The 64,783-nt window shown below is 46.5% G+C and overlaps 1 protein-coding gene across 1 annotated transcript; it reads left to right on the plus strand.

Annotated features, from left to right (window-relative positions):
* Positions 1 to 23,526: 23,526 nt before the first annotated feature.
* On the plus strand, positions 23,527 to 58,298 carry EIF2B5 (eukaryotic translation initiation factor 2B subunit epsilon). Its single transcript, XM_054983846.1, has 16 exons — positions 23,527 to 23,713; positions 31,239 to 31,363; positions 32,495 to 32,680; positions 32,796 to 32,973; positions 34,774 to 34,854; positions 38,235 to 38,312; positions 39,163 to 39,475; positions 42,050 to 42,195; positions 42,705 to 42,843; positions 44,035 to 44,136; positions 44,688 to 44,795; positions 45,329 to 45,419; positions 47,494 to 47,617; positions 51,821 to 51,946; positions 52,840 to 52,950; positions 55,914 to 58,298. Exons 1-16 carry the CDS (start codon positions 23,546 to 23,548, stop codon positions 55,977 to 55,979), a joined length of 2,142 nt encoding a protein of 713 aa, XP_054839821.1. The 5' UTR covers positions 23,527 to 23,545; the 3' UTR covers positions 55,980 to 58,298.
* Positions 58,299 to 64,783: the final 6,485 nt, after the last annotated feature.

The raw sequence follows: 64,783 nt of genomic DNA on the forward strand, positions 1-64,783 counted from the left end.
AGTCATAGCTGATTTATAGTGACACTCCCCCCCCCCCATGGGGTTTTCATGGCAAGAGACTAACAGAGGTGGTTTGCCCTTGCTTGCCTTTGCCACACTGGTCTTTGTTGGAGGCCTCCCATCCAATTACTAACCCAGGCCGACCCTGCTTCTGAGATCTAATGAGATCAGGCTCACCTGGGCTATACTAGCCTTTACTCCACTCACACCTCACCCAGCAACAGTATTCTGCTAGGTGCCCATAACAAGTTCATCATCCGAGTTTGCATTCCTCTCTCTTTACTACTGTTAATCCTTCTCTTTTTTTAGAATTTACACAATGCTCATTTCACTGAGCACTTTACAGTCTTGACCTAATGTTGCCCTCGCAACCTCTGCCACAGTTATTTCTCCTGTAAAGCAATGAAAGGAAGCAGCGAGAGGTTTGCCGAAGGCAACACAATTTATTAACGTATTTGTAGCCTGCCCTTCCCAGGCGACTCTTCAAGGGTACTTGTGATATTAGCTAAGCTAGCAACAAAATCAACACCAGAACCTAAAGACCAAAAAACAGAACACGCAAAGATATCCGTTCCAATAACCATGCTTCATAAGCAAAATATACCCCCACCCCCAATTTCAGTGTACAGGAGCATTTAAGCAAGACAGCCCTACACTGCTGGCAGACTTGGAGGCGGGGGGGGGGGGCTTCTCAAGGGTGTGTGTGTGGGGGGGCTCCTCATTATCTCTGGCAGAAGTTCCAGAAAGCCAGACTCATTCTGGATGGTGGTAAAAATAACAGGACTCTCAAAGACGGTTCTACCAGGAGGACAACGAGATCCTAAGAACAGTTACTCCACAGTAGGCTTAGATTGGAGTATCTCTTTTTAGGATTGCACTGAGAGACTCTGAGAGGATCTAAGGGGGCAGGCAATCCTATGGACAGAGATAATCCCCTGTGGCGCAGAGTGGTAAGCTGCAGTACTGCAGCCCAAGCTCTGCTCCCGACCTGAGTTCGATCCTGGCGGAGGCTGGGTTCAGGTAGCCGGCTCAAGGTTGACTCAGCCTTCCATCCTTCCGAGGTCGGTAAAATGAGTACCCAATTTCCTGGGGGTAAAGTGTAGATGACTGGGGAAGGCAATGGGAAACCACCCCCATAAAAAGTCTGCCACGAAAACGTTGTGTTGCGACGTCCCCCCATAGACCCCCCCATGCGACATCCCCCCATTGACTCGGTGCTTGCACAGGTTACCTTTACCTTTTTAATCATCATCATCATCATCTATTTATATACTGCCCTTCAGGACAACTTAATGCCCATTCAGAGTGGTTTACAAAGTGTGTTATTATTCTCCTCATGACAATAACCCTGTGAAGTGGGTGCAGCTGAGAGAGCTGTGACTTACCCAAGGTCACCCAGCTGGCTTCAAGTGGAGGAGTGGGGAATCAAACCCGGCTCTCCAGATTAGAGTCCTGTGCTCTTAACCACTACAACGTTAAACCAAACCACTACTACCAAGTTCCCAAGTTGTATGAATGAGTGGCTGAGGTGGGTCTAGCTGGGAATCTGGTATAACTGACTGAATGTGACTGGCTCTCATTCCTAGATTTCAGAACAAATGTATGCCAGCAAGCAATATTTACCTCGTTGCGTGGCTCAAAGTTTATGAAACGACAGATCTTCTTCAATTTGTAGGGTTGCCAAGTCCCTATATCCTCCCAGTGGGAGGGGAGGGGACCTGGCACTTACCTCTTTTCTGTCGCATGCTTCTCTGACAAAGAGAACTGTGATTCTCGAAAGCTTATGCTACAGTAAAGTTGGTTAGTCTTAAAGGTGCTACTGGACTCTTTGATTATGCTTCTCTTTGTGAGTGCTTCATGTGCGCACACGGTGCGTGCATGACGATGTCCCTTCTGGACTTGACATCATCACACCAGTGATTCAGCCTGCAACAACGTCATCTTTAAAAGTGATGTCAGTGGTGTCCGCTAGGAGTGTGCCTGCGGCGCACGTTTCTGGGATGTCTGCCAGTGGTAGGTGATCTCCAAGGGGCTTGCCACCTCCTGTCAACGGGGCAAACCCATTCAATTTGTAGTTTCTCACTTTGCCTCACATACTTTGTAAACCACTCTGAGTTGGCGTTAAGTTGTCCTGAAGGGTGGTATATAAATCAAATATTATTTTATAGAGCCAGTGTTTTGTAGTGGTTAGAGTGTCTGACTACGATCTGAGAGACCCAGGTTCAAATCCTCGCTCTGCCACACATGCTCATCCTAACCTACCTCACAGAGTTGATGTAAGGATAAAATAGGGACACACGCTAAAGAATGCCCTGTAGCTGGCCCTCATCCCCAGGCTTTGGAAAGCAAATTCAGATAACATCAAAATGGACGTAATCTGTTCTCCCCCCTGCATATGGCATTGCTGGTCACTCGTTTTGACACAGTGTAGTATAGTCATCAGGGTAAGATGTGGGAGTCTTGGGTTCAAATCCCCATTCTGCCATGGTAACTGGCTGGATGACCTTGGGCCAGTCATACCCACTCACCCTAACCTTCCTCACAGGGCTGTTGTGAATATAAAATGGAGGCGAGAAGAATAATGGGAGCCACTTTAGGTCCCTACTGGGGAGAAAGGCAGGGTATAAGTGAAAGCAGTAAATAAAAGATAATAATCTTAACAATGCTGTCATGGGCTGGGCCTGCCCAAGCTGGTAGCCCAGGTACTAACACGAAGCCAAGGAGTGTTCAAGAGTCACAAGCCGAGTCCAGTCTGTAGTCAGAGCCCAAGGTAAACACCAGGGGTGTGTCCAAGATCCAAAAAGCCAAGTCCAGTCCATAGGTCAGAGCACGAGGGTATCAAGGCAAGAGCGGGATGCAAGGTACCAGGAAGTGGTTGCAGGTAATTGACACGTTGCTTCCATGCCTGGCCGTCGCTCCTGACTGGCTTTTATAGCCAGGCATGGTTTTCAGCCAGCTGCTGGGGCTCCATCCTGATGCTACTCATCGTCGCTCTCCAGCAGCTGGCGTCGGCTCAGGAGACGAGCACCGCGCCATCTCTCCTGCAGTTCCAGTCTCTGGCGCTGTCTGCGGCGCTCTCTAGGCGTGGGTGAACCTGGGGGGGGGGTGGAAGCCCCTGGCTGGGCTTCCCCTGTGGTGCTGGCAGTCCCAGACTGAGCTTCCCCTGTGGAAGTTCCTGGCTGAGCTTCCCCTGTGGTATTGGGGCTAGAGGGTGCTGGTGTCTCAGCTGCTGGCTGTGGGCTTTGATCAGCCAGCAGCTGCTGCTCCTGATTGCCGGCTTCTGCTGAGTCAGGGCTAGGGCTGGCTACACAGAACTCCTCTTCTCCTGAGGAGTCCTGGCTGGCTACACAAGGCTTCTCTCCTCCAGAGGAGACCTCACTCTCAGACTGGGCCATGACAAATGCCATAGCGCTGGCGTGGAGGGCAATCTACACTCCCCTCTGTCTGGAGATCAGGGGGCGGGGCCACCAGCCATGTGACCATTTTCAAGAGGTTCCAGAACTCCGTTCCACCGTGTTCCAGCTGAAAAAAAAGCCCTGTGTGCCTTAATTATTGTAGATATCCCCTTAATGGATTTTTGAGTTCCTGGAAACAGTTTCATTCAAAGGCCCATCAGGGCTTAGAATGATTGTAGGTATACTCTTAATGGGGCTTGAGTGCTGGGAAATGGTTTTATTCAACGGCCCATCAGGACTTAGAAGAGGTGAGCTACTTCCTACCTAGTTGGGAGGGGGGGAGCAGGTGTGTGCGCCTGTATTAAAAGAAAGCCTGCTTTGGATGCCGGAAGAGACCAAGGGCCGCTGGTGCGAGTAGCTGCAGCATCCTGGTGTGCACAATCTCTGGGATCTGACGCGGGGTAGCAGATCTACTGTCCTGAAGGGCTATTCCTTTCCCTTCGTCTACCTCTACATTTATAAACAAAGCAGCTGTGATTTATTTATGTTATTTATAGTCCATCTTTCTCACTGTGAGCCAAGCTACAAGAGACGAATTACACGAGGAGGAGCGCGTGGAGGGAGTCGCAATGTTAGCCGGGAAGCTGAGTTTTAAAAGAGATCAGAAGGCTTTGTCAGTTTCCCCTCTCTACAGAGCCAGGGAGATGCTGCTCAGAGGGTTTGTTAATTTCCTCTTTGCCTCCCAAAGGCTTTGTCAGTTTCACCTCTCCTAGGAGGGAAAGAGGACATTAACAAACCCTCTGCAGAGCGATCTTCCCTGGCTCTGTAGAGAGGGGAACTTGACAAAGCCTTCTGATCTCTTTTAAAACTCAGCTTCTCTGGCTAACATTGCAACTCCCTTCTCGTGTTCCTCCTCCTGTAATTCGTCTCTTGCAGCTTAGGTCTGAGACTCTAGGAGGATTACACAATATCAATCGATACGTTCAGCTGCTGGACATTTCAACAAACAATACAATGGGGTATGGGTTGCAGACATTAGAAGACAAGCATAAAACTGAATACAGGCACAAAACACTGCAGAAACAAAGCATTTGACATGAACATATTGAAAGATACGGAAACTCTCAGTAGGAGGAAATCTACTCTAATTGACAGAACCCAGTAAGCAGAGTCTTCAGGCCCTGTCCCTTTATCAAGACATCTGTCCAATCCATTTCTTACAGCACAGATCTGTTTCAAGAGTTACTACAAAATTCTCCATTGCTTCATCTTGAAAAGGGGAACGGCTGGCGAAATGCTAGTCCCTGGAACTTCCTGCCACTTGCTTCCCCAACTGTCTCTGTTCAGCCTTCTTAGGCAGCAAAACTCTGGAGGCAGCTTGTTCTTCACTGCATCAGGCGCTAGTCTATCTTTATTGACACTAACTCTGTGAATTCTACAGGAGGACAAGGATCAGTATGCCTTCGGCAAGCCGGGCTACGTTTCCCAAGCAACGAAAGAAAAGGTCACCTTCTCTGCTTTCTTAGGAGTTCACAAGCAGTGGGTTATCAGTCACTGAAATAGCAGCTTTTCATCATGGTAAAAAGGCAAACAAACTGACAACGTGTAAAAAACTTAACTGCTTTTCATCTGCAGGTTTTACAATTAGAACGTCACCTGTCATTCCAGAAATCCCGGCAAGCATGAACAAGGAAGGACGTTCACTTCAGAGAACAGGCACCATTTTTAATTTCATGTTCCTTCTGGAATGCATCATTCCATGCAGGAGGGCCTTCTAGAATATTTTTTTTGCAGGGGGGGTCATAATCCTGTGGGAAGTTATGTGCAAACCTACCTGAAATGGGCAGGAGCAGCGCAAGAATAAAACCAAGCTCTTGGCACAACAGCCATACTCTGGTATAATCAATAAAGTGAACTTTCAACACATTATGGTGTAGTGGTTAGAGTGGGGGACGACGATCTGGGAGACCCACATTCAAATCTCCATACTCTCATGAATATCACTGGGTGACTTTGGGCCAGTCACGTTCTCTCAGCCCACCTCACAGGACTGTTGTGAGAAAGTTTGGGCCTGGGTAGGGCTGCCAGCTTTATATCTGGTCTCTCTAGCTGTCCTCTTAATTTCAGTTTGATTCTGCCCTAGTAACCAGATCTCAGAAGCTAAGCAGGGTCAGCCTTGGTTAGTAATTGGGTGGGGGACCTCCAGCAAAGACCAGGGTTGCAGAGGCAAGCAATGGCAAACTCCCTCTGTTAGTCTCTTGCCACGAAAACCCCAACGGGTCGCCATACATCAGCTATGACTTGAGGGCAGGGTTTTTAATTTTAAAGGGACAAAATACTCCCCCCCCCCCCGGCCACTTGGCATCTGTAGAACTATGGAATGGGAGGACTTAATGGATGTAGCTTGCTGGAATGACATCTCGAACTGACTCTGTTTGGAAGCTTGAGGCTGAAGAAGTAGCTTTAGGCAGCCCTCTCCGTCCCTTCACACCTGACCCAACTCAATAGGGGCTCCTTGGAACACCAAGGTGAGTAGAAATGCTGAAGGACTTGGCACAGGTTCGAAACCAGCTGCCCGTAGTGACCTTGTTGAAGGACTTGCTGAGTCATGCTCAGGCAACGCCCCGCAAGCTTTTGAGAACTCCTAGAAAACTCTTGTCCCTGACAACAACTCCTTCGTAATCCCGCTGCTATACAGACTTCCTGTCTGGATGCTTCCCCACTGCCACTGCTTAACAATCTGCCTCAAACAGCATCCAGCATCCTCTCCCTCTCCCTTGGCTCCTTTCGCACAGGCTGGGTGATGTGCTTTCAAAGTCAATGCACTTTAGCAACGGCTTGCAACAGGAAAATGCAACAGGAAAATGCAACAGGAAAATGCAACAGGAAAATGCAACAGGAAAATCCTGTTGCAAACGATTGCTAAAGTGCACTGTCCAGTGTGTATGGAAGCAGCCTCCTCTCTCTACATTATGGGGGTTGGCACTGCCGGGGTTTCTGGCACCTGCGGCAACCCTCCTGCACGTGCGCGCTGTGCGCACGCGCATGCCACAGACTGCATGATGACGTCATCGTGCAGCGCAAGCTTGGGGCCTTCGCCAGTGGATGGCTGGGGTGGCAGGCGGAGGCAGGCTCCGCACACCGCCCCGGCAGCAGCTCGTGGCTGCTGCACCCGGCTGGGTGCATATGGTGGCGGTGGCATGGGGCTGGCTGGCTGCAGCAGCTGCGTGCCAGCCACGCCAGCTCCGCAGCGCGCGCCTCCGCCCCCGACACCCACTCCGGTGCCTCTCCGGTGCCCTCGCGCCTGAGGCCACCGCCTACTTGGCCTCTATGGGCGCGCCGGCCTTGGGGATTGGAGTCAATATTAAAACCCAGATCAAGATGGGTAGCCGTGTTAGTCGGTCTGTAGCAGTAGAAAAGAGCAAGAGTCCAGTAGCACCTATAAGACTAACAGAATTTGTGGTAGGGGAGGAGCTCATGAAAGCTCATTCCCTACCACAAATTTTGCTAGTCTTATAGATGCTGCTGGACTCTTGCTCTTTTCTACTATTAAAACCCAGAGAGGAAAAGGCCACATCCGGTTGGACAATAATACGATCCTTTTGGTAACTGGAAAATAACGGATGTGTCCCTCCTCCACCATGTCCAGCACTTTGCTTCTGAATGACAGGATCTGTTAATGTACATTGCCCAGGTACCCAGATATGTTATGCAAGCTTTAAAATAACTGTGTCCTTGTATGGGAGTCTTTCTGGAGCAACTTCAGCGAAAAAATAATGAAGAAATAAAGGGCTTCGGAAACTGTAGCTGTAAACCAAACAGCATTAAATCAGTGTATTGTAAGTGCCTCAAAAATAGCATGGAAAAAGATGCATCAGTAAAAAGACAGGGGCTGTAGACTTTACTACTATGTGCTGTCTGTTGCTGCAAGTATGATCCTACTGGGTAGTCTCTATGTTAATAATAACAACAACAACAACATTTGATTTATATACCACCCTTCAGGACAACTTAATGCCCACTCAGAGCGGTTTACAAAGTATGTCATTATTATCCCCACAACAAAACACCCTGTGAGGTGGGTGGGGCTGAGAGAGCTCTGAGAGAGCTGTGACTGACCCAAGGTCACTCAGCTGGCTACAAGTGGAGGAGCAGGGAACCAAACCCGGCTCTCCAGATTAGAGTCCTGCTGCTCTTAACCACTACACTGAACTGTTGTTTAATATGTCAGTCTTAGAATTGCTTAAACTCTGTTCCAGCATTTCTCCGACCCTGTATTGGATTTCTGCTGGTGTTAAATCTTAACAAATTTATCCTATTACATTGTTATATATTTGTTTATTTTATTGAATGTATAACCTGCTCTCATCGCAAGCGGGCTCAAAGCGGGTAACAACAATTTTTTTAAAAATCACATTTAAAATCCATTAAATATTTTAATTACATTAAAACATTAACCACAAAAATCAGTGCAAGAGGCAGCAACTTTTAACAGCAACCCATATACCGAACCCAATCTAATACAACCCTTGGTACGGCTGATGGTATGCCTGTTAGGTGGGTTGGCAGACAGGAGGGGGCTATACTATTTTATTTATTTACTTTGCATTTCTATTCCGCCCTCCCCACGAAGGGCTCAGGGCAGATATTCTCCACTCAACAGGAGACTGGCAAAGAAAAGGAGCCCACCCAGCCTCCAACCTCAACCATATGCCTGATGGAACATCTCTGTCTTACAGGCCCGGTGGAAAGATAGTAAATCCTGCCAGGCCCTGGTTTCCACCGACAGAGAGTTCCACCAGCTGGATACCAGGACTGAAAAGGGACTGGCCCTGGTTGACACCAGGCGGGCCTCCTTGGGGCCAGGAACCACCAACAGCTGTTTTTCAGTTGACCTATGAATCCTCTGGGGAACATATGGTGATAGGCGGTCCCACGATTGCGCCTTTGAAATTGACCGTCCTGGCTCACACTGTGTCACCCACCTTGAGTCTCAGTGAGAAAGGCGGACTATAAATGACAAAAATTACATTGGTGATGCCTAAATCTAAATCTACCCACCTAAATCTACCCACCATTTTCACACCGCAGATTATGATGAAATGAAGGAAATAAGCACAATAGCGAATCATCGTCATGCGTCATTAGAGACCGTCACATTCAGAAACAAATGCACAGAGCGGCCTTACTCTAACCGTCCTACCAGGCTGAAGTTGGCTCCCAGTTCCTTCTTCTCATTTCCTGTTTGCAAACCCAACCACAAATATTGGGGATAATTGAAAAGCTCTGTAACCCAAAGTAAATTTTGGACCACCACATTCCGTATACCCTGGGAACTGGGAACCATCTTCATCATGAGAGCCAGTGTGGTGCAGGGGCTGCAGCATCAGTCTAGGATCTGGGAGTCCCGAGTTCAAATCCCCACTCTGCCACGGAAGGGTAACCTTGGGCCAGTCGCTCGCTCTCATCCTAGCCTAAGCGAGGCTTTTGTTGTGAGGATAAAATGGAGGGTATGGGGGAGAGCAACGTAGTTGTTCTGGGCAACCACTGAGGAGCCAAACGAGATAAAAATATCTAAATAAACAAACAAACACTGTCTCGCGCAGCTAACAGCAATGCGTTAGTACTTGGATACCTTTAGTGCCAGCCAGCGACTGGAAAACCTTTAAACAGAAATGCCTAAACTCCGGGCTCTTCTGAGCACAAACCATATGCTCCACCACTGAGCTATTGCCCACAGGAGGCTGAGTCAGCCATGGAAATTTCCCTTGGGAAGTTCAGTGGAAATTTTGATGCCCTGTCCCAGTATGCCTTGCCATTATCTGGGGAGAAGAAAGAACTGTGTTCAACAGGGGTCATTTCGTAGAAAAAGAGCTGGAGGAACGCTTTAGCACAACTCATTAGCATAACTCATTAGCATATGCCACACCCCCTGCCATCACTGGAAGTGTGTCATTAGCATAACTGATTTGCGTATGCCACACCCCCTGACATCACCTGTCCTGGCTGTTTTGGACCCAATCCTGGCCATTCAGGGCCGAAATTGGGCCCAAAATGGCAAAAAGGGGCTGAAAATGGTGGAAAAGGGGCCCAAAATGGTCAGGATCAGGCCACTGCTGAGCAGGAGAGTGATCCACCACCCGTCAGAAGCCCGATCTGGGCCGTTTCAGCCCCAATCCAGGCTGAAACGGGCCCAAAATGGCTGAGAGTTAGGTGGGTGGGGCCACTTGTCATGTGACCTATTTGGGGAACTGCCGGAACTGCATTCCAGCGCGTTCCCCCTCAAAATGAACCCTGGTGTTCAAGGCCAGAATATAAACCACGTTGGAGGAGCAATTTTCTTGTTTGCTTGCCTTCCTCCTCCGGTGGCTTTGAGCCATTCCCTTCTCTAAAAGTATTCCTTGCCTGCAGGCTCCTTTGGCATCCTACCGACTCCAGTTCTATTTGTAGCAGGCTGTTATCTGGTGATCTGTAGGGAAATACAAGTAGATACTGCCTCAGGCAGGGTCTTTCCATAGACAACCTTCAGGTGCCTTCTCTTGCCCCTACAGGTGGAAAATCCAAGTGAGTATAAGAGAATTTATGTAGGACTTTTCCCCCTGTGGGGACAAAAATATTGTAAGAAGACCAAATGCAGTAGCTTTGCAAGACATGCCACGAACATTTATTGGCTGAATGCAGAACCAGCCATATATATTCAGTACACATTGCAAAGAGGTAGTTGTGTCTCAGAGGGAAACTACACAAGACGTCCGACATGTGAAGAACACGTATCGGATATCTCATGTAGTTTGGGTCTCAGCCTGTTTTATAATGTATGAGAAATTGTTTGGGGTCTTTTTCTTTCAAATTCAGACAAAGCAAGTTCCAAGCCCCCGAAATTAGGGCTCAATTGTGGCTGTGTGTTTGGCTCAGCTTCCCTCTACTTCTGTAACATCTTCTAAAACTTGGGCTGTGCATTAAGGCCAAGTTTCCCCAATCTTCACCACATGGAATAAGGGCATGGAAATATAAAATGTCATGACACCAGGATTCAGACAAATTGCGTTCCGCTTCCAGGTGAGGTATAGGCAGGGCTTTTTTTCAGCGGGGACGCAGTGGAACGGAGTTCCGGCACCTCTCGTGCCCGGTGGCCCCGCCCCCTGATCTCCAGACAGAGATCAGTTCCCCTGGAGGAAACGGCCATTTTGTAAGGGGGCCTGTGTGTTTCTCAATCATTTCCCTCTTGAGAGTTCCACCACCTCTTTTCCCAGAAAAAAAGCCCTGGGTATAGGAATGCCAACACACAGGTGACTTTTTCATTGACAGGCATGTGTTTTGATATAAGAGTCTGGCTTGGCACCTGAGCACAAAACTTCCAAGCCCTTGTCACACAATGGCAGTTACTTTCTCACATGTCGACCGAGCCAAAAGGAGGAGCCAATGGAAACATGTTTCCCAACTGTAGCCATTTGTGCATAAACAACAGAGGCGGCAGCGTTTATGCAATTCCCCAAGCTCGACCTTGCAGAGTAAACACCTATTATCCAGAGATTATAATGATAAAATTACAAAAGTTGGTAACATTTCCCATAGAGCGGTGGAACGGTAAACATTTATTAGGAAGGGAATTGATGTGCTACGGGCGGGAGATAAAGGGATAAACTACGTCAAGGGTAAGCTGGCTTAAATCTTGCACGGTCCACCTTTTCTTTTTTACTTCTCCTGGTTACAAAGCTGGAGAGCATGTGCAGAGGGCTGGATCCAAAGGTGCCACTGCAGAGCCTCCATTTCTTAAGCGTTCCCAAGGAGAAGAATTCCAGGGGAGTCCAGGGGCTGCAGCAGGAAAAAAGGGGGAAAGTCCCTTCAGCTTCACTCTACTTGCGGTGCTTTGGATCCAACCCACTACTTTCTAACATGTACCTGGATCAGTGTTAATAACAAGGGTCATTTCGTAGAAAAAGAGCTGGAGGAACTCATTAGCATAACTCATTAGCATATGCCTTGCCCCTTGCCATAAACAGAAGTATGTCATTAGCATAACTGATTGGCATATGCCACACCCCCTGACATCACCTATCCTGGCTGTTGGACCCAATCTTGGCCATTCAGGGCCGAAATTGGGCCCAAAATGGCCGCAAAGGGGCTGAAAATGGCCGCAAAGGGGCCCAAAATGGTCAGTATCGGGCTGCTGCTGAGTGGGAGAGTGATCCACCACCCGTCAGAGGCCCGATCCGGCCCATTTCGTCCCCAATCCAGGCCGAAACGGGCCCAAAATGGCCGAGAGTCAGGTGGGTGGGGCCACCTGACATGTGACCTCTTCGGGGAACTGCTGGAACTACGTTCCTGTGTGTTTCCCCTCAAAATGAGCCCTGGTTAATAATATGGCAGTTGGGAAAGAATTTGCAACACGCTGTCCATTTCCAAGCTTTCCCATTCAGCCAGTGCTGCCCCAAGCTCAGCAAATACCAGAAACAGGCACTCTTGACCACGGCACACCACGCCTTGTTATAGGGAAATTGTTACAAGGAAAAGAACAGTGACATCACAGTGCACACAGAGAAAGGTATTGTGTAGAAGACTTTTGAAAAAACAGGTGACTTGCAAGAACCCAAAGATCCTCTCTCAGTCCCTGCTCCCGGTGCCCCCTCCTGCAGAGGTAAGGCAGGTGGCAACCAGAGATAAGGCCTTTTCAGTAATGGCACCTTACCTTTGGAATTCTCAACCTGGTGGGGCTTTCCTGACACCACCATCCTTTCTTTTAGGTGCCAGGCTAAAACATTTATCTTTATCCAAGCTTTTAGTTAAGGGGTTTCATCTTTTTTAATTGTTTTATGGTCTGCTCCTAACCTAAGGACCATTATCAACCAACATATCTTAAGGACTACTCACTCATTTACAAACCTGCCCAGCCACTGTGGTCATCTTCAAGTGTTCTTTGGGTGCCCTCACCATCTGAACCTGAGCGGCAGACAACTGTTGTGAGCCTGTGGGGGTAGGGACATGGGGAGCACAGTCAGCATGATGGCATTACATCACTCCCATGGAACATTGAGAAGTGACTTCACACCGCTCTGGGAATCACTGGAAACTCTATGGTAAACCATAGAGTTCCAAGCAATTCCTAGAGCAGTGTGAGAACTTCCTGGTTTTCTTAGGAAATGATGCAATGATGGTGATTTTTCAATTAATTTTTCTCCCATTGGCTGCTGGAGTGGTAGCGAGCAGCGGGGGTTGCTGGCAGAAGACCTAACAACCACCATAGTGGGGGACCTGGCTACACAGCCAAGAGAATGGCTTTTTGGTTGTGGCACCAAAATGATGGAAATCCCTCTTTAGGGAGATCCATCTGTCCCTCTACCCTTTTCTTCTGTCAGTGGGTGAAGGTGAACACTTCTTTTTCATCTGGTGTTCACTCATTGCGTATGTGTTTTTAACTGTGAATATGTTTTAATTGTTGTTTTTTAATTTTTATACTATGTATTTCCAACACTTGTTTTACTGTTTTTGATAGTTTATTGCCTTGGGGACCCTAAGCTTGGTGGAAAGGCAGCATAGAAATATTTTAAATAAAATAAATCAATTATCAAATGTCAATATCATTTTAGACTGCCCTGTTTTATGTGGCTTTAGGCCCTGGCTGGCTTTTATTGATGTTTTTTTTTTCAGGACTGTCTTTTTTTACTTTACTTTACTTACTTACTAAAAAGTGGATTGTTTTATTAGTGTATTAGTAGTAGGCCTTCTTTATTGCTGTTCACTTGTTTTTTTTTTGTTTCAGTATATTAATTGTGAGCTGCCTACAGCAGGTCTGAAAAAGGCGTCATTCTGATTTTTTTCTAAATAAATAATTAGTTGCGTAATGCGCCCTTGTGTTCTTCTGTTTTTCTATTCACTTCATTTAAAATGTTCTACTTCTAGCAGCCAAATTTCCAGTGGCTTCCAATCTGCATGTCAAACGTTTTCAGTTCATTTCAGTTCACTGCTTGAATGTCCAACAGCACTTCCAGCTCCGTGTTGGGAAATTCCTGGAGATCTGAGGGTAGAACCCAGGGACGGCAGGATTTGGGGAGGGGAGGGACCTCAGCAGAGTATAATACCATAAAGTCCACCCTACAAATCAGGCATCTTCTCCAGGGGAACCAATTATGGTTGCCAGCCCCCCCCCCGGAGGCGGGGATCCCCTGGTCCAACTCTTCACTCCCCACCCCCACTCACCTGGCTGGTGGGGGGAAAGGTGGGGGTGTGCTCCCAGGTGGTGCAGTGCACTTCCACGCACCACAGTGGGTTAATTTCAGCCCCAAACATGCCCGATTTGGCCTGAAACAGGCTGAAATCAGTCCTCTGTGGAGCTCAGTAGCACTCCAGGGCCCGTTGCGCTGTCCCTGCAGCACTCCTGTGCTCTGCAGAGGACCGTTTTTGGCCCGAAACAGGTCCAAATCAGCCCACTGCGGAGTTTGAGAGTACTCCCAGGGGCAGCATGTGTCCTGCACAATGAAGTGATGTCATCGTGTAGTCCTGGGAGTGCGCGCGCACACGAGGACATCTCTAAGGTGGGTGCCAGGTCTTCCACCTCCCGCCCAGAGGATAAGGGGACCTGGCAACCCTAGAACCGATATTTGTAGTCTGGAGATCAATTGTAATCCTAGGAGATCTCCAGGCCCCATTTGGAAGTAGGCAGCCCTTGGGTCCAACCTGTATCCATAGTCGACAGCTACAATTTGGGTATCCATCTGGACACAGAATCGCATTTTTAAAAAAGTGTTCATTTTTTTTAAAAAAAATGTCTTGATAAACAATTCTAAACCTGCACTCTTGATTTAGACCAACATTTTTTGCAAGAATCAGAACTGCTTTCAGGAATGAAGTGGTCTACTGGAAAACAGCCAGGGCCTCTGGTTTACCTTCTGCTAATCATTGGACAATACGACCTTTTAATATCCATCTGCTTTCAACAGTTTAATAACATAAGAGTGCATTTCACGCCCACATTCCTATATTTTGTCAGGCAAGATACCTGCGGACCCATTTGATTATGACAGTAAAGGAAGAAAAATCCTTGTTTAGGGGTAACTGGCCCTAGATACTGCTGCTACCTGTAGCTCGGCATCTGGTTGAACAATAACCAGGGTTTGAGAAATTAAGTGGTGTTTATATGTTTTCTTTGAACATCTGAGTCTCACAACGGAGGAATACGGATGCTGAAGGAATACACATGCGGTTTTATTCGGTGCATTAGGCAAGCAAGCAGTGTGCCTGCCGGGACACGTACGATCAAGTTTAACGGGCTTTGGGTCAGGGCCAGGATTAAATCCAGCCTGGGGCGACAGGAGTCCTCGGTTGCCCTTGGCCGGGCCTGCAACTGCTTTTCAAGTACATTTGCAGAGCACTGGCAAGAGAGGGACAGGCGAGATGCAGCAACGTTTGGATCAAAGAAGACGCCGGACTTACCTAATAATCTGGGGGGAGGATTGCCACATTTCTTCTGAAATGACACCTGATATGTCATTGGCAGGATTTCAACAGGGGAAGCTTCTCTCGGCACAGGGAGGAAATGAGGGGAACATTTCCTCTGTTGAGTTCCTTCCCACTGTTGAAAGCACAGGAGCCTAGTTAGCAATAAGATGGTGGCAAACTGTACAAGAGGATATTAATATTAACATCAAGATCAATGTTAATATTAATCAGGGCTCATTTCGAGGGGGAACGCCCAGGAACGCAGTTCCGGCAGTTCCCCAAAGAGGTCACATATCAGGTGGCCCCGCCCACCTGACTCTTGGCCATTTGGGCCCGTTTCAGCCTGGATTGGGGCTGAAAGAACCTAGATTGGGCCTCTGACGGGTGGTGGATCACTCTCCCGCTCAGCAGTGGCCCAATCCTGACCATTTTGGGCCCCTTTTCGGCCATTTTCAGCCCCCTTTTGCCATTTTGGGCCCAATTTCAGCCCTGAAGGGCCAGGATTGGGTCCAAAGCAGCCAGGCTAGGTGATGTCATGGGGTGTGGCATATGCTAATGAGTTATGCTAATGAGTTCTGCTCTTTTTCTACGAAATGACCCGATATTAATAATTAATATTAATATCCTCTTGCAGTTTGCCACCATCTTATTGCTAATATTAACATCAACATCAATAATATCAATATTACTATTATTAATATTAATAGTAATAATATTGTTAATATTAATACTAACTGTGCTTATATATTACTCTTCTGGACAGATTAGTGCCTGCTCAGAGCAGTGAACCAAGGCAGTGTCAGTATTATCCCCACAATGCATCTGGGGAGCTGGGTTGAGAGGAGGGGCTTTCCCAAGGCAACATGGCAGTCGTGTGAGTCAAACTAGCAGAGTATTGATTCACAGCCCAACCACTTAGCCACTATGCTACAGCAGCTCACATACAATCTACTTTCGTGGCAAAAGTAAGAAAACCATTTTTGGCATTTAAGCTTGCCCAAGAGCCATTAGGCTACACCTAAGGGGAAACCAATGGCACGAAACAATAATACCAGTGTGCTCATATACCGCCCTTCTGGACAGATTAGTGTCCACTCAGAGAGGTGAACAAAGTCAGTGTTGTTATTATCCCCACAATACAGCTGGAGAGCTGGGCTGAGGGAAGTGGCTGACCCAAAGCCACCTACTGAGCTCATGGCAGGAGTGGTATTCGAACCAGCAGAGGGCTGTTGCGCATCCCAGCCACTTAAACAGTATTGCTGTGTCACAACAATCAGCAATTCCACTAATGAAGGGGGGCGGGGATTGCAGGGAAGCTATCGCTCTGGGAAGCAGGTGAGATGTGATTTTCATACCTCCAGTCTCCATATTCCTGTATCTCAAAAATTAGCTTCGGGTGAGAGCAGCATGTGTGTTAGAATCAAAAAGAGTCCAGTAGCACCTTTAAGACTGACCAACTTTACTGTAGCATAAGCTACAGTCTTAAAGGTGCTACTGGACTTAAAGGTGCTACTGGACTCTCTTCGTTTTGCTACTACTGATTAACACGGCTAACTCCTCTGGATCTATGTGTGTTAGACTATCTTTTGTATTCTTTTTTGCTTCTGGTGCAACAAAGCCTAGTGCATTATACACCTCATCTGTTTCCTTCCCTTTGTCCAAAGAGTTCAAGGTGCCGTACATACAGTTATCATAGTTATTTATTTATTTTGTTCATTAGCCTTTCTCCCCAATGGGGACTCCAAGTGGCTTACATCATCCACCTCTCCTCCATTTTATCCTTATAACAACCCTGTAAGGTAGGTTAGGCTGAGAGTGTGTGACTGACCCAAGGTTATCCAGCAACCTTCCATAGCAAAGTGGAGATTTGAACCTGGGACTCCCAGATCTTAGTCTAACCACTTGAGGCTAGCTTCAAAAGGGGAGGCGTGTGGGTCTGTAGTAGAAGAGCAAGATTTGGATCCAATAGCACCTTAAGGACCATCTAGATTTCCAGGGTATGAACTTTCAAGAGTCAGAGCTCCCTTCATCAGATACAAGGGACAAAGGGAGCTCTGACTCTCAAAAGCTCATACCCTGGAAATCTAGATGGGAGCCAGTTTGGTGTAGTGGTTAAGAGCAGCAGGACTCTAATCTGGAGAACTAGATTCAAGTCTCCACTCCTCTGCTTGAAGCCAGCTAGGTGACCCTGAGTCAGTCACAGCCCTTTTAGAGCTCTCTCAGCCCCACCCACCTCACAGGGTGATTGTCGTGAGGAGAATAATAACTCACTTTGTAAATCGCTCTGAGTGTGGCATTACATTGTGGTATATAAATAGAATGATATTATTATAAATAAATAAAAATAGGCCCTTGGCAGCTATACAAATCAATGTTGTTGTTGTTGTTGTTGTTGTTACATGGTCTTTAAGATGCTACTGGACCCAAATCTTGCACTTGAGGCTAGTATCAGGTGGGTAGTCTGGCAGAACAAAATTCAAGTCCAATAGCATCTTAAAGAACAACGAACTTTTCCGGGGTATAAGCTTTCATGAGTCAAAGCTCACATTGTCAGGTAAGACTTCAGCATTACTTCCAAAATGCCCTGCCAGGTTGGTTAGGCTGACTGCTAAGCACCATCTAGGAAGCTTCCTGGATTTGGATTTTCCATCTCGAAGCCGAACACACCTGTCCCTTCAACACAAGTGACTGTCTCAAGGGGAGCAGGGTCATTGCAATCTTCAGAGCAGACCCCCCCCCCGGCCCCAGTATTCTATAAATGACTAGAACTGGTTACATAAAAGACACAATCTTTCTTCTAAAAGGGATGACCCTGTTAGATCAATGGTCTCACTCAATATAAGGCAATTTCATGTGTTCACGCACCTTTTCTGGCATCGGTATATTAAACACGACTGCTTTGGTCCAGCAAACGGATGCTCATTCAAGTTCTGCTCAGTGGAGGACCCGACATAAGAAGATAAGAGGTGCCCTGCTGGTTCGTCTAGCCACATGTGAAGCTGCTTTATACTGAATCAGGCCGTCAGTCCATCAAGGTCAGTCTTGTCTACTCAGACTGGCAGCAGCTCTCCAGGGTCTCAGGTGGACCTCTTTCTCATCACCTGTTACCTGAACCTTTTAACTAGAGAAGGCAGGGATTGAACATGGGACCTTCTGAATGCCAAGCAGAGGCCCTACCACTGAGCCATGGCCACTCCCCATATAGCTGATACCACTGACAGACTCAGCAAGTCAAAAACAGACAACGTTGGGCAAGGTAGATCTGTGGGCCTACTCTGAGCAAAGTGAAGGGTCAGTGTGGTATAGTGGTTAGAGCTTCAGATCCTTTTAACTGGAGATGTCGGGGACTGAAACTGGGACCTTCTGCATGCAAAGTAGAGACAAAGTAGTTCTGTACTATACCACTACAGCCTTTCTGGCATTTTGTCTCATGCAGCGGCCAAGCAATTGACCTGGAGGGTCAGCAGATAGGGCATAGAGGCCTCCTCCTGATGCTGCCTAGCTCTTGCAAGGTCCTTTGAAAATATGGAACGACATGTGAAAACATAGCTTGAATTCCTTTCCTTCTCCCTATTCACAATATTTGATCTCCCTGTTGCTCTTCTGCAGATATTTTCACACGGGCATCTCTGGAATAGGTGGTGCTGGGTGGTGCACACTGTAGCCCATAGAGCAGAAACAGGAGTTCTTTAAAGTCCTGGGAGCTTTGAAGGAACAAATCTCATAGAGATGAGCATCTGAGTAAATGCCCTTGTCTAGAGTCTCCACATGAGATGCTTCAGTGCATGTTTGTCAAGTGGAGGGGGGGGGGCACGCGCGCAATGTTAGCCGGGAAGCGTAGTTTAAAAAGACAGAGCCGACAGAGATCGCTCCTCAGAAGGTTTGTTTCATCTCCGCCTCCCTGAAGGCTCTGTCAGTTTCACCTCTCCAGTCTAAAACTGTGTGGAATCGCAACCAGGGGGCAGCAAGGAATGGAATGGGCTGGAGCTGCCTTCCAGAGCTGAGCTTGGACCCGGAGAGGTTATAATGGGCTGAAGTTTCCCTTCTGGAGTTTCACAGCCTCTTTACACAGCTCGAGTGTATAGCAAAGCCTTTGCCCTGCTGCCAGCTCTGTCTTTTAAAACTACCCTTCCCGGCTAACATTGCATCTCCCGACATGTACTCTTCAAGTGTCAAACGTCTTATGTAGAGAGGAAGGTCGTGCTAACCTTACTCCTATTGAATCACCTGGGGGTGTCTTTTGATTTGAATTGGGCTGGACAAACACACCTGGGAGGGTAAGAGTTAAAAGGTTTAGCACACTCTGGGGAAGGTGCGCAAGCCAAGAACCAGGGAGAAACGAAATAAGGTCTGCGTGGACCAGCCTCCATTTCCAAGTTCCAGCTTTGCCGGTGTCCTCAGAAAGGAATCTCAAATGATAATATAAAGATAAATACTGATAATATAAAGATTAGTAATACATGCTAGCAATGTGTTATTTAGAATATAGGATTTAGTAAAGGAGGGGTTAAAGGTAACTCTGTGTTATAAAAAAATAACAAGCTTAGAAGAGAGTCTAAATGTATGTTTAATAGATTATATGAGGTAATAAGTAAGTAAGTAATAAGATAGACAAAGGGTTGGAAAACTGTTGGAAGTCAAACAAAAGGGGGGAGGAAAGGGAGGGGGTTAGAAGTAGATATTTACAAAGGGGGAATGTTTGTATTGAATGATTATATATTCTAATCCAATAAAAATTTTATAAAAAAAAAAAAAGAAAGGAATCTCAAAGTAAAACTTGTGACTTGCACAACCTAAAGGGAAGGTGAAATTGACAAAGGGGGTGAAATTGACAGAGCCTTCAGGGAGGCAAAGACGAAATTAACAAACCCTCTGAGAAACAATCTCTACTGGCTCTGTCTTTTAAAGCTACCCTCGTGAAGAGAGGTGAAATTAAACTACGCTTCCCAGCTAACACTGCGTCTCTCTATACTTGAGTATCCCTGTGCAAGATGCCTTATGCAGAGAGACTCCTAGTTAGCCTTATGTCTGGATTCTTTTTATTCGTTTCTGTTAACAGGTCTGCTAATGTTCTCATACCATTTTCCTGCTCATCTGCGCTCCTAGAAAATAGAGATGTATGTTAGTGAATAAAGATCTTTTTCCTTTCTAAAGATCTCAGGCTGTGACCTGAGCGCCTGGCTGTTTATCCAGTCATAGAGCAAAACTCCTGACCAGGCTAAAGTTAGCAAGTAGGGGGGAGGGGAGTGTGTAGCAGCCAGAGGACCCATGCAGGTTACCTCTGTCAGTGCCTCAAACCTCTTACAGCAAGGGAAAGCTAGGTAGGTTTGAGTGGTGACAGAAGTCTACCTTGTACACTCAGAAAATGTGTTTCAAGATACACATTTTGCGGGCAAAGTAGCTGTTCCCTGTTCTAAAGATCACTAGGACAGAGAAAGAACAAGAGTGCCTACCGGTGGCCAGGAAAGGAACTTTAAATGACAACGGCTCTTAACCTTTAATCCTTTACAGCTCCCAAACAGGCAAACATTACCATTGAATGCCACCCTGTTTATTATTATTATTAATATCATTTATTGTCTGCCTTTCTCACTGAGACTCAAGGTGGATTACACAGTGTGAGATTAGTACAGTCAATTTCAAGGACATTTCCATAAACAATGCCATATGGTAAATAAACCTAATTTTACAAAGACAGCATTAGTAAGAATCCAGTACAGAGTTGAAGAAATGCTGAAACAGAACATAAGCGATTCTAGGGTTGACATTTGACTACATGAAGCACATTTAGCTCCTAGGAGCATGTATTTAAGACAACAGGTAGTATAGAAGGCAACTCATAGGAGATTGAGAGAGGACATGATTGCTCTCTTTAAATATTTGAAAAGCTGTCATTTGGAGGAGGGCAAGGAGCTGTTCCAGTTGGCAGCAGAGGATAGGACCTGAAGCATCATGCTTAAATTACATGCAGAAAGGTACCGGCTGGATATTAGGAAGAACTTTTTCACAGTCAGAGTAGTTCAAAGGTAGAATCAGCTGCCTAGGGAGGTGGTGAGCTCCCCCTCACTGGCAGTTTTCAAGAAGAGGCTGGATGAATATTTGTCAGAGATGCTTTAGGCTCATCCTGCATTGGGCAAGGGGTTGGACTAGAAGGTCTGTATGGCCCCTTCCAACTCTGTGATAGTGGTGAAGTCTATGATCCTTAACTCATTAGTGAAGCACCTGGGAAGCCCCTCCCTACATTACAAAAGCCTTTTTGAATAATTTTGCACCGTTTGCAGAAAGCTAGGAGAATGAGGGCTCTCCTGACCTCCTCAGGCAGGCCGTTCCACAGGGTAGGGGCCACCACAAAGAAAGCCCATGTACAGGCTGCTGTTGAATTCAGCTATGTGCAGGATGGCACCTGCAGGAGACCCTGTTCAGATGAGCAAACCTGCTGTGGAGGAACCTAGGGAGGGAGGCAGTCCCATAGGTATGATGGGCTAAGGCCATGAAGAGCTTTGTATGTGATAACCAATACCTTCAACTGAGCAGGGTAGCTGATGGATAGCCAATAGAGTGACTGCAGAATGGGGGTGATGTTCATGCTCCTGATAGCACTCACACTGCAGCGTATTAAGAGTTATATACCACTTTTCCCTCCAAACACTGTGACTCAAGCTAGTTTACAAAAAAAAGAAGAAAATCCCAGACCTTCCGGCATCAAGACACTAAAAGAATAAAAGGGAAAAATAACACGGCTCCATAACCATCCTTCAAAATAATATCCTCCTTATGAATTAACTGGAGGAAAAGGCTCACCTAAAAAGAACGGCCTAATGTTTCTTATGAAAGGCGGACGACACTGCATCCCTACCCCAACTTCCTTGGCGAGGGCATCCCATAATGCTGGAGCCATCACTGAAAGGAAAGAGGAAGGATTGCAAAAAAACCAGAGTGTTGCCTTGGAAATATGAAAGCCAGCAGCAATTGGGAACGAGGGCAACTGATTGACTACCAGTGTACGGAACAGGATGAATGTCTTCTCCAACAGGATTCATCTTGTGTTCTGATGCTGCTGTAGCTTCACACTCCAACATGGGAAATTACCAGAGATTTGGGGGTGGAGCCTACAGAGGCAGGAATTAGGGGAAGGATATCGCCTTGAATCACTCATATACCTTAGAGTCCACCCTCTGAAGCTACTGTTTTCTCCAGAGTTTCTGATTCCCGCAGCGTAGAAATCAATTGTAAATCTGGAAGATCTCCAGGTAACCATGCTTTTCCCAATTAAGCCTTTCCCAGCATTTCTTCAACTCTGTATTAGATTTTCGCTGGTTTTAAATCTTGGCAAGTTTGCATTTATATATCCTATGACATTGTTTAGAGCCAGTTTGATGTAGGGATTAGGAGCAGTGGGACTCTAATCTGGAGAGCTGGGCTTGATTCCCCACTCCTCTGCTTGAAGCCAGCTGGGTGACCTTGGGTCAGTCACGGCTCTCTCAGCCCCACTCACCTCACAGGGCGATTGTTGTGAGGATAATAACACCCTTTGTAAATCACTCTGAGTGGGCGTTAAGTTGTCCTGAAGGGTGGTACATAAATGTGTGTGTGTGTTATGTGCTGTCAAGTCGTCTCCGACCTATGGTGAACCTATGAATGAAAGACCTCCAAAATGTCCTGTTGTTAACAGACTTGCTCAGATCCTGGAGGACGTGGCTTCTTTTTTTGAGTCAAGCCATCTCATTTTAAGTCTTCCTCTTTTCATGCTGCCTTCCACTTTTCCTAGCATTATTGACTTGTCCAGAGAGTCTTGTCTTCTCATGATGTGACCAAAGTACGATAGCCTCAGTTTTGTCATTTTAGCGTCTAGGGAGAATTCAGGCTTGATTTGATCTAGTACCCACTTACTTGTCTTTTTGGCCATCCATGGTACCCGCAAAACTCTCCTCCAGCACCACATTTCAAATGAATCAATTTTCTTCCTGTCAATTTTCTTCACTGTCCAACTTTCACATCCATACATGGCAATGGGGAATATCATAGTTTGGATTATCTTGATTTTGGTTCCCAGAGAGACGTCTTTATCTTTAAGGGTCTTCTCTAGCTCCCTCACAGCTGCTCTTCCAAGTCTCAATCTTCTTCTAATTTCTTCATTGCAGTCTCCCTTTTGGTTGATGATTGAGCCAAGGAATAGAAAATCTTGAACACCTTCAATTTCCTCATTGTCAACTTACATAAATAGAATGTTGTTGTTGTTATTAACTGAATTGTTTTTAAAATGAATGTACTCACTCACACTGTAATCGGTCTTAGGGAGAGAAAAGCGCATTATAAACGACGTAAATAAAATAAAATATTTATTTGATTTTTATACCGCTTCTTTTTAGTTAAGAGCTCGAAGCGGTTTATATCAATAGTCAATAAAATAATCAATTAAAATAAAATAATAAAAATAAAAAGTTTTCCACCGTGTTTTTTTAAAAAAAATTAGATTGAATTGAAATCTTTAAAAAGATCGCATTAACCAACAAGCGTTCAAAAGCGGAGGAGGGAAACCCCAGCGCGCACGCGCGGTACGACCTACCGGTTCTCCCCTGCAGCTTCCTTTCTCCCAATCGCTGTTCCGCGTTTTGTTTTGACCCCTCCGAGCTGCCGTGGTTCTCTCCGTCTTTCACCGGAAGCGGAAGAAGCGAGTGCTGGGTCAGCGCGTGAGAGTGAGGCGGGGAGGCAAGATGGCGTCCCGCGGCGCCTCGGCTAAGCGTGGCTCCACTGCCGGCGCCGGGTCCGGGGGCTCTCGAGGCTCCGAGCCTCAGGAGGAGCCGCCGCCCCCGCTCCAGGCCGTGCTGGTGGCCGACAGTTTCAACCGCCGCTTCTTCCCCATTTCCAAGGACCGCCCGCGGGTAAGCGGAGGAGGCCGAGCGGGAGGGCGTTTCGCCCCGCTCCTCTGGCAGCCGCTCCGTCTTGGAAAGCGCCTATTGGAATGGGCGGCCTGAGTCTCGGGGGTAGCCCTGGATTGGGTTCCCTTACTGGAAATGCAGCCTCGCTGCTCTCCCCAGCTCGATTCAGGCTCCTGCTTTCTAGAGTTGCCAACCTCCAGGTGGGACCTGGAGATCTAAAATTACAACTAATTTTCTTGACAATATCAATCAGTTATCAATCAATTCCCCCCCTGGAGAAAATGGCATCTTTAGAGGGGGGACTTTATGGCATTATACCCCAGTGATGTCCTTCCCCAACCTCCCAGGCTCCACCCTCAAATCCCCAGGAATTTCCCAATCCAGAGGTGGCAACCCTACAGTGCCTTCTAATAATCGCATCTGCATTGCGCTTTAGAGCCCAAGGTCGCTTGTTAACTTTGTACGTGTGTTGATTCTACCTTGTCTTAGAGGCTCCTCTGTCTAAATGTTGGGAGTACTGCTCCAAAATATATTTTGCGGTTTTTTAATCTAAGGAATGGGTAACAAACAATTTAAAGTGTGTTGTAAATGCTGTAGCAAGATCTTTCATCAGTGTTTATTTAAGGGTATAAATCTGTAGCTGGAGAAGAGAAATGGTTTTTCCCTAGCTTGGGAAGAAGTGGAAGGGATGCTTTGTGTGTAGGTTTTGGCAAGACACCAGGATTTTGTGCCTCTACTGCAATTCAAACCAAGGGATACCAATTCACTGTTTGAGTCACTTCTGTCTTATGGTAACCTTATGAATTAGCATCTTCTAAGTCATCCTGTCATTAACTACCTTGCTCAGGTCTTGCAAACTGAAGGCCATGGCTTCCTTTACTGAGTCAAGCGGTCTCATTTTCGGTCTGCTTTTCCTACTGCCTTCCACCTTTCATAGCAGTAATGTCTTTTCCAGTCTCATGATGTGTTCAAAGTATGATAGTCTCAGTTTTGTCACTTTAGCTTCTAGGAAGAATTCGGGCTTGATTTGATCTTGATCTCACTTATTTATCTTTTTGGCCATCCATGCTATGTGTAAAACTTTCCTCCAGCACCATGTTTCAAATAATCAACTCTCTTCCAGTCAACTTTCTTTTTTGTCCAACTTCCACATCCATACGTAATAATGGGGAACACCACAGTATGGATTATTTTGGTCCCCAGCAAAATATCTTTAACCTTCAGGATCTTTTTTAGTTCCTACATGGCTTCCTTAACTAAGATAGCTGTATAAGGAAGGTTGCAGTTGAGGGAGGGTAGCTGAGGATGATTGAGAATCCTCCTCTGCTGTCTGGTCATCTTGTTGCAGAAGCAAGTTTCCTGATTCCTAGCTACTTTCCTTAGATGCTATGTTGCACCAGCATAGCAATAGTCCCTGCCATTTCCAGTTTAGAAGGATCAGGTTATAGGTGATGTGAAAGATCTCTACTGGAGATCTGGCGCCTGTCAAAGTAGACTTTGGGAGACTGGTGGTCTGACTCAGTATATGGCAGAGTTCTGTGACCATCTCTCTCAGAAACTAAACCGCTACAGTTCTGTCACCTTTATTCCCTGAGAGGTTGGTATGTTTATGAACGTTCCATGCTGTCACCCCAGTTCTGTCAATAGATGTTAGGTTTCATTTCTATTACTGTGTATATTATAGGGGTTTTTTGTGCTTTGCATTATTTATGTGTAAATGCTGAGAGTGCTAAAGTAATGAGGGAAAGCTTTGCTGGTTTGATTTCTACATCTTTAAGATTAAAGGTGTTAAAGTCAGGCATGGTAGCTGAGGTAGGAATGAGCCCCCCCTCCGGGGGGGGGCGATCTGGGATCTAGGTTGGAGTTGACACTTCTAGTTGGATCAATGGTATGTGTATGGCAACAAAGTTCAAGAGACAGGTGCAGTTAAAAGCAAAATCTCTCTTTTTTTTTAAGGGACATAGAAGCTAGACTGCATGTTCATTATCTGCATTCTGTCAACTGTGGTTTGTGCCAGACTTATCATTACCGGATAAAAATTTCCCAAATTGGGGACACTGTGAGTCTAGCATTCTTGATCTGTGCCGTGCTAGGCAGCTGCAGGTCATCTGAAATAAATATGCTGATCTTTGTCTTTCAGACTGATGCTTGAGATAAAGAGCCTAGAATAAGATATGTTGTTAATTCCTACACACCATTCCACAAAACAAGCCACCTTTATACCTTTCCCATTTTTCTTCCTTGATTTATCACTTGAGATGCTGAAAATTTGTATATATACATGTGTGTGTGTTGTGCTATCAAATGATCATACTTTGGGAGAAGGTTCAACATACATCTTTAGGACCAATTCAGAATTCCTCCCTTCCCTAATCTGCTAATTCTGCTAATTCATATTTTCTGCTAATTTTCTGCTAATTCATATTTTCTCACAGCAGAAGTTCATTTGGATTTCCCAGTGCATGAAACTGCCTTATACTAAATCGGACCACTTGTCCATCTAGTTCAATATTGTATGTTCTTAATGGTAGCGGTTTGCCAGGGTATTGGGTACAAAAGGTCTTTCTCAGCAGTTGGAGGTATCAGGGTTTAAGCCTGGAACCTTCTTCATACAAAACATGTTGGTGTAAAAAGCCACTTTGGATCCTTGATCAGGGAGAAAAGTGGTTTATAAATAAAAAATAAAGTGGTTTAGAAAAGAAGTGCAAAAATAATGAAAATAAAATATAAATTCAAAACAATAATAAATAATTTCAAAATCATAATGAAAGTGCCTTAAATGGCATTAAAAACACAAGCAAATATGATTTACTTCTCCATCCAACACCACAAATGTTTGTGTTTGGGTACATGCACATATATATGCATAATAATGACAGTGAAAGAAAAATAGAGTGGTGGATTTGGGGAATATTTTCTTTGGGATGGAGGGACTGTTGTCTTCCATGAATTTATTTACTTTTTGTTTATAGTCTGCCTTCCTTACTGAGCCTTGAGGCAGATCTCAAAACTTAAAATAATACAGTAGGGACCGTATACAGAGCAATAAAGGTTGGATTCCGATCCGATCCAAGCCACACAGTCGCGTCCGACCCTCGACTACTCCGTAGATCGTCCCCCTCCAGGCCTTTCTGTCCTATAGCGCGTCGAGGGAGATCCGCAGAGTCTCGCAGTGAAGGTTTTACAGGGTAGTTCAATAAAGTTGGATTACAGAGTTAGAAAACAGTGCAATGAAAACAGTATAAGATATGACATATGCAAAACCTAGATTACAGAAATTAGCAAACCATGTAGTAAAACCACAATAATGCATACAATAAACAGTGTCATATACTACAACCTTTGTCCCTTTTCGAAACCATTCTCCTGAATAATTCCATTTTATTGGAGGCCTATCTTTTATATGAAAATACCCTCCTGAATAATTCTATGAATTCTGCAGAGTGATAAGAGTATGGGAGCCTTTATGACATTCTCAAGCAAACTGTGCCACAAACGGGGAGCCATCACAGAGAAGGCTCTGGAATTGCTGTTCAAAATGAGGAAAATAATGCTCAGTAAGGTGGAAGCATCTGTGGTTAAGTGTACAGTCTGTTTGCTATTGGAGAGATATTTGTATGATCCATGAACAGTAAGTCTTCCAATGGAATTACTGGTTGGTATGGAATATGTCACTCTTTGATTGTCTATTCCAGAGGGGAAAATATATTCAAGAGTTCTCTTATTCTGCATCATTACTAGTAGCCAAACAGGCTTTGCTAGATTATTGTAGCAGTTAGCTTACCCACGCAGGTAATGGCTGGTAAAGTTTTTCCATTTATTGCAGGCACAACTTCTTATTAAAAAGAGGCATCCATGATTATATTGTGAAAAATAGTAGGTGGGGCCAGGCAGAGATCTGAGGCCGTTTTTATGGGACAAAATGAAACCAGCCAACTCTTGAGACTTGTGAATTAACTGCTGTTGATTAGAGATCTGCAAAGAGCTGTGGCCCACTGAGAATTTCCTGCAGGAGGACTCATTGTCCATTTGTTCTTGGATAAATATGCTGCATTTTGAACAAATGAACAATTTCTGGTTCAAGAATACTGCAGGTTTCTGTTCATAAAGACATTTTCAAAGGCATATTCTGTGACTGAATGCAAGGAATTGGGGTGGGGGGTGAGGATGTTGACCTAAAATTTTTCAGGGATTCGTGCCGGGGTCTCCACTGTGGTGCCTACCAGCACCTTTCCTGGCACCTGCCAAGTATTTTTAGAAAGTGGGGCATTTGCCTAGCAAGGCTTCTGATTGGCCTTGGAGGTTAGATGGGCTGTGTGGGTTTTTTAAAAGGTTGCTTTGCCAGCAGCTACCACTACAGTGTAAGGTTCTTCAGTGTGTGACTGAAGATAAGCTGCAGTAGCCATTTTGCGAGCGGCAGCCATTTTGTGGCTGCTCCCACCATCCTGTGTCATAATTCCAGAGGTACCCAAAGACTCAAAAAAGTTGGGAACCTGTGGATTGGTGAATATGCGGCAGTGTTGGATGAAAAGTGCAGAAGGCTTAGTGATCGCTCTTAGACGAGGAGTTATGCAACGAGGTTGCCGTTGCTGAGTCAGCAATGAACTCACACACCACGTACTCATCTCCTGGGCCTCAGAAGGATGAGGTAGAAGGACCATCCCTGTGTGATCTCGGAGTTTGTGGGGGGAGTACGGGAGGGAGGAGGCAGTTCGCCACTTTCCCTGGAGTCCAAAGCATGTGTAGTTTTCAAGATCAAAGGCAGTACTTTGGTTTCTGTCAAGCAGCTAGTTGGAAATGAGGCAGTTCCTTGAAGATGAGTGAGTTTAAAGCACAGTGGCATCTCCCAAAGGCATAAAGAGCTTGGGGTCAGATGAGACATTTAATTAGTGGTTGGAGTATATTAAAAGTTTGTAATATTTTTTTTAGACATGGAAGGCCTTACTTGTGTTGTAACGTTTTAACATAGGCTGTTTCCTTTAGGTTTGTTGCACCGAAGATCGAACTGGATGAGTTGCCCCTAGATACTCCCCTCCCCAGGGGTATTACCTTGTTTCCTGTATGTGCTGTGGCTGAAAGAGTGGGCTTAAGTTTAAGCAAACTGTAAGCAGCAGTTCCTAGCAAAAATTTCATTGCGTCTCTTGTCTAGACGTCGTGGAATGAAGCCATTCGGCGGGGGAAATGTGTGGGGGAAAGCTTGTTTAATGGGTTTCTGTGCATTAATGGTTCAAGTGGTTTTTTTACAGTGAAGAAAAAAGAACCACAAATCCAGATTGTGGTCATTAAAAAGCACTCAACACCAAAAAGTATTGGGAATGTCATTTCCTTTTTAGTTTGCTTGGGGAAGGGGTTCTGCTGCCGACATGTGCCCGCGGGGAAACGGGTGCATTTGAGTCAGACAGGGGAAACTGCAAAACCATTGCACAAAGTTGCGTCGTTTTTGCATCCCGAGATTGACGTGACCAGACATGGTTGCAAGAGAGTGCTTTCTTTTGCTACTTGAAATTTGTGCCTGTGATCACCTGGGAAGATGGGCTGCCTTGGACTTCAGCATTGTTGGAAGATGCTTTTGGCCCCCGATCAGTAGTTAGTGGAGCCTAATCCAGACATTTATGTATCTGGACTGGCTGAGACCAAAACAAGAGTAGTTTTTAAATGAAAAGATGAACAGTTTGATCCTCACAGTGTGGCTAGGAAACGAGTGGCTTTTAGCTCTGTGACTGCTGCAGTAGAAAAACATCACAGAGCAAGGCATTTGTATTCGATTAAGTAGTACTGTAGTAGTAGTAATAGTAGCAACAACAACAACATTTGCTTTATATACCACCCTTTAGGACAACTTAACAACAATCACCCTGTGAGGTGGGTGGGGCTGAGAGAGCTCTGGAAGAGCTGTGACTGACCTACAGTCACCCAGCTGGCTTCAAGCAGAGGAGTGGGGAATCAAACCTGGTTCTCCAGCTTAGAGTCCTGCTGCTTTTAACCACTACACCAAACAGCATGCCAGCCACCCTTCTGGATAGATTAGTGCCACACTTGGAGCGGTAAACAAAGTCAGTGTTATTATTATCCCCTCAATACAGCTGGGGAGCTGGGGTTGAGAGGAGTGGCTGACCGATGGCAGTTGTGGGAGTCGAACCAGCAGAGTGCCAATTTGGAGCCCAGCCACAACCACTGCGCTACAGCAGCCTTTCCACCCTTTTATGTAGGCAAACATGACTTGGAAGTGGGAAGGGAGCAGTATTTCACCACGCAGTCCAGTGTGCAAGTCTCATGAAACTGATTCCCAAATTAGCATGAATATCAGGCTCACAGCTTTAGTCTGTTTAATAGTTCAAGTAAGCAACAGAGCTTTTGCTGGATAACTGATGGGGGTGAAGGAAAGAATGGGCCACCCGAGGCAGTTGTTTAAAATATACCCCGATGTATACTGTGATGTTTGTTAGTGGCCCAACTTCTACCTACCTGAAATTGAAGCAAGCAGGAAAAATATGAAATAAATTTTGGCTCTGGTTTATTAACGGACAGGGAATGAAAATAATTAAATTTAGCCTGAACAGGGAGCTTTTGTCACATGATCTTTTCATCTGTAGAGATTTACTTACTTTCCTTCATTTCTACCCTGCCTTTCTCCCTAATTGGGACCTAAAGCGGCTTACATCATGCTCCGCTCCTCCATTTAATCCTCACAACAAACCTGTAAGGTAGGCTAGACTGAAAGAGTAAGACTGGCCCAAGGTCACCCAGGGAGCTTCCATGGCAAAGTGGGGATTTGAACCTGGGTGTTCCAGATCCTAGTCTGATACTCGACCCACCATACAACACTGGCTCTACTACTTAAAACCAATAAAAAGTTTTAAATATAATTAATAAGTTAAAGGTAGGTTGAAAACAATTTAACCAGATTGCATGCTTGTCTAAAGTAGACATACTCCCCTTTTTCATATCTATTCCAGATGTTTTCTGAGATTTTTTTTTTTACATTAACAATAGACCCGCACGATGAATAGGGAACCCCACAGCTGCCAGAAGGCAGGGTCCAGCTCCCTTCTAATGGTAACCCCGCCCAAATTTACCACGAATTTGAACGAGGCAATGATTATAATGATGGCATGGCGAGGGTAAAAACAGGCTGGAGATGACATCATGTGATCTAATTGCAGCCTGTGAATAAGTGAAACCACTAGTCACAGATTTACAAATGGCAAGCGTCTCCTGTGTTCATGCCTGTTAAATGTCCAAAGTGTAGACCAAAATAGACATTTGCAAGGTTTTCTCCACCCTTATGAACATTTTTAACAAAATACAACTTTTCAAGCTTGGCTGAGATGTAAGAAAAGAGCAAAGTATTATTCTAAGTAAAGGGTCCAGGAATATTTGAGAGGTAGGAATTCAGTAAAGTTGAATGGAAATTGGGGAATGGGTGGTTACCTTTTGGAGGGTTTTCATGGATTTTGTGTGTAGCAGTAGTAGCAGAATCTGTGGAGTATGACATTTTTGTTTTGCTGTCTTTCCCCTGCTTTGTTAGGCTCTGATTCCTCTAGCAAATGTGGCCATGATAGATTATACTCTGGAATTCCTAACGGCAACTGGAGTGGAGGAAACCTTCGTTTTTTGCTGCTGGAAGTCGGCAGAGATCAAGGAACATCTACAGTAAGAGCAGACACTTTTTAATCCAGTCTTTCATCCATAGGGTCTCCATAGGTTGGAGGCAACTTGACGGCACATAACACACACACAGGCTTTATTTAAGGTCACCTGTTCTGGCTGCTGTTGGATGGATGGTTGCTAATGGCCAGTGGTAGTTAACCCCTGAAATCTTATGCTACAGGCAGCTGCAGTTTATGGCATGTTGGAGAATACCTGGAAGGGCCTTTTCGAGCCAGTTTGGTGTAGTGGTTAAGAGTGTGGGGCTCTAATCTGGAGAACTGGGTTTGATTCCTCTCTTCTTCTCTTGTAGCCAGCTGGGTGACCTTGGGTCTGTCACAGCTTCTAGGAGCTCTCTCAGCCCCACCTACCTCACAGGGTGATTGTTGTGGGGATAATGATAACATACTTTGTAAACTACTCTGAGTGTGTGTTAAGTCGTCCTGGTATATAAATCAAATGTTATTACTGTTATTAAAGATATCAACGTTTGAGGGGGGGGGTTTAGAAAAATTAGGTGGGAGTGAATGGTTTTTCCAAGAACTTTAAAAAATTTTCCAACAGAAAAATTGGAAAGTTAAGGGATCCACTGAAACTAATCTCTTACAAAATATTTTCTCTTTCTTAGTGAGAAAAATGCTTCTTAAAAAGCGTCCCTTCATTCCAGTTTTATAGCATGACAATGTCTGAGGGCTTTATATATTTTTGCAGTAGAAAAATTGGGAAATTTGGGGGATTAGGGAAAAAATCTTAAACTGAAGATAATATTTTCAAAATTCTTTGTAAATTTAGAAACAATTTTAATTTTAATGCATAGTTTAATATCCAAACATGTTGGCAGTTAGATCTGCTGTGACTCTGAGAGAGTTTGTCCAAATAATACATTTTCAGTGCAATCCTAAGCAATGTTACACCTTTCTAAGTCCATTGGCTTAGAAGGGTATAACTCTGTTTAGGATTGCACTGTTTTATTTTGCTTCGTATATAATTTGTTTTCTACCCTCATTTTTTTATTTTTCCTCTCTCTCAGGGAACAAAATTTAAAGATGCAAGTGGTATGGTGTAGCAGATTGCAACTTTTTCTGTAACACAGATGACTCACTCAAATAATTCCTTTCCATCTATGTTCTTTGCCAGGAAATCCAAGTGGTGCCGGCCGACTTCTCCAAACACAGTGCGGTTTGTTACCTCGGACCTCTACCGTTCTCTTGGTGACGTATTGAGGGATGTTGATGCCAAGTCTCTTGTTCGTTCCGACTTTGTCCTTGTCTCCGGAGATGTAGTGTCCAATATTAACATTTCCAAAGCTTTACAGGAGCACAGGTGGGTGCCTGGGAGAAGGGCAGTGACCTTGCCTTTGGAACTTCCTGTTGGAACTGTGTCTTCCTCTGATGCATCGCTTCTGTTAAAATCTCTCCTTGTTCTTCCTCCGGATCAGGAGACGGCGTAAAGCGGAGAAGAACGTGTCTGTGATGACGATGATTTTCAAAGAGTCTTCTCCAGGTCACCGGGTCAGATGTCAAGAGGACGATGTTATCCTTGCTGTGGACAGTGCAACAAATCGAGTTCTTCACTACCAGAAGACACAAGGGCTGAAGCGCTTCCGCTTTCCCATGGTGTGTTAAGAGCAATGACAGCATCCGATTGCTCTGTTAAAAATGTTCTCCTTAGAATCCATGGCTGTGCCGTGCCTTTCAAGATGCAGCATTCCAGGGCCTGATTTTGAAATACCCGGACTTTTGCCACATGATTGTGGGTGACTCTGTAATTGGCCTTATGCTTTTCCAGAACCTAAAGGTGCATATGGAGTGCCCAGAGAGAATGCCCGGAATGCCAAAGGCAGAAGGAACGTCAGTGAGCTGTGAAGAGGAAGTGGGGCTTTGGGGAATGGAGGGAAAGATGTTAGATAGCAGACTTGTTTCCTAACCACTTGGGACAGTTTCACGTTTTGCAGGAAACTGCAAAAGGAGGAGGGTGAGTGAGTGTCTTAGGTTGGGCACCCTCAGTTCAGTTTTCTCAGTTAACAACCCGAATGTCTTCCTTGTGGTGAAATATTGCTGCTGGCCCCGAGTCAAGATTATGCTAATCTTGCTGTGCGAGAAGCATGCATGTCTCCTTGAAAGTACAGAGAGAAGCTAAGTGATCTGGGGGCAGGTACCATGGTAGAAGTGAGAAGTCCCAGATTCAAAGCCTAGATGTGTGACTACAGGAAAAAGGATAGTAGCTTTAGTAAGACCCATAGCTCAGTAGCATGCATGAATGGGTCTCATGCTGCAATAGAACTTGAAAAGTTCTGTCATTGCTTGAGGCCCTGGAGCACGGCTGCCTGTCAAGAGTAGACGACGCTGAGTTAAGTAAACTGTTGTTGTGAGTCAGCATCATTTGTTTAGTCACAATTATTATTATTATTATTATTAAATTTATAGTCCGCCCTCCCCGTGGACGGGCTCAGGGGTGGTAAAAAGGTACATTAAATAATGATAAAATCCAGATTTAACAGCATAAAAACAAACTCTGTACTATGTCCCAGGTTCACTTCACCCTTCCCTGCCAACCACAAGGGAAGAGAGGGGTGGGGACGTGAGTTGGTGTGAGATTAGCCACCGTTCCTACATGGGGCAGATGACTCAATATAGCCCCCCACTAATAAGAGACAGGCAGGGAGGCCAATCTGTGGATCTGGGTACTGGCCTCAACCAAATGCCTGGCAGAACATCTCTGTCTTACAGGCCCGCTGGAAGGACACAAGGTCTTGGCGGGCCCGAGTATCCTCTGACAGAGAGTTCCACCAGGTTGGGGCCAGGACTGAAAACGCCCTGGCCCTGGTTGAGGCCAGTTGAGCCTCCCTAGGTCCAGGGACCACCAGTAGACGTTTTTCTGCTGATCTAAGCGCTCTCTGGGGTACATACGGGGAGAGGCGGTCCCTCAGATATGCCAGTCCCAGTCCATTTAGAGCTTTATAAGTGCAGATAGCTCTTGTATCTTCTGTTGGCACTTCTGCATTATAAGTGAAAAGGGTTCTGGAAACGTGATTGTCTCATCTTACAGCTAGGAGCTGAGGTTGTCATGTCAGCGGCCCAAAATTGCCCGTGGGACTGTGCTGAAGCCTTTCTGGGTCTCGAACGCGCTGTTGGCCTTTCACAAGCTGGCACGGATAAAAACGCTGCCTACTGCATTTGTCCCGTTCTCCATCCCAATTCTGGTTGAGGTTGTAATCTCTCTCGCAGATGGGTGTCTTTAGTTGGCATGTCCTGTGTTTCCCTTGCTTGCGTGGTATTCCCCGTTACCTATTGTTGATCAGGTGTCACCTGGCTTTGGGTGGCCGTCCCGGAAATCCCCTCAAATTCTCCCCTTGCCAGAGTCAGTAAGGTGATGAAGTTGGTTGCAGTATCTTCACAGCTTTCTTGTCTTTCTAGAGCTTGTTCCAGAGCAGCATAGAAGAAGTGCAAGTACGGCATGACTTGTTGGACTGTCACATTAGCATCTGCTCCCCTCAGGTAAGTTTCAGACAAAGTTGCCGATGTGATGGGCGGACCTTGTGTTGCTGTGTAGGGGAGGAGAATCCAAAGCCTTTGTCTTCTGTAGTGCCATTTCATATTTAAGCGATGCTGCAGCCACAGGCCTGGTCCGTCTTCATCCAGCCCCCAGAGAAAATCACTCTGTCTCACACTGGCACGTCCGTTTCCTGCAGGGCTGGAGTTTGGAAGGAGCCGTCCTCTTTATCCTCCAATGCCTACCCTGCAGGGGCAGCATTGAAATATCCCTTTGTTGGGCTTGCCACCACCCCAAGTTTCTCAGTCCCACGTACCTGGGGACTCTCTCTTCATCACAGCCAGCTGTCCCAGGGCACAACTGCCACAAAGGGAATATATAGTGCTTGGCCAACAGCGTTGGGTGTGCAAGCAGAATCATTGCAATGCTTATTAATCAAGAATAACTTTATTACTACAAAGCACAGCTCTAGATGAATTAGACAATTAAGGATTAGGATGCCAGCTAAGGAAATAAAAGGATAGAAAAGAGTTGCCAACTAAGATGAACTAACAGCACTTTGACTTCAGCGGTTGACGAGCGAAAGGGCAGCAGTCACCTGTCAGTCCTGAGCAATCAAACCCACCCACCCAGACAAGGGAAGGGCATCCCTTCTGAGAGACCAGTTCCACATGCTCCCAAAGTCCAATAACCAATCTGGAGTTGAGAATCTGGATCCCACGAGCTGGCCCTCCCCTCGTCCAAGAGGAAGGCGGTATTGCCTCGAAGAGACGGAGACGTTCCAGCGTTGAGTGGTGAAGCCCAACAGAGGAAGCCTTGGTTCCCGGTTTCCAGGCTACATGCCGCCGTAGTGTTGTCAGTCCAGTCTTTCATCATCATCATATGCCAAATGTCATCCTCCCCAGAGGTCTCTGTTCCTGCCTCATTTCACAACAGCTGCAACAAACCTCCATTTCCCAGACTGGATATTGCTGGCTTCTGCAATCTGCTCCAGGGGAAATAGTTGAGCTGGAGGATGTTTAGCTTAGCTTCAGCAGAAGGGAACGGGTATTCCGGTGTAAGACAGAACGAGATGGCGATCATCTGCTCTTGGCATACATTGCAGTCAGCTAGCTAATTATACTTTTTATTCCACTCCTCCTCCAAGGAGCTGAGGGTAACATAAATGTGTCTCCATCATTTTATCCGCACAACAACCCTGCTCGGTAGGTTATGCGAATTCAGAGGGATGCCAAAAATGCGTGCGTAGTGGCAACTGTGAATCAGAACTTCCCACTGCTGTCCGGACAACATGACAGTAGTTTATTAGTCATCCTTTATAATAATAATAACATTATAATAATAATAATAAGGAAGCCCGCCTCGCTTCAACCAGGGCCAGGGCCTTTTCAGTCCTGGCCCCAGCCTGGTGGAACGCTCTGTCAGTGGAAACCCGGGCCCAGCGGGACATATTATCGTTCCGCCGGGCCTGTAAGACAGAGCTGTTCCGCCAGGCGTTTGGTGATTGAAGGGGGCGGTGCCATGTCGGCCTCCCACCTTTGGGGTGGGGAAGGTTCTCCCCACCACTGCACCTTGTTAATTTGTTTTATTATTTGTATATTGATTTTAGTTTTTGTTTTTATCGATTTTAACTGTTCACCGCCCAGAGCCCCTGGGGATGGGCGGTATATAAATTGAATAAATAAATAAAATAAATAAATAAATTCAATTTATGTTCGATTCAGGACAACTTAATGCCACACTCAGAGCGTTTTACAAAGTATGTTGTTATCCTCATAACAATCACCCTGTGAGGTGGGTGAGGCTGAGAGAGCTCTGAGAGAGCTGTGACTAGCCCAAGGTCACCCGGCTGGCTTCAGCTGGAGGAGTGGGGAATCAAACCCAGCTCTCCAGATTAGAGTCCTGCCACTTATAACCACTACACCAAACTGGCTCTCTGAGTGGTATATAAGCATAATTGTTATTTTATTCTAACTGGCTCTTGCCACCAAAGCCTTGCTGGGTGCACAGAGCTGCTTGTGAGTTTTTGTTTTGTGTCCACAGCACCATCTTGGTTGGAAGTGGCAAGAGAGCAATGCTGTGGGGTGAGCCATAGCTGCTGGTATCAGTCAGCAGGAGGCACTGAGCAAGGCGAGACCTTGCCATCCTAGGATCCCCTTTTGGTCAATAAGAGCTGAGCTGCTCAGGGTTCATGCTTGTAATGCCTTCCGCTGCAGCCTGAGTGTCCCAATAGCCAATGAGGGAGCAGGCTTTAGAACCCATTTTTATGGAATGGGGGAGAGATTGCAGTTAACGGAGGAATAATGATGGTTGAGTTTGAAAACGTATTAGATGCATGACTTAAATTCCCTTTGTGTATATTTGAGAAAGCGCCAAAGCAGGATTACAAATGAACATCAAGAAGACAAAAGTAATGACTACCGAGGAATTACTCAGTTTTAAGGTTGACAATGAGGAAATTGAAGTTGTTCAAGATTTTCTATTCCTTGGCTCAATCATCAACCAACAGGGAGACTGCAATGAAGAAATCAGAAGAAGATTGAGACTCAGATAGCAGCTGTGAGGGAGCTAAATAAGATCCTTAAAGATCAAGATGTCTCTCTGGGAACCAAGATCCAGATAATCCAAACTATGGTATTCCCCGTTGACATGTATGGATGTGAAAGTAAAGCTGACAGGAAGAAAATTGATTCATTTGAAATGTGGTGATTTTGCGGGTATGACGGACAGCCAAAAAGACAAATAAGTGGGTACTAGATCAAATCAAGCCTGAATTCTCCTTAGAAGCTAAAATGACAAGACTGAGGCTATTGTGCTTTGGCCACATTATGAAAAGACAAGATTCTCTGGAAAACTTAATAATGCTAGGAAAAGTGGAAGGCAGCAGGAAAAGAGGAAGACCTAAAGCGAGATGGCTTGACTCAATAAAAGAAGCCACATCCTCCATTTTGTAGGATCTGAGTAGGTCTGTTAGAGATGGAACATTTTGGAGGTCTTTCATTCATAGGGCACATAGGACTTGACGGCACATAACACACATATAGGAGAATAGCAGTCCAGAAAAGTGAGTGTTCCATCTCCTGTCAGTCCAAAATTTTCTAAAGGAAGAGCAAGATTCAAGTCCCGTATCACTTCGAAGACCAACAAGATTTTCAGGGCGTAAGCATCGGAGAGTCAAAGTTCCCTTCGTCCAGATACCTCCGAGACTCCAAAGGTTATGCCTTGGAAATCTCGTTGGCCTGTCAGGTGCTCCTGACTCCAGTCTTGCTTTTCTACTGCAGACCATCCTGCCCACCTGAAACGATTTTTAAAGGGCATAACTTGGCAGCGGCGCTTTCTCTTCTGACTTGGATTTGTCTTCACGTACCTGTTCTTCTTCTTGCAGGTGGCTGAGCTGTTCACGGATAACTTTGACTACCAGACTCGGGATGACTTTGTGCGTGGCCTTTTGGTTAATGAAGAGGTGAGCTCGTGTTGAGGGAGGTCAGCCAGAAGCCAGTGGAGAGGGGGAGTGAGCTTGGGCATTGCTGTACGCAGAAGGGAGGACAAGCTAAGACTGATGATCAATAGCCAGGAGTTCTGAATGTTGTGAAAGGATTGGGAGGATGGGAAGTGAGTTGGTAATGGGTTGTTTGCCAAGGAATGGCAGCATGAAAGTAATAATAATAACAACAACATTTGATTTATATACCACCCCTCAGGATGACTTAACACCCACTCAGAGCAGTTTACAAAGTATGCCATTTTTATCCCCACAACAAAACACCCTGTGAGGTGGGTGGGGCTGAGAGAGCTCCTAGAAGCTGTGATTGACCCAAGGTCACCCAGCTGGCTTCAAGTGAAGGAGTGAGGAATCAAACCCGGTTCTCCAGATTAGAGTCCTGCACTCTTAACTGCTACACCAAACTGGTGTGGGGAAGTGGTGCAGAAGAGGCAACGAACTAGTCTGCTTGCCTACTTTCTAACTCCATGACCGCTTAGCCCAGCTGCCTAGTAGCTTCGGAAAGTTCATTGGGGCGCACCTGACACATTCTCAGGTCACTCAGTAGTGGAGGGCATTCCTTTTTTAGAACCAATCCCAGGAGCTCTCCCTTGCCCTATGTCTCTTTCCCGACAACGGCCCTGGCCACCTTCTTCCCCTACCATTTGGTCCTCCAGTGCTCCACACCAGTTTGCCATGTAGAAAAATTTGTACAGCCATATTGGTCCTGGCAAGATTCAAAAACGAATAAAATCCATGCAAATTGACACAAAACATTGTGCAAGCAGATTGCCAGGATTGGTCTGTTGACTAGCATTTCGCTGTTCTCCAGGTTCTGGGCAACCAGATCCACCTGCATGTGACATCAGAAGAATATGGTGCCCCTGTATCCAACTTGCTGATGTATGAATCCGTGTCCTTTGACGTTATCCAACGCTGGGTTTACCCGATGACCCCGGAGACGAACTTCAGCAACGACCAGAAGCAAAGTTGCACCCATTCACGCCACAATATCTACCGGGGAGCAGAAGTGAGCCTGGGCCATGGCAGCGTGCTGGAAGAGAACGTCTTGATTGGACGGGGAACGTCTGTGGGCAACAAGTGCTTAATAACCAACAGTGTCATTGGGCCAGATTGCAAGATAGGTGAGTTCTCAAAGCAAAGGGATCTTGCCCCCGTCCTTTGAATATGGTGTACAAAGATGTTACCTCCTACTTCCTTATGAACTTACCTGACCACTAAAGTCATCTTCCAAGGCCCTGCTTCAGGTGCCCCTGCTTGCTGAGTGGTTGGCAATACAAGACAGGGGCTTCTCGGTCATGGCACCAAAGCTCTGGAACTCTCTCCCCAAAGAGGCTTGCTTGTCCTCTTCTGTCACTGTCTTCTGCCAGCTGATGAAGATTTCTTTTGTTGCATGCGATGTTCCCTCTATGACCTGTCCTTTTTGCATTGTTTTTAATTGTTGTGTATTTTAGCTTGGTTTTAATTGTTGAGTGATTTGTTTTTGTTTGGTTGTAATGATTTTTAGGTTGTGTTTTTATTTAAAAATCTGTTATTGGCTTTGGTGGCCCTGATGAGGGCAGAGGTATAAATTCTGCAAATAAATCTTCTTACTAAATAAGTGAGTAAGCATATTTCAGACAATTCACTTTATACCCTGTTGCACCACCAGAGGGCGCTTCCATGGAGGGAAGCCTAGGCAAGGAACCGTGTCCCTCTAGAAAATGTGCCATGGTGGGAAGCCCAGGCTGGGAGCAAGCGGCAGTGCCTGCCTCCTGCCGTCACCCAGCTGGTATTAGGAGTGAGGCAGGTGGCAGTGCCCCCACCACCCGACTTAACCCAGCTGATATTAGGAGTGGAGCAGGTGGCAAAGCCCTCCCCTGCCTCAACCCAGCTGGTATTAGTGGTGGATCAGGTGGCAATGCCCACCTCGCACCTTCACCTGGCTGGGATCAGGCACAGAGCAGGAGGCAATGCCCTTCTTCCCTTCACCCAGATGGCATAAGGAGCGGAGCAGGTGGCAATGCCTGCCCTCTTCAACCTACCGGAATAAGCCACTGAGCAGGAGGCAATGCCCAGCCTATCTTCACCCTGCCGGAGTCAGGAGCCAAGCATGCAGCAATGCTTGCCCCCCCCCCTTCAACCTGCCAGAATCAGGAGCAAAACAGGTTGGAGTACCCGCACCCTCTTCACCCAGCTGGGATCAGGAGCAGAACGGGTAGTAAAGCCCACCGCCTACCTTCCCCTGTCAGGATCAGGCACAGAGCAGGAGGCAATGCCTGTTCCTCCCTTCACCCAGTGGGGAACAGGTGGCGGTGCCCACACCCCTTCACCCAGCAGGGATCAGGCTCGGAGCAGGCGGCAATGCCTGCCCCCCTTCACCCAGCCGTAGTCAGGCACAGAACAAGAGGCAATGCCCCCCCCTTTACCTGGCATGTATCAGGCATGGAGCAGGTAGCAATGCCCACCCCACACCTTCACTAGCTGGAATCAGTGATGGAGGAGGAGCGAATGCCTTCCTGCCCGCCCTCCCCTTTCTAGAGCCCGTTGTATATTTTCCCACAACGGGCTTTGTTGCTAGTGTGTATATAAATATGTATAAATAAATGGGGTGTAAATTCTGTAGATGATGATGATGAGGGTGGTTAGCCCAGGGAGTTGTGCCACTATTCTGTGGCTGAAATAACAGGAGTTGTGATTGGCTGTTCACAATTTTTTACCAACCTTATGGAATGGTGGGAGGCAAAATGCATTTTAAGAATGAAGGATGGGAAAAGTAAGGTCAGAATGACGCTTTCCAGTCTCAGGTTTTGGTGCAGGCAGCTAATAATACACTGCAGTAAAAGCTGCATACCAGGATTGAGGAAAGTCTCAAAGGGATGGAGGAGACCTGTCCTACACTAGAGCTTTTGAACATTAGTGATCTGTTGGCTCAGGCTCGGCCAGTATGGAACGGCAGCAGAGTTCTGAGTTTAAACCGAGCTCTTTCCCAGCCTCGCATAAAGCAAATGGTGGCTCCCTTGATTTCTGGAGTGTTGGGTGTATGCTAAATCCTCCCCAGCTTCATGGCTGGCTGGCTTGTAACGTCTGTCCTGATATTACTCTTCCCTCTGAAAGAGAGCAACTTGGAAAGGCTGTGGGTTGGACAGTGGTTCCCTTTGAGGAAAACGGTGGGGTAAAGGGCGCATGGTTCTGGGTTTTGGCATTGAATGCCCACCGGTGCTGACTGTGCTTCTGCCACATCAAGCAGTTTCATGTAGGTGTGAGACATTGGATGTCCCTATATGAACTTGTACACCATTTCCAATTATTATGTCAATCCCTTCCTACGGGGCGGCAGCAGCCTGCTGCTCCAGGGCTTTCCCGACAATTGTTCCAGAGCTCTGGAATGGGCTCCTATAAAGGGCTGAGTTGTTCCCTCTCCCTGTTTTCCAGGGGCAGGAGTGGGGGGTGCGAGGCAGTCCTGTGCCGGAGTGCCTTTAGCCGGACTGCCTACTGATGCCTTTCAGGCCGCTGGTTTTTATAAAATAGTCTTGGATTTTAAAATTGCTGAGCATGTATTAGGTTTTATTAACACGTTTATGGTCCCCGTGTAGGCTGTTCTCTGTAGACCCCCTCTCGCATCCCCTTCTGGGGTGAAAAGAGCTAGTATAAAATTGTCTTGATGTTAAGAAAGAGATGGCAGCTCTGTTCTACATGCTTTGGGTGGTGTTTATCAGGTGACGAGGTTGTTCTGGACGGGGCATTCCTCTGGAACGGTGTCTCTGTCGGAGACCATGTGAAAATCCAGCAGTCAATCGTCTGCGATGAGGCTGAGGTGAAGAAAGGGGTAACGCTGAATCCTCGCTGTGTCCTCACTTCCCAGGTGAGTTTGAAAAGCCCGTTGCTCTGCTTTGGTCTTTTACTCACTCTGATGGTTCAACGCACCAAAAAACCTCCCGTTCTCCTCAAGGCACCCCGGTTTGCCCTGGGTAGGCCTGAATGGCCTTCGGCTAGTCAGGAAATCAGCCTCTGTAGACCATCAGCTGAATGAATGAATGAATGATTGCTCGATTGTGGTCAAAGACCAGCCCCAGAGTAGATACAACTCCAGAAATGCTGAACCATCAGCAAAATGGGAATAACTGCAATAATTGTGACATGGCGATTGAACGCGGAAGAACTCTGCATGCTTGTGTGAATAGCTGTTGTCTGTTTTGCCACACAGCAAGAGAGAAATGACCTGGCAGACATCTTGCTTTGCTGCCTAGAACGCTTGGCTTATCTGTGGGAATAATTTATTTGAGTCATTGGCGGGCCATACAGGTGCCTCTGGGAATAGAATTTGAAATTTTTTGTTTGTTAGATCCAGGTGAAACCTTGCTTGATTTCCAGGTGGTGGTGGGCCCTGACTTCATCCTCCCAGAAGGCACCGTAATCTCCTTACATCCCACAGATGAGGAAGAGGAGGACGATGACCAGTTCAGCGACGATTCTGGCGTGAATAAAGAGGAGAGCAAAGCTAAGTTAAAAGGTGGGTGACCCATGGGTCTGTCTTGACTAGCCAGGGGCCAAGAAGGTGTCTCTCCACACCCCCATCCTCTGCCCTGCTGAATCCCACCCACTTGTTAAGGGTCTCCTGGCCCTCCAGAGTTGCTTTTTCAGAGAGCGCAGAGAAACATGGCAGGAAAGATTCATTCCACTTGTGGGTATTAAAAGCCAGCTGAGATGATCCCTTTTTTAAAAAAAGCCTGGCTCTCATGATGAGAAGATGAGAATGTGGATTTAAAAACCTACAGTGCTCGTTCAGTAGTGGCAACCTGGGCTGGTTTAGTGCATTTTGTTACCCCGAGGAAGCCACGCTCAATGACTCCTTGTGCCGCTTTCCATAGTGGGTCGGCTTGGCCTTGGCTGGTGATGGGATTTTTAATAGTACTCTGCCACCAATGTATAAGTTCCCCTATTGCCACTTACCCACATATATTTCAAGACACCAAACACCGTGATTACAGAAGAAAAATGGGTTTGTTTATAGAATAAGCGCAGACCCATAACACCTCTCTTTAGGATCATCTGTGTAAAGACCAGTCACATCAGAGAATCTTATATACCCATAATGCTAATTGTTTACGGGATGAAAGATCAAAAGGTTATTACAAACATCCCATCAGAATTACATTTCCCAGGATACGTGGCACCCAACAAACCTGATTGACAGGACAATCAGATCTCACTGTAATATAAGCACCTCAATGCTGAATTCATACTTTTGTCATGGGTTCGAAATTCCTCTGGGGAGTAACACATTCAAGGTTAAATTCTTAGTTACGAAATTAAAACAATGAAAAATGTTCACAGTTAGAAGGAACTTTCTTGCCTCACTGCAAGATTGAGCCGATCTGTAGTTCAGTCTCTACAGTTTAGGAGAAAGAATCTGCCCACCGAGGCAAAGTTGCCTGGTGTGTGTGTGTGAGTCTTCTTGCTTGAATGTGCTCACACATAGATTCTAGAAGAGGGCTTCTAAAAGTCCCTTAACAGCTGGCAGCTGTGGGAGCGCAGAAGATGATTCACATCGCCTCTCATGCCACTGAGGCTCAGGAGCAAGTCACGGTCATGTGGCGCACCTGTGCCCTTCTTATTGCGCTACCTCTAATCTGCAGACTGTTGCTTGGACCCACATGCCATGAGGTCAGATCGAACCTACGTTGCCACTTTCTCCTTCTAGATTACAACATGGCAGAAGTGGGCTCCGAAGGTAGAGGCTACCTCTGGAAAGCAGACAGCGAAAATGACGTGGATGAAGAGGAGCAAAGGCAGAGCCTGTGGGGTGAGGAGCCCGAGAGCTTAGCAAGCACCTGTTGATGGGATGCCACAGCCATCGGAAGAGGGCATGTTAACATGGAGCAAGCTGCCCACACAGTTCCTCTTGTAATGAATGACAATTTTGCAAGAATGCAGATATGGCAGGGATTTTCCTTCACTGTGTCCATTACTGATTTGCCCGTCTGTTTAAGGCCACCTCAGTATGGCAGAGCAAGGGTGCCTGAAATTTTAGGGAGTCACAGGTAGGCAAAAATGTTCAAACTTTTGCAGCACCACAGGTTGATGGGCTCCGCAGCGTGGTCCTGCGTACCAAAGAGACTGGGTAGATTCTTCTCAGATCAGTGGTGTGCATCCCGTTAAGCTTATTGCCCGGAAGGAGTCCATAAAGAAGCTTCTTCAAAAGGTGCCTCCCTGGTTTTGGAATACAGAGTTGCTTTCTCATACTCTCAGTGGCGGGCTGTGGCTGTTTGTCAGAACTTTGGGAGGGAAGCCTGCCAGAATTAAAGTTTTGGGAACGCCCCTTCCAGAAGCCCATTTCTCTCTCTGTTTCACTAGGCCCCACTTTAAATGCAGAAGGAGAAAGTGAGACAGAAAGCGATGTGAGTCTGGGGTCCGAGCAGCCGGATAGTCGGGCAGCTTCCCCTCAGCTGGATGACATCAAAGGTGAGTATCTGACATTACCAGATGTACAATTAGCTCTACCCTGGCAAGCCTGATCTCATCAGATCTTGAGAGCTGCTGTAGCATAGTGGTTAAGTGGTTGGGTTGTGAGTCAGCACTCTGCTGGTTCGAATCCCACTGCTGCCAGGAGCTTAGTAGGTAGCCTTGGGTATGTCAGGGTTAGCCTTGGTTAATAATTGAATGGGATACCTCCAAAGAAAACCTGTGTTGCTGTGCAGAGGCAGGCAATGGCAAACCACCTCTGTTAGTCTCTTTGCCTTGAAAAACCCCAACAGGGCTATGACTTGTTGGCTCTTCCCACTGCCACCACAGTTAGCTCTGCATGTGAGCATATCCCAGCACTGCTTCTAGGAGGAAAAAAAAAACCTCGGTGCATGGAAATACTGCATTTTGGCCAGGAGCTTCCCCCTCCCCTCCCAGTTTGGGACTTGATGCCAAATGCCAATGACAGCTTTCCTCCGCACATGCTGGCGTTCCCTGCTTGTGGTCTAACAATCCCGTTGCTTTGGTTGCAGTCTTCCAGAATGAGGTGCTGGGTACTTTGCAGAGGGGAGAAGAGGAAAACATCTCCTGTGACAACCTGGTGTTGGAGATCAACTCTCTCAAGTAAAGCAACGTTTCTCAGTCTTTTTGAACTCCATGGGGGGGCGGACTGTTTGCATCTTTCCAACCCCCCCCACTCCCAGCCTCATAGATAAGCATGCAGGTTCCTTACAACAGCTGTGTATGCTGCCTGTTAGGATGGGTGTAAAGATAATAATAATAACATTCGATTTATATACCGCCCTTCAGGACAACTTAATGCCCACTCAGAGCGGTTTACAAAGTGTTATTATTACCCCACAGCAATCACCCTGTGAGGTGGGTGGGGCTGAGAGAGCTCTGAGAGAGCTGTGACTAGCCCAAGGTCTCCCAGCTGGCTTCAAGTGGAGGAGTGGGGAATCAAACCCGGCTCTCCAGATTAGAGTCCCGTGCTCTTGACCACTACACCAAACTGGCTCTGTAGACTGGGGTGAGGACTAGAATAGGGCATCTTGGACTCCCTCTAAAAGATGCGTGGGGGGAAACTCCATATGGGGCCACTCTCTCTGCAGCGTGTGTGGTTAGCATAGGTGTTTTGGTGGCCGCAGTGCTCATTTTCTGCTCCTGGGAGGAAAGTGTCTCTGGCTTTGATTGCTGCTGGGATCCTTTCCTGACATCTTGAGCCCCGTACCTCCAGGTGTCCTGCACGGCTGCCTACCCTGGAGTCTGAAATCCACTGCAGAAAAGGGAGCCTAGAAACATTCATGTGCAACATACAGCAATCATAGTCGGAGCAGATATAAAGAAGTTCCACAACCGGGTTACGGAGAACTAGGGCACGATGCGGTAAGATAATGTGTACCGTATACTGTGCCATCAACCACCATCCTTGCCCCTTTGCAAAAGCAACCTTCTGAACAATTCCGCCTTACACACATCCTACAGGATGACAGAAGAGCAGAAGTCTTCCTGACTTTCTCAGGCAGGACTTTCCGCAAAATGGGAACCGCCCCAGATAATGCCCGGTTACGGGCAGCTGCTTGTCTTACTCGTTTGCAAGATGACACCTTCAAGAGACTTTGCTCCTATGAGTGCAGCTGCCAAAGTGGGGCATATTGGGAGAGGGTGATCCCTTCGATAATACTTCTCCTAGGCCATGACTTCAGAGTAAGAACACAAAAAGTTTAGAGGGAGAGGGAAGGTTTAGAGGGAGAGCTTTAGAATGAAGGTATTCGAATGGTGGTTCAGTTTTACTAGGCAAACTGCTTGGTACACTTGCTGTTTATGTCAGTCTTGCAAATAAATTGCCACTCCCTCCTCTTTCTCTGTCTTTCTGTAAGAAAAGCCATGTTGGATCGGTCCAAAGGCCCATCAGGACCAGTGTCCTTTTCACACAGTGGCCGACCAGCTGTCTCTAGGAAGCCCATAACAGCATCTTCCTGTCAGTGTTCCCCAGCATCTGCTGTTAAAGAAGCATACTGCCTCTGGTACTGGAGGAAGTAGATATCCATCTTGACTAGATCCAGAGGAGTTAGCCGTGTTAGTCTGTAGTAGCAAAATCAAAAAGAGTCCAGTAGCACCTTTAAGACTAACCAATTTTATTGTAGCATAAGCTTTCGAGAACCACGTTCTCTTCGTCAGATGCATGGACCTGTGATAATGAGATAACCATTCATATAAATGACTAGTGGCCATTTATAGCCCCATCTTCCATATATTTGTCCACTCCCCTTTTAAAACCTTTCAAGTTGGCTGCTGTCACAGCACTCTGTGGCAGTAAGTTCCCTGGGTCACTAATTAGATTTTCATTTATTGAGGACCGTGAAGTGGATTCACTGGTCCTGTATAAATAATCTCCCCCTGATCACAAGAAGAGCTGTGAATCCTCACCTGTCCTAGCACAGTTGTAGCGGACGTGTACTTCTGCATGCACACGAGTCTTTGGGGCCATTTGTGGCATGTGCTTCTCTACCAAAGAACGTTTAAGTATACAATAATGAAGTATGAACCGTACTATCCTGTTGAGAAGTTCTTCGCACTTCAGTAAAGCTACACATGTGGTAGGCAGGTTAATGAGATGAATTACCTGTAGGGCACTAGAAGGGAGAACATGCTTGATGTTCCTTTTCTTTTTTGTCCTTTTTCTTTTTCCCCCCAGGTATGCGTATAACATTGGCCTGAAGGAGGTGATGGAGGTACTCAGCAAGGTGGTCCTGGAGTTTCCCCTGCAACAGATAAACTCCGAAAAAGATCCCCAGCACTATTGCATCTTGGTAGTCCCTGTGAGTAGGCCCTCCTCCTCTGCTTCACTCAGTGTCTACTTTTCGTTTCCTCTGGTGTTTGTTTTCTTTCTTTGGAAACACGCAGCATTTGCTGTTCCAGAGTTACTGGCTTAAAACACGCAGTATTTGCTGTTCCAGAGTTACTGGCCTGAGCCGCGTGCCTCTGAAGATCTGCTTCCAGATTGATGCTGAAGGCACGGGTTCCTTTGTTGGGTTTAAGGAAGTGTGAAAGCAGTGTAAAAGGTGCTTGCCAGGGAGCAGAGATCCCCTTTTCCCTGGCAAGTGTATCTGGCCTTCTCTAGACTTAACAAGGGGAACAAACAGGTGCTTGGATCTCTCAGATCCATTCCAGTGTGCTTAAAAGGCACTGAAGTGCGAGAGAGAGGAGGGGAAGTCATGTTATCCAGTGTAAAGAAAAACTGGACCTTTCCAAGCAACTCTGACTTTTGTGTAGCCTCATCCGCTGACCTGCATTTCTGTTTTAGTTTGAATGTTCCTGCACTGCTTTGTATACTGTTATGACGCTGACCCCCTCACAAGCCTTTCGTATCCCTTGCCCACCCACCCCAAACCTCCCTTCACAGATTTGGAGCTTCACAAGCAGGTAGCGGCTGATCACCACACATGACCAGTCTAGCCTCCACTACAGCAATCAGCGAGCCCTGACCCAAATCTTCACAGGGCCCCCCTCTCTCCTCTTCCAGAGGCTCCACCAGACAGGGAGCCCATTCCCTGTATGTACCTCCCCTCACCCAGCTACAGACCAGGGCTATTACATGCCATAGAGATAGAGACATACACACAAACACCGGCAACTTTATTTTCTCTCTCTCTCTCTCTCTCTCTCTCTCTCTCTCTCGCTCTCTCGCTCTCTCGCTCTCTCTGGGAGCTGGGAAGGGCCGATGCGCAGCACACACTTGCACGCACACACACACACACCGCGGAAGCCAGTCTGGTTGTTCTCTAGCAGAGTCCTCAGTCCTTGCATCTGCTGCTTTGCATTGTTTCGGAGTCACCACCTCCTTTACTGTAAGATCAAGGATCTCCGTTCCTACTTGTGCTTGAAGAAGGGAGCTCTGACTCTCAAAAGTTCATACCCTTGAAATCTTGTTGGTCTTCAAGGTGCCACTGGACTCTAATCCTGCTGTTCTACTGCAGACCCAACACAACTACCCATCTAAAACTATCCTTCACCTCCTTTCAAATACAGCGTGTGATTCTAAATTGTTGGTTCTGCCCTTGTTTCAGGCATATATTTTGTGTGTGTGTGTGTGTGTGTGTGTGTGTCCATCCATTAAATACAGCAGCGCTGTGTGGTAGTTTAGGCCGAGATGAACAGTGAAGTCCTAAACCTGTGGGCTTAGACTGGAGTAACTTGCTTAAGATTTCACTAAAAGCTTTGCTTTCTCAGGATTTTCTCCCCGGGCTTTTCTGTGATATAATCTAGAGAAAGCTAGGGAAGCTTTTGCAATATAGATTACCAGAACACACATCCCTTGGAATGTAGACCTTTAACCCTGGACCTCAATTTCCCAGCACTTAAGAAATGTGCAAGCTTTAAAAGATTATGTGCTTGTGGCACAGGGGTGACAGAGACAATCTTGCACGCCGCTGTCTTGCAATTAATAGAGAGGATGTCGTTGCGCCACTTTTGGCTATGGTAACCAGGCCAATCGGCACTCTTCTTGCTGGGAATAACGTATACATTACCGAAAACTGGCAATATTTTTTTAACGCAACCACTGTGATAAGGTCTTGGATGGTGAAACGACCCTGCCAGTTTCATTTTAATAATTGCTATGTTTGGTTTTACTGCCTGTATTTTAAAGGTCCGTTGAACATATAGTGGACTTTCTGCTGACTTTGCTTTCTCCCCTTGCCAGCAAGAGCAGTGGGTAACCAATAATGTACAGGGCTGTAGTCACTAAGGTTTCAAATCTGCACCCACGCTTAGCACAGACATTCACTGGAAGTCCCTGGGCTAGTTGCTTTATCTTTCTATCAGTTTGCCTGTTTCTCCTGCCCTCCTTCCACAGAACACTGGGTGGCATGCGTGGCTCTCCTGTCTTCCATTTTTCCCTCCCGCACCCATCCGCAACAACCCCGCGAGGCAGATTAGACTGCAAGAAAGCAACCAGCTTAAGGCCACCCCATGAGCTTCATTATTAAGTGGAGGTTTGAACCTGGGTGTCTCAAGTCATAGTCGGAAGTTCTGGCTTCCCCACCGCACGGGCTGTCCAAGTGTCGACCCCTTCTAATTCTTGAGAGTTTCGTAAATGTTTGTTTGCTCTGACAGCCCGTCAGGTTCCTGAGACATTGTTTGGCCTTCCCTGGCCTTGAAGGAAAGCTCCCGGCTGCTTGTTTGTTCAGCTTCTTTTGAAAGTCCCCAAGGAAGACTGTTGCTCAACTGCCCTAGGCAGCTCGTGCTATGTGGACAGTTTATAACCCCAGCGTGTGCACACGGTTGTGTGCGGGGGTCATTGTTGTCTGCAGTTTTGCAGACAGCTTTTTGTTCATTTCCCTGGGTCACTTCTCTTTCCTTGAAGCAGAGGGCAAAACCTGTTGACAGCTCCTGCGGAATCTGCACCATTTAGATACTCTCCGTTACTGCTTCCAAAGTGTTAATTAAATTGAAGTCTTGAAGTGTGTGTGTGGTGGGGGGGGGGGGGGGCGACGATGACACAATACTTCAGATCAGTCAGAAATGTAAGGCCTTCCTCCTTCCAGAACCACTTCCCATTCCTAGCAGTAGGTTCTGATAGCCAATGCAGAGTCTTCAATCTAGGTGGAGCTTTCTAGGTGACTCCCTGGGCAGGGACTGCAGCCTATCTTGCAGTAACCCATGCAGGCACCCTTGGGAGTTCTGTCCAATGCCGCTGGCCCCTTCGTTCCACTCCTGCTCTTGTATCTTAGCCTCCCTCTCTGGGGCATCATTTAAACCCTACCCTGTAGGATACTTGGCTCTGTGGAGTGTTTGACTACCTGCCAGAAACAGAGTAGTATAATGGTTAGTGCCAAAGTTGGATCTGAGAGGCCCAAGTTTGAATCGCCATTCTGCCATGGAAGCTCGCTGGGTGACCTTGGACCGGTCATATACTCTCAGCCTAACCTTCCTCCCAGGGTTGCTGTGAGGATAAAATGAAAGACAGGAGAAAGATGTAAGTGAACCTGCTGGGGAGTAACATATGTTTATGCACTGGATACGTGAAAACCATCCAGTCATGTTTAAGATCAGGCCTTTTTTTCAGCAGGAACGCAGTGGAACAGAGTTCTGGCACCGCTTTAAAATGGTCACATGGCCAGTGGACCCGCCCCCTGATCTCCAGACAGAGGGGAGTTTAGATTGCTGTGGCACGGAGGGCAATCTAAACTCCCCTCTGTCTGGAGATCAGGGGGGCGGGGCCACCGGCCATGTGACCATTTTCACCAAGGGCAATTTAAACTTTTAAAAACTTCCCCTTTGTTCCAGCTGACCCAAAGTGACGTCATTGTGCGGTCCTGAGTTCCACCACCTCTTTTTCCAGAAAAAAAGCCCTGTTTAAGATTATGTAATAAATAGATTCACCTTCTGAAACATCATGGCAATTTTAAAAGGGGGGGCCATTTTTTAAAAAGTTGCATTCTTACGAGGCTTTTACAATGTATTGGGTCATGAGCAAACAGCTTTTTCCTTTCTTTTGGTAATACCTTGGTCTTCAGCGTATAACCTGATACGCATTCTTGTGGAGAATAGTCCAAAAGAGGAGCGGAGCTTGAGGTTTGTATGAATTTTAACTTCCAGCCAGAACTGTGCACAAATTTCATGATACCACAATATCTGTCAGTGATCTCCGTGGTTAAAGCTTACGTTGCCATCAGCTGCCAAGCTTTTAGAGAGGAGCCAAACGGGGGTCCAGTAGGACCAATGTGCTATGAGTTAAGAGTCTATTATTGAACGTGGATGTTGCTTATAGATGCCAGTAAAGAATCCCGGTGTTACTCTGCCAAGACAAATTCCAAGCTCTTGGCTTCTAATATTACTTTCTCAGGAAAGAGCCAGGGGTTTTTTTGCATCGTAAATGCATTAAACATTTTAATCTTTGAAATGTGTTCCAGTAATCTAACGGTATCGAGGTCAGAAGCTATTGCCAGCGTCTCTGACATGTAATCTGATCTATTTCAATATGTTTCCACCTTCTTGGTTCTTCTCTCCCCCCTCAACAGTTACTGAAAAACTGGGCTCCGGTCTTCAAGAACTACATCAAGCGGGCATCTGATCATTTGGATGCCCTCCACGCCATTGAGGACTTCTTCCTAGAGCATGAAGACCTTTGCATGTCTATGGCCAAAGTAAGCTTTCCCCACAATTGGAGCGATGCATGTTTCCACCCCAGCCTTAGATGTCGGGTTGAATTACAGCTGTGCCTCTGCTCAAGTTTTGCTTCATACCAGGGAGGAAAGTGTTCGCAAGCCTGTCGACACGAGCATAGGGAGGAACTTCTCTCGAGTCATTGAAAGAACCCTGCTATGCTCGCAAGGCCCTGGTGAATTTTGTCGGCAGCTACTGACATTATAGACCTCCCAGCCCCACCCTCCAACTTCAGTACTGCCACTTCAGTAGCCGGGGAAAACCCAGTGCTGAGATCACATCACAAAACAGAAAATCAGCTTTTGAAAGAAAACGCAGATCTGGAATATTCATATCATTGAAGTTCACCTAAATCTTTCACGTTCTTTGAGCAATGACTTGACACGCTTTCAGGTCCCTCCCCCCTCCATCATGTTGGCTAGAAACTTGAGTGTGAGGGGATATGTTAACTGAAATCAGAAACTACGGCGATTGTTTCTGGGTTTGGCAAGTGGAATTCGCTTACATTTGGGAAGGAGGCCAAGAATCCCTTCAGGGACCTTGACTGTCTCAGTGGCAGGTTGAACCATTTCCTTCCACCAGATCAAGGGCGGTGGCCACTTTCCGCTATTGGTTGCTCTGTCGTTTCTTCACAAGGGGGGGGGGTGGGATTAAGTGTGCTGGAAGAACCTTTGAAAGCTCAGAAAAACTGTATCTTCTTTACCCCACACAGCTCTTTACCTCCAGCCTTCTTGCTCTGTCTTCACTCTTCACCCCAGAACCTTCCTGCCAAATCCCCAAGACTCACAAACCTGATTGTAACATCCTTCTGGCCATGAGTGAGACCATAGAGAGTAACGGCCACAGAGTCTGGCTCACTTCTACTCTGTTGCAGGTGCTGATGACTTTCTACCAGCTGGAGATCTTGGCGGAAGAGATGATTCTCACCTGGTTTTCTCAACGAGACACAACTGATAAAGGCAGACAGCTCCGTAAAAATCAGCGGGTAAGCCTCTGGGTGAGAACAAGTCTTTCTGAGCTCGGAAAGAGGCTGTGGCTCAGTGGAAGAGCCTCTGCTTTGCATGCAGAAGGACCCGGGTTCAGTCCCGCAGCTAAAAGGAACACACAGCAGGTGACGTGAAAGACGTCTGCTGGAGATCCTGCTGAGCTGCCGCCGATGCGATTGGACGAGACTGAACTTGATGGACTGATGCAGTATAGGGCAGCTTCAAGTGTGTCCATGAGCTGCTGTGCCTTTAAGAAGGCTGATGTCACTCTTCTCCTTTGGTGGGTTGGAGCCCAGGGCTAGAGTGCCTTCAGCGTCCCTTTGGGCCTTGTGGCGGTCAACGGAGAGGAAAGGGTTCTCAATCTCCCTGGACCCTCTCTCTCCTCATTCATCTACTTCTCCCTAAGCAGTGTAGGAGCAGTCTGGCCCTTCCTCCTCGGCTCTCTTAGTGCTGGCTTTAAAAAGGGCTTTCTGGAGACAGGGTGGTCCTGGACGCCTTTAATTCCCTCTGACTTCTTGGGGAATGACAAAACTTATTTATTTATTTTATTCAACTTATACCCCACCCTTCCCACAAGTGGGCTCAGGGCAGCTTCCAACAAAATATACTGTTAAAATGCAATAAAAACATTATTAACACATTAATCCAAATAGCATAAAATTCGGGTGCCACCAGACAAATCAGGCTGATGCAAGATCGCCATAAACCACTGGCACCACCATGTAACTCCAGGGCGGCTGCAAAAGGAGGCTATGGCGGTCAGAAGGGGAGACCAAAGCTGGCCCCTAGTCATGACTGATCCAGTGGCACCTCCGTGCCCCCCTGCCCTGTTTCCTCTCCTTCGGGGCTTCCTCCAAAGGACCACACCTCTCATCCATCTAGACCTAAGGAGGTTGGCACAGCTGCCGCACCTCTCTCCCCCCTCAAGCCTCTTGTTAGTTAATGCCCCTGCGGCTGGGCATCCCGAGCTGGGACCGTGCAGTGGGCCTGCCGGCGGTTGGGCACAGCCCACCCATGTCTCTCCCAGTGTCTTCCCCACTGCTGCTTCCCCAGCACTCCGGGCACTCGATTGGCTGTGTGTGGGCCCCTGGTGTAATTCTCCTGTCCTGGCTCCTCTTGTGGCCTGGCTGTCGTGGGGATTCCGATGGCTGGTCCAAGCTGGGCAGTTTGCCTTCGGTGTAGCTGTGGCCAGCCTTGCAGTGAGTGTGGGGACAGGGCTGTTGACTGTGAGCAGCTGAGCGCTCCTTGAAGAACTAGCTGGGGCTTGCATGCGGATATGTTGGTGGGACTGGTGGGCACAGGCCAGGGCTGCAGCCTTGTCTGTTGTCTGTTGTGAGCATTGGTTTTAAAGCACCCCGACCTCATTTCAGTCACATTCAAAGTTTTAATCTTGAAGACAGAATAGATTCCCATTTGGAGAAGCATGCTGATTTGGGGGCACAGGCTTGCCCCATCTTTTTCAGAGAGCCCTTTTTGGAGCAGCTTTTTTGGCAACCAGCATTTCCTGTCCCTCTTACTTGCTTGCATATGCCTTATGCAGCATTGCTGTGAGAGGCTGCATTAAGTTGCCTGCCAGGGCCCACTGAGAGGACGTTCAGCCTAAGCCGTCCCTTTGGAATAGCCTTCAAGGGCTGCCTCTTCCAGAGTACACTTGAGTGGTCTAGTCTCAAGGCCAAAGAGACAGTCGTGAGCATTAAATCCAGGACAGCTGAGATTCTCCGAATTTTGGCAAAGTTTACTGACATCAAGGGGATACTTCAAGACCTTGAGGAAATGGCTGCAGGTGCTTTGCCTGGTGTGTGGCATTCGGTTGGTCCTTGACCACACGTGTCCTATGCCTCGCTCAGGTCATCATCTTGTCTGCATGTACTTGAGACCCAGATATTATAATAAAATAATAATTATGCTAGTTATCCTGGAGGTGTTTTACCATCTTCTGGGCATGGAGCAAGGGTCACTGGGGCAGTTGGGGCGGGGAGGTAGTTGTGAATTTCCTGCATTGTGCAGGGGGTTGGACTAGATGACCTTAGAGATCCCTTCCACCCCTATGATTCTGTGATTCTGAAATCACTCTTCTAGGCAGATTAATGCCCCTCTCAGAGCAGTGAACTAAGTCAGTGTCATTATTATCCTCGTAATGCAGCTGGGGAGCTGGGACTGAGCGGAGTGGCTTACCCAAGGCCACCTGCTGAGCTCATGGCAGGAGTGGGAGTCGAACCAGCAGAGGCCTGATTTGCTACCCAACCACTTAACCACTATGCTACAGCAGCTCATGAATCCACTGTTCAGTGGACTGCTGATCCAAACTATCCGGATTATCACTCCAGCGTTGGCTTCCTTCATCAGAGTCCTTTTATCAAATCGGCTCCTCTTTTGGGTTCTGAAAAGTGTTCGCTGTTCGTATCTCTTGGGCTTTGTTCGCATGTTATGTGCTCAGGTGACCTTGGCCCAGTCACACACACACTCGTTGGGTTGTTTTGAGGATAAAACGGAGGAGAAGAGAGCCATGTAAGCTGCTTTGGGATATAAATTTTAAAAATTAAAAATAGACTGAATTCCGCAGTGCCTCAAACACCATGTGTTGTGTCCAACAAAGCAGGAAGTGTCACAGAATGTTCCATCTCTCCCTTGGTCTCCTGTGATCTCTGAAATGCTCCCTGTGGGATTCAGAGAAACTCTAGGGGCAGTGCTGGGTAAAGTGTATGTGTTGAGGGGAAAGGGTGGGTGGGCTGCAGTGGAAGGGGAACATTTGCAAACGTCAAGCCCCTTCTGCAGAATCACAGCTGGCAGGAAACAAGAGCTGAATATGGCTCTGCCTTTTACCCCGATATGTAATCTCCATTTCCTCACGTTCTCAGTTCTTTATCACAAAGTTGTCTGAATCCTTTGAACCGTAGACAGTCTGAGTTGACCACCTTTGCTGATTTCCTCCTCTCCTGTTACGTCTTGATTTTTCCCTCAGCTTCAGAAGTTTATCCAGTGGCTGCAGGAGGCCGAAGAGGAATCATCAGAGGGTGAGGAAAACTGACATGTTGGCCTCCATCTGCAAGGGCTGCTCCTGCTGCCCGTCCGGGAAGAAGAGACGGCCCTGGCCTCGGGCCTCAGTTGGAGGGAGCAGAGCAGGAGCAAGACCCAGTGCATGGCGTGTGCGTGTGGGATCTGCGAATCGGAGTGGCTGACAATCCCATTGTCGTTTATTATTGTACTTCGCACCTGTCCCCTGGCATGTCACATCATGCAGGAACCACTGGTGGGAGGAGCCAGAGACCTGTATATGTTCAAGATCTTTGCGGGGCAGGGGATGTCTGTGTATAAATATACATACATATATATATATATATATATGCGGTGATGTATAATAAAATATCAGGAGTTGCTGGGGTGGGTGGGTGGGATCTTGCAGCTGACATAGAGGGTAACAGAGGCAAATATGTACAGGCCCCAAGTCAACCTTAACTGTTGGGGTATGAACCACTATGGAATTGTGTAAAAAAAAGAAAAAAAATATCCTGTAATGGCTGAGGTTATTTGAAGCCCTTGAGTCTTGGGCAGGAGGGGGGAGGCGGAGCTGGGTATTGCAAACAATTCCTTTATTTTGTCTGAAAGCCCAACTGGTAAAGAGACAGCGCAAAAATTGATGGTCAAAGCTCAGGAGCAATGCGAGAAGAATTTATGGGGAGAGTTGTGTGAGGGTGCCAAGATATCCAGGCCCTGGGAAAAGCTGCCTCTCTGGAACGGGAGGAGCGTTTTGCAGTAGAGCTAACTTCCACATTAACTCTGAAGTCCGTTTGGCATTGCAGCCTTTGCCAAAATCACGGAGTCTCTTCTGTTTGTGCAAAACGGGAAAGTATTTACCTACCTCACACGGTGTGAGTTTGTATGAAAAATCTGCAAAAGTGTTCTTATGCTCATGAGGGGCGGGGCGGGGGGGGCGGGACTTATTTATCCACATCTGGCCTGCATGCTGACCAGTCTGGCTCTGGAAGGGGGTATGTACCCTTCAGTGCCACTCTTTCCTGAAGCACGGGCACCCCTGGCACTACCAAGAAGTTTCAGGGAATCTGTTACTCTGCATTTACTAAATACGTCCATGTTCTGCCTTGGGCCTCGGTGACAGCCCGGACTCTGTGTGTGTCAAACACAAACTAGATAGACACAAGTGAGGTCAGTTGTATGCTGCACTCAGGATCCGACTGACCCTCGAGTAACATACATACTGGTTTATCGGTTTTAAACTATGCTTTGGCTTCCCCTTAAATTAAAATAATTTCTCCTTGCCCTTTTCTCATTACTGACAGATTCTGCAAACAATTTGTGTCCATCATTACAACAGGGGGCCAAGAGGCACAGCGGGCAACAGCTTGTGTTGGCAGAGTGTTGTTGACTTGCGGATACGGGCTTATCATTCCCCCACTGCCAGTGGGTACTTCCCGCTGACTTTCAGCTAGCTGGTGGGGGGGGGAACTGGCAGGAAATGGGGAAAATGCCAGTAGAGGCATTCTACTGATGTCACTCCCATGTGTGCAGAAATGATCTCCGCACGTTGCCAGAGGAAACCAGGGACCTCTGCTATTTGGGCAAAACTATGGTTAAACCATAAGAGTTTTGCCCAGCGTCCCTCAGCAATGTGCTGACATCACTTCCAGGTGCATGGGGGTGACATGATGGTGTTGCTGGCGAGGGCTCTTCCTCTGCCACAGCCTAGTAAGTCCCTCCACCAGTTGCTGGGGGCAGGAGGGCTGGCAAACTTATACTGATCTTGCTGCTTTTTTTCTTCATGAGTAGCTACAGCATATCCAAGGGGAGAAGAATACCAGCTGTGCCCACCTGCGCGTGTGGCTTTTTGACATTGGATGGGGCTGTTTTGCCACATGGCCGAAATGAGGTCATTAACCTGTCTGGGATGGAAGGAAGACCCCCTGTTTGGAGGGAAATCCTGAACATGGAGCTGAGCTTTTCATCCCACTCTGTCCACCCTTGTGAATGTTCAGAGGGGGGTGCATTTTCTGTGTCTGCCAATATTTAATTTGTGGAGGAATAAATATCCCTGAGAGAAAAAGAATGGCTTCTCTGCTCTGTGATGTTTTTGAGTTGGAACATGTCTTAATAGGAGCTGGGTGGACCACTCAGCCCTCGGCGCAGTTATTCTTTTCGAAGCTCCGTCAATGGATTGAGAAGGTTGTAACTCCGTTTAGGAGGTTCGCAGATTACTCTGGATAAGAAACGTTTCCAAAATCCCATTTAGCTGATGTAGCGGCTATGGCCTCTTTCACTAAAATCCCTTGCCGGTCTGTGTAGGAGAGTGTTTCTGCCGGCGTGGTTTGGCTCGCCGGCATGTTTACAAGCCACACAAGTATGTCTGGGTTCTCCGGAGGTCTGCTGTAAACATGCTAAGTTTGCTGAGCTGTGCGGGTGGGAGTCTTGCGTCGTAACTGGCGTGGCAGCAGTAACAATGCATCTCCAAGACGCACAACAAGTGGGGCTTTGTAGAAGAAAAGTTTCTTGTTCCAGTGTATAAGTAGTAAGCCTATTAGTTGGGTTGCTGGCGTGTGCGAAGAAGCAAGGATTTGGTGAGCTGAAGGACCAGTTTCTGCTCAACCTTTTAAATAATACATTAGCCATCCCATCTTTAGTTAACTTTAACAAAGGTGAGCTGGATGATGTGTACAAGCTTGGCAACGAATCTTGGAAGAACTTCTGATTTCAGTCGACACACCCTGTTGCATAATGTTGGCTGACCTACAATTTCATCTCCTGAAGACAAAGTTTCCGTGGTGTGTTAAGTTTTTTTTTTTTAAAAAGCCCCAACCCCACACAGCTGCAATTTGATGACAGCCGTGCACGAAGATGAAACGTGGAATGAGGTGTAGCTTTGCTTGATTTCGGTGCAAGATTACTTTAGGAAGGAAAACTGGCAGTCTTTATGAGAGTTACACTGTTGGATAAGGCTAAAAATCTAACCTTAATTGTCAAGTGATACTATCTTTGAAAAATGAGGATGGTATCAAATAATTCTGGAGCCAGAGAATCTCGTTCCTTCCGGTTCTGGGACATGTCTGCTTTTTCTTTATGACATGAAAAAGAGGCCACCTTTCAGTCCTGGTGAAACACTTCTCTTGCTGCTGATCTGTTACAGATTTTACAGTGTATGTTGTGTTGTATTGCTTGACTTCTGGTTAGTGAGAAGGAAGGCTGAAATTACAAAGCCCCTTTTTCCAAGAGTGTTTACAAGCTTGATATAAAACACAGGCATTTAAAAATCTCTGGATATCTGAGGTTTCGTTTTCTAACCATTTAAATGTCTTACTAATCTAGAACTGGTTTGCTTTGGCCGGAGGCAGAGCATACTTTCTGCAAAGTAACAAATACATCCACGTTCTGTGTCCCCCCAGCCTGAGATGTGTGCTCTGAAAACTGCTGGTTTTTCTGTTGTGCAAATATCAAATACTTGCCCAGTATGAGACCATATGCCAAAGGGGGCATTTCAGAAAAGAAGCAGTTCACGCACAGCCACATTTTGTCCTGGTTTCTAACCTACCCACCCACCCACCCACCCTGTACTGATGATTTTTTTTTTTTTAAGGGAGGTGGGGAGAGACATGCCAGCCAGACTAACATATGTGAACTATTCTGCAAGCCAGACATTAACAAAGAATGTAATTTTCTAAGAGTGAATTATTATGCTGAAGTTCTGCCTGGGCTTGGAGCTGTTTGTAAATTCTTTGAAAGAATCAGAGCATGAAAACAAAGCCTTTCAGATCACTTGCTCCTTGGTGAGGGGCTGTGGCTCAGTCGTAGAGCCTTTGCATGGCATTCCAAAGGTCCCTGGTTCAATCCCCAGCATCTCCAGATAAAGGGCTCCAGAAGTGGGTGATGCGAAGGACCCTGGAGAGCCCCGCCACTCATAGCAGACAATACACACTTGTTTATGGATGACACTGTATTGAATCCCATTATTGCCAGAGTGGAAAGTGCTTGCAATAGTGAATCTTACCTTCGATCTTCCTTCTAACTCCTGAAAAGTCAGTGGTCGGTATAATAGAATCTACATTAATATCCAAGAGAGGGAGAAATGAGTAAAGCCATCCTGTTGCTCCCTTCACATGTATTGTTAAACATGTGTGGACCTTGGGTTCAGGACACTTAGCCAGAATCACACCCAACTTGACGGAATTAAGCTCAGTGTCAGGGATAAACCTCTCCCTGCTTCCACAGCTTGGCTAGCTTGGAAAACTGATGCACATGCCAAATGAGGGGTGGAGCAAAATGTGTGGTTTAGGATAATGCACAAGCAAGCTCAAAGTAAATGTGACACAGCCTTTCCAGACCTGGAGGTGCCCCCTTGGCCGCTACTTGAAGTTGACCCTACAAAAAAATGTGTCCAGTTGTCACCCGCTTGATTGAAAGTGCAGAAGCAGACCAACTCCAGGTCATCTTGGATCACTCGTTCACTCGGTACGTGACCATGGGACTTCGACAGCCATGGTAGCTTTAGCTGATAAGCTCTGTCTGAAGGTAGACCCTCCCTGAGCTCTACTATGTTGGAGAACTTCCTGCCAGGCTTCAATTCTTGGGCAAGGTGCTAGAGCACTGTCCCAGCTCCAGGAGTTCTTGGTTAAGATTTGATTTTTCTGGAACCATTTCAGTCTGGGTTCAGGCCTGTATTTGGAATAAAGACTCTGCTGGTCACCTTGGCTGATGACCTTTACGGTGAACTAGACAGGAGTGTAACCCTGCTGGCACCGCTGGATCTCTCAGCGGCCCGTCAGTACCGTCAGCCGTAGTATCCTACTGAGCTGCCTCTTAGTGCTGGGACTAAGAGGCACTGTGTTATGGTGGTTCAAGTCCTATCTGGGAGATTGGTCTCAGAAGGTGGTGCCGCCCTCCTGCTCTGCCCCTTGGCAGTTGGCCTATGGAGCCCTACAGGGCTAGATTTTATTTCCCATCCTATTTAATGTTTACATGGAGCCAATGGGAAAGGTCATCAGGAGGTTTGGGCTCTGCCTATCTTACATCTAATTCTGGGTTAGGATAAAGGTAGACCAGTAATGTAAGATCTCCTTTTTCTTAGATGGGGTTACATTCCCCTTGAAAAGTCAGGTTCACAGCTTGGGAATACTGCTTGACACAGCAGTTGACCTTTGAAAACCAGGGGGCTACAGTGGCTCAGAGTGCGGACGCCCAGCTTTGGCTGGTGTGTCAGCTGTGCCCATTTTTGGTTTGGTTGGATCTAGTTGCAGTGATCCATGCCTTAGTTACATCTACCTGCACTGTTTCAATGGGTTCTACTTGTGGCTATCCTTGAAGCATGTTCAGAAGTTGCAGCTAGCACAGAACACTCTTGACTAGACAGCTGGTTGGAGCCAACCACTAGAAAAAATGTGACCTCAATAGTGCAGCGTCTACACTGGCTGCTAATGTTGGTTCTCACCTTTAAAGCCCTACATGGCGTGGGACCCAGGTATCTGAAGGACCGTCTTCTCCCATATGTTGCTGCCCAGGAGTTAAGATCACAGGGAGAGACCTGTCTTGCTGTCCCACCAGCCAAATCTTGGTTCATAGAATGATAGTTGGAAGAGGCCTCACAGACCATCAAGTCCAACCCCCTGCCCAATGCAGGAACAGCCTAAAGCATCCCCAACAAGTATTTCTCCAGCTGCTCCTGAGGAGGAACCCACCACATCCATAGGCAGCTGATTCCACTGCTGAACTACTCAACGTGAAGAAGTTTTTCCTAATGTCCAGCTGGTACTTTCCCTCCTGTCCTTTAAACCCATTGTTTCAAGTCCTATCTGTTACCAACAGGAACAGTTCCCTTCCCTCCTCTAAGTGACAGCCTTTTGAATACTTAAAGTTGGTTGGTGAGTACATGAAAGGGCCTTTTCTGTTGCAGCCCCATGAATGGAACACCCCAGGAAAGAGCCCCTGGTCCCCTCACTCTTGATCTTTATGAGGCCGCTGACTACAGTTTTATTTAGAACTGCATTCGCTTAATGTTAATATTCATTGATAGTTTTATATAGTGATTTTAAATTTAGGCTTTTATGTATTTTTGTGTCTGTTGCAAGCTGCCTTGAATGCCATGAGGTAGAAAGGTAGCTAACGAATGTTTTAATTTAATGCCCTCCCCGCATCAGCAGGCTTTAAATAAAATGTTAAACAAAAGGTCCTTCAGCAGGCTACCAGTAACCACAAAACAATCAGATCTTTTTCAAAAACAAGGTTTAGAATTTGAGGGAAATGAAGGGATACTGGAACCAAAAAGGTCCTCAACCATAAGAACAGTGAAATTGTTGGATTCAGAAGGGTTTGTATAGGAGATATAGGAGAGGTGAGGGAGAGGAAAAATGAAAGCGAGCCAAGGCACTGGGTCATAAGAAAGATTGGGGGAAAGAAGGTTTAAGGATTTAAGAGAAAAGGATTGAATAGAGAAGTTTACTTATCCACAGTCTGTTGAGCTAGGCAGACCACATTGTCCATTTCGATGACCCAAAGACAGAATGGGAGACTTTAGGCAGTGCTTCCAAAGGTTTGGTGAAATATTAAGGTAAGGCAGCGGAGAGATTGGCCTTTGTGGCAAGGAAACACCCCAGAGTCGCAAAGAAAGAAAAGAAGAGTTGGCAGTCTCTGAGCCAGGCAGGGGATGAGACTGCACAATTTTGGCTGAAGAGCAAGAATAGTTATAGAAGCCAGCACAAAAGAGTATAAAAGAAAGAATTCTAATTGGTGTTGAGTTCAGGATGAGAATCTATGGATTTACTGGCTTCTCAGTAAGGTAGCAAAAGGTGAAGGCATCCAGGCTGGACAAAAGTTCTGGCAGGGTGGAGACTTCACTCACGCCTGAGGCAGGCGGATAAGAGACATTCAGGCAATGCCAGTATGATGATTAGATTTTGCATCAGGAAGACTCTCATTTGCTGATGAAATCACCTTGATAAATCAGCAATGGGTAGGCATGCAGATGTCTCTTTGGTGAATTAGTCTCCACCCAAGGTTTTGGCCACTCATCAGCATAGCCTGACTATGGAGAATCTTTATCTCGACTTCACTTTCTGAAAAGTGAGGTATTGCTAGCTCCAAGGTGAATTTTCCCAAGATGGAGTCAGGGTAGACAGCACACATTTTGGAAAAGGGGGTCCTTGGTAATACCCATCTTGCATTTTTTTCTAAGTGGTCTTGCTTTGCCATGTTTTCTGTGCCAGCTTTATGTTGGCACAAGAGCAAAGGTGGGGATGATTTTGCCCGATTGTCCATGCCCAGTTACTTTACCCATGGGGGGGGGGGGGTGCGTTCCTTCAGTCTTCCACTCCCCCAACAATACCTTTTCAGGGGTGATAAAATATAAGCATTTTAAGCTTCAGCTTGGTTGTAACTGAACAAGACTCGGTACTACTACTTGATGAAGATGGAGAAAGGGGACCCCACCCAGTTATGAGCACATGGTGTGTGGCTGAGCAGAAATATAGGGTGATCCCTCCCATATCCAAGCCATCCACCTCAGACCTGTCCATAACCTCAGGCATTTTACGAGTAAAAGTAATTGGAGCACTAGTCATAGAAATACTGGCACAAGCTAAATGTACAAAACCTACCATCTTGCACCAAATGCATTAATTTGATTAATGAAAGGGCTGGGAGATGAATCCAGCTGTTCTAGGATGTTATCCATGCAACTACCAGTGAGAAGACGGAAAAGAAAATACAGATTTTTTGCTGGCTGAAATAATTCCTTCCAGTTTTGACCGGCATGTTTTGTCTCTAGAGGGAAAGCAGCAACGAGGGTACCAAATTAAAATATGGAAGTATGTTTTTTAAAACCTGGATTATCTCAAGCCTGTGTGTAGGCTGCAGCTTTACACTTTTTTTAACAACTCTGAAACAGTAGTATTGAACATGTTTACCTTTCTTACATTTTTTAAAAAAAACAGATTTTTAGTCTTTATACCTGTGAAAATATGTTTGCAAGTATGAAGGCGGTGTCTGATAAGACTCTTAGAAGCCAGAGAGGTTGCTGAAAAAATGTATTGGGGGAAGAAGGGAGGCTTTAGTAATCTCTCCATGTTGACTTGCCCCTCTTCATGGGAGGCGGAAACAAAAGGAACAATGCAAAATAAGCAGATATGCACCTTGGTCTAATTTGATGAAGAACCTCACATTTTCTCAATATAGAACTTATTTTTTAGTATGGAGGGTGTATAGCCCTGCTTAGAAAATTCCCAGAGCTAAGCTCTGGACCTGCAAACTCTGAAACTTCAGCTGAGAATTTCCCCGATTGCTTCACTTGTATGCATTTGAAACATACGTGAAAGAACTTTGTGATAGGAAGAAAATCTGGATATAAATAAAGGTGTTCGTTTGGAGCATGGAATCAGAATGAATTAAGGTAGGCTCTCCTTCGTTTCATAAGGACGTAAGAAGAACCCTACTGGATCAAATCATCCTTCAATCTACTCCAGCATCCTGTTTCCTGCAGCAGCGCATTAGAGGCCCCAGAAGGCATACAAACAGGATACAGAGTCCAGTGCCTTCCCCAGTAACTGGTAGGTATACTATTCCATTCATAGACATTGATTTGGCTTCATAGACATTGATTTGTCTAATCCCTTTTAAAGCCCCTGTGCTACCGGCTGTCACCACATCAAGTAGCAAGGAGTTCCACAAGCTGTGTAACTACTTTCCCCTCTGCCCTAAGATTACTGATTATCAGTGTCACTGCATGCCCCTAAATTCTAGTGTTATGGGAAAGGTTGAAGAAGTTATTTTTACATCAAGCTTTAGCGAATCCATTATGCCTTTTCCTCACTGATTTTTCACTAAACGGAAAAGCCCAGA

This window comes from Eublepharis macularius, chromosome 6 (genome assembly GCF_028583425.1).
Source record: "Eublepharis macularius isolate TG4126 chromosome 6, MPM_Emac_v1.0, whole genome shotgun sequence".
Lineage (NCBI taxonomy): Eukaryota > Metazoa > Chordata > Lepidosauria > Squamata > Eublepharidae > Eublepharis > Eublepharis macularius.

Coding starts and splice junctions, on each gene's coding strand:
- EIF2B5 (XM_054983846.1), top strand. CDS start 23,546: ATGGCGTCCCGCGGCGCCTCGGCTAAGCGTGGCTCCACTGCCGGCGCC. Junction 31,364..32,494: donor GAGATCAAGGAACATCTACA/GTAAGAGCAGAC, acceptor GTTCTTTGCCAG/GAAATCCAAGTGGTGCCGGC. Junction 39,476..42,049: donor TGGGCCAGATTGCAAGATAG/GTGAGTTCTCAA, acceptor GGTGTTTATCAG/GTGACGAGGTTGTTCTGGAC.